At 44.5% G+C, this 62,057-nt stretch overlaps 2 protein-coding genes across 2 annotated transcripts; both read right to left on the bottom strand.

Annotated features, from left to right (window-relative positions):
• Window positions 1-2,749: 2,749 nt before the first annotated feature.
• On the bottom strand, window positions 2,750-19,794 carry mfsd14a2 (major facilitator superfamily domain containing 14A2). Its single transcript, XM_080011605.1, has 12 exons — window positions 19,692-19,794; window positions 16,467-16,562; window positions 13,002-13,064; window positions 11,548-11,675; window positions 10,706-10,820; window positions 10,207-10,425; window positions 9,006-9,119; window positions 7,459-7,530; window positions 7,008-7,120; window positions 6,373-6,470; window positions 5,672-5,829; window positions 2,750-5,436 (listed from the first exon to the last, which is right to left on the bottom strand). Exons 1-12 carry the CDS (start codon window positions 19,773-19,775, stop codon window positions 5,224-5,226), a joined length of 1,473 nt encoding a protein of 490 aa, XP_079867731.1. The 5' UTR covers window positions 19,776-19,794; the 3' UTR covers window positions 2,750-5,223.
• A 546-nt stretch (window positions 19,795-20,340) lies between these two features.
• On the bottom strand, window positions 20,341-49,236 carry LOC307237643 (myosin IXb). Its single transcript, XM_080010400.1, has 41 exons — window positions 48,973-49,236; window positions 47,478-48,255; window positions 41,750-41,844; window positions 41,439-41,501; window positions 41,015-41,114; window positions 40,692-40,792; window positions 39,685-39,808; window positions 39,444-39,533; window positions 39,228-39,344; window positions 38,934-39,068; window positions 38,564-38,685; window positions 38,105-38,246; window positions 37,462-37,651; window positions 37,287-37,359; window positions 36,489-36,581; window positions 36,297-36,336; window positions 36,032-36,148; window positions 34,269-34,349; window positions 32,679-32,789; window positions 32,464-32,586; window positions 32,108-32,257; window positions 30,845-30,993; window positions 29,963-30,325; window positions 29,785-29,866; window positions 28,943-29,137; window positions 27,947-28,038; window positions 27,759-27,829; window positions 27,224-27,390; window positions 26,669-26,776; window positions 26,026-26,196; window positions 25,642-25,683; window positions 25,412-25,523; window positions 25,228-25,301; window positions 24,449-24,641; window positions 23,966-24,094; window positions 23,258-23,363; window positions 22,908-23,039; window positions 22,623-22,746; window positions 21,954-22,057; window positions 21,715-21,842; window positions 20,341-21,532 (listed from the first exon to the last, which is right to left on the bottom strand). Exons 2-41 carry the CDS (start codon window positions 48,252-48,254, stop codon window positions 21,249-21,251), a joined length of 5,670 nt encoding a protein of 1,889 aa, XP_079866526.1. The 5' UTR covers window position 48,255; window positions 48,973-49,236; the 3' UTR covers window positions 20,341-21,248.
• Window positions 49,237-62,057: the final 12,821 nt, after the last annotated feature.

Here is a 62,057-nt window from a genome sequence, read left to right as displayed (position 1 = left end):
AGCGCCCAGCCATTATTTCTGGTGCTCTCAGCCTGCTCTGCACACGGGACGCAGAACTAGGGAACCTTCACGTAATCCGGCTTGTCACCGTATCTATGGAGGTCGGAGTTCAGGATGATAGGGCCGGGGCACAGGACCGTCTGCGTAAAGCCCCTTTGATTTTCTTTTACGAAATCGGATCGTTCTGGCCACTCGGAGAAGGGGGGGTGTAAAGCACACGGCACAAGAGAGCCACCCCATCAATCGAACCCGAGAGAGCAAACTTTTTTTTTTTTTTTTAATTTATTGGCGGCCTGTGTTTTTTGTCTCAATTGTTGCCATTTTCAACGTAGACAGGCCTTTATTTTTGGGGCATACAATACATTATAACACACCACATTAATGGATTTTGTCACAACACTCAATATTTGACTGTGGCAGATCCGCCTGCCACACGCCGCCCGAGTGACGTTTTCAGGGCGCAAACACCCAATTACCTAGACCCAAGATAGGTGTGGTGGCTTAAATCACACCACCCCCACACCACATAGACTAGATGGAAACGTATTGATCTGACGTACAAATCATCCAAGGCCATGAGACCCTCGCGATCTCTGGTGGCCCTGTTTGGGGGGTCCTGACTGCTCCTCCAGTGGGTCCCAGGGTGCACACTGGCCAGAGGCCAACACCTCCCCTATTATGAGAACAGTCATGTGCCAGGGGGAACATGGGTGTGGAACATGGGAAAGCGGTCTCCGGGACGGAGGTTAGCGACCGTCCTCTGTTTACGTAGGCCTGTTGGACAGGAAAGAACAATGAGGTTCACGCGTGATTCATCCGAGGGCTCTTCCGAGGCCGAGTGGGATGTCCGCCCCTCCGCTCGCTTCCCTTTTCTCAGAGAGCCCGCGGGCCCCGAGGTGTCTCATTCCAAAGAAAGATTCTTTCCTGCTGCCATTTCCATTGCACTCAAAGACAATATTTTTGCGTTCGGAGGCAGAGCTGACGAACCCAGTGGCTCTCCGGGGTTAATGGACGCTCATTTGTACTAATGGAGTGAGGTAGTGGATTGTATGTCCGCGTGCGTGTTTGCCTGGCCTTTGGCGAACCTTTGGCCTTTGGAGGCCCCGGCTTTTTCGAGAACGTAAGCAGTCTTCCAGTCCCATGCACCTAACTGAAGCCAGAGAATTAATGCTCCACGACAGCTACTCTGCATCACAATACACAGGGGGATGGTGGCTCAGGCGGTAGAGCTGGTGGTCTAGTGATCTAAAGGTTGCTGGTTCGATCCCAGGCTCCTCCTGCTAGCATGCTGTAGTGTCCTTGAGCAAGACAATTAACCCCTAATTGCTCCTGATGGCTGCGTCCGTCGGTGTTTGTACAATTGTAAGTCGCTTTGGATAAAAGCGTCTGCTAAATGTTAAATGTAATACATTCCAGCGGGTCCCCGGAGAGTCACATGGAAGCTTTTCATCCCTGACACGAGCAGAGATGAATTAACGATGGCACGACGCATCGCTTCTCGCCTGCACCGAGGAACTGATCTGAGCGCCTGCTTTCCTCCCGGCAGGCTCCTCGGGTGGGTCTCGGTAAAACACGCCCCGACCCCGTCCCTCGCCCCGCCGAAGAACTCTAACCTCCCCAATTCCCCAATTCCCCAAAAACATGGAAGCGGAAGTTTTTTGTTTGTTTGTTTTTTCGGATAGGAGCATTGGCGGCACCGAGGATTATGAAACGCATCCAGACACCTGCATACTATAGATGTCGGATCGAGTGGAGGGAAAACACAGTTGGTAATGAGGAGCCCCCGGTCTGCTGATGAGTCTATCATAACCAAACCCATATGGCAAAGCCCGACACCATCACAGCGCTCGTTGGGAAACAATGGGCGTGGATTAAGGCTAAGAGTCTTATTACTATCTCTTCCATCCCCTGTTAAGACCACACAGCACCTGCTGCTCCACTTGGAAACTTTCGCTGACATCATCATTCTGGACAACGGACCCCCCCACCCCCACCCCCGGCCCAAGAGCACGAACACCCGAGGATGGAATTCTCTTGCATGGAGGATTCTCTTGCATGGAAGAACTCATGCAAGAGAAAATAATTTGCTTTTCTCGACTGAATACATTTAATTGGTTAGTTGATATTTTGTGTTTAATCAATTGACCAAACTAACGCAGTCTATCTGAAATACTGACCAAACCTTTTGAGCTTACTGCGATGCTCAAGTTCTTCGAAGTCGACGTGCTCGTTCAGATGCAGGACAAAATGTATATGTATAGATTTTTTTAAAATAGAAGCGTTTGTTAACTTGAAGACAAATATTTAAAATAAGTTAAGAGTGATGCGTTGGAATAAGTGAGGTCATGACCTCGCCAAGTTTTTACTTCTGCTTCCATGCGGCAGCAATGAAGAACAACACACACGCTGCGCTGCACCGTGGAAATGGACGGCATCAAAGTAAATGAATGCATTGACACCAATCTGTCACAGTATTGGAAAGGGCAGGTTCGGGTTACAATGACTTAAGCACATTGCACAAGGATTGATAGTATTACCAATTATAGAAACAACCCCAACATTACCTCAGTTGTAACTGGCTCGAACTTTTGTCAGTTGTCTGTTGAATCTTTTCCTCTTGGAAACACACCCCATTGCTAAAATAATCTTGGCAGTGGGATGAAACAGCAAAGTACATGTTTGGACTATTTGGGAACCACGCCCGAACTCAGAATCAAACCCAAACACCTCAATGTACAATAAACCTTTAATAAATAGTTTGTCATTAGTTTCCCATATTTACAGATCCACCATTTTAACTCATGTTGCCATACTCATTTCTTGGCTAATTTTAGGCACACAAAGAGGGGGCTCAGGCCACAAACCAAACTGGACTAAAAAAGGAGTCGCTAGCAAGGTAGGTCTTGAGAAATCTATAATTGCACAATACAAACAAAACAGACCAGGAAGTGGCCATCTCCTTGAGCAATATATACATCTGCTGTATGTACAGCTGGTTTGTGTACGTTTACAGTCATCTGCTCAGGAGTTGTATGTGCGGACACGGGGCTGGTGCAAAACCTTAACAATTTCATTAAGATCTCAACGCAGGAGGATAAATGTGGGTTTCTCCAAATATGCAAAAGGGAGGACAATGACAACAAATCAAGATTAACGGTCTCACGGCTACGGAGGCCTGGTGTGAAATGATAAAATGTGATGCGAGAGCGTTGGGTTTGTGTGCATATTAACATGTATAGCTTGGCTTGGAACATTCAATGGTTCTTATGTCCTCTGCTGATAAAACTCTGGAACAAAAGGAAAATCTTAGCAAACACAAGTTGAAATGCTTGTTACATGAAGACCAAAAAAAAAACGACAAAAACAAACAAACAAAAAAAAGAGACTGGACCACAATGTTTAGAATATTCCTAAAAGAAATGACTGAAAATGATAATTTTACAGCTGTCAGAAATAGCTTTTGAACTTGCATCTTAAGCCATAGAAATTAAGACAAAAGTAATAAAAAACACACACACACACACAAAAACAATATCCAAAGCATTCATATACACAATAAACAAAAACATTTGGCACAGAACATATGAAACTCAGTTCAGACAAGTGAAATTGTAGAACTCACCATTAGCTAATCCAGACCGGGTGGCGATTTGGTTATTTCAATGCACTTGCGTCACTTATAAAATCAGTTATTTCAAAAGAGAAAATAATTAAAATAGACAAGAAAAAAATATTACAACAGCAAATTTTTGACTGGTTCTTGATACAGTTTTCGCCGCCATAGTTGTTGGGACATCGACGCAGGAATGCCCAGTGGTTTCTCTTTTTAGCGACCACTTACACAGGACTGCACACGCCAAAGGGAGTCTTGGAAACCTCTGAAATACATCATCTCTCTCCGTTCAAGAAAAAAAAAAACGTTCTATTGAACCTACATGTTTACTATTGCAGCAGCACGAGTGATATTCTACAGAACCTTTATGATATTGTTTTCCAAAGACACCTTGTTGACCACGACGGTGCCAACACAGATAGCTATAAAAACTCTTAACCCAAGTGTTCCAGAATGTTTTTAAATTGGTTTAAATTAAACTATGGTTCTGACAGCTTTTTATTTTATTTTATTATTATTATTTTTTTTATAGTATCGGGGTGCAAGTGGGGGCCCAAAAACAGGAAGTACAATGCATGTGGAGGCTCCGATGGGAGCGATAGCAGAAGATTACAGAGCCCACTCAGACCTTGGTCTTCATGCAGGTTTGCGTAATTTCAATATATATATGCATATATATCTTAAGTCACTTCAAGGCAACAATTATTTGTTGTTTTGTTTTTAAATTAAAAACTTGAAGCGCAACCAGCCTTCAGTCCGAACAGAGGAAAATACACAACCCAAACCGCACTGCTAAACTAAAGAATGGCCAGTAAACATCTTAAAAATGGTCACCGATAATAAAAGTGGTCTCCTGCAACACTTTCTGTGCGAGGATGTCAAGCGGGACCCCGCCCCGCCTCCCGGACCGGTTCGGGGCTGCCGACACAACGGCTTCGTCGGAGCGCACCGAGCTCGGGCCGAGGAAGAGCCACACTTCCTCGTTTGACACGTAATCACCAGAAAGCGTCACGACAACAGTGGGCTTGTGAACAGTAGCCGGACAAGGGCTCTACTAACGGCTTGTCACGCTCCCGCTGGGCGCAGGGGACAGAGTTTTCCGCTCGACGGGCTACAGTGGAATGAGCGGACTCCGAAAAAAAGGGATTTCAGATTTATCACCACTGCACCCTCGGGCTGAGCCTTTTCGGGGGTGTGTGCTTGCAGGGAGGTTTTATGCACCGACAGCAGGCGGCTGTGTTGCCGCCGTGTTGCTGCCTCGCACAAACTTAATATTAGAGTCCAGCTCAGCCAAGTTAAATCCCACACACACGGACAACTATCCACAGCAGCCTCCCAAAAAACGCTTCAAGCTTTCAGATGATAAACAGGGTCTTGAGAAAGTTCCCGCACGGCCCGGTATTGTGCTGCTGAAGACACGTGCCCACCCTAACGGCCCGTCGGTGTCACAGCGTAACTCGGGCGCAAATGTGTTTTTTTCTGTGGATTGTGTGTGTGTGTGTGTGTGTGTGTGTGTGTGTGTGTGTGTGTGTGTGTCGTCCATGTGTAGTCGTGGCTGAGGGGGGGGGGGGAAGCCAGGGTGTCCCCCTCCCTCCCCCCAGGGGCTGGGGTTATACACTGCTGTCCTCCAGCAGTGGCTCCTTGCCTTCTGCCCCTCTGCCCTGGGGGCTGTGCGAGTGGCTCTGGGCCCCGTTGCTGTGCTTCTTGTAGGCGCCGGGCCGCACGCCAGGCCCTGTGTGCTCAGGGATGAACAGTGCCACCAGCAGGGACAGCAGCACGGAACAGGCTCCGAACAGGAAGGGGGGGCCCGGGATGATGGCGCTCTAGAACGGTAGGGTATATTTTTTATAAATAAATAAAAATACTTTCTATATAATCCATTTCAAGCTTTCACCATGCCCGATGATGTCATACAAGTAGCCAACAGCCCAATTTTTATTTAGCCTCAATCCATCGCGTACTGGCCTGAATGTGAATTAACGCATAGTTTGTGGTGCTGGCTCCAAAATACATTTGATAATGGATGCTTTAAAAAATAAAATAAAAAATAGGCCTTACCTCGTCGGTGGGGTTTGCCCTGCTGGACTTGACACCTTTGTCCGAGCCGTCTGTGTCGGTCAGCTCCACGTGGAACAGGTAGAAAACAAAGCCATAGAGCGCCGGACCCAAACCGTTGCACAGCCCCCGGATTCCCGTGATCATCCCCTGGACGACACCTAGAGGAACACAACGTGCAGAGCGCTTCGAAAGTCACCTGAGGAGCTCCGAGGAGCCGGCGACAAGCGACCGAATATTCAGGAAACCATCTTGGTGCCATTAGTGCAGAGGCTGACAACTTCAAGAGCTGGAGCAGATATTGACACTAGGCACAGTCATAGGGGTAAATAACGATCTCTATTTGGACAAGTATTATAAACCCTACAAAAACAAAACACAGTGCTTCTCTTTAGATAAGACTAAATGATCAGATAACCAACAATAATAACAATACACCCCCTTTGTACAACAGGGAAAAAAAGTGAAGTAAACAAAGTGAACATTTGTTACGTAAGGGCCCAACAGTCACTTAATAGGGTTAGGGAAGGTAAACAATAACGGCAAGAACCTACAGCTATGCATCTGACTGCATCTCTCAACTTTCACAACAATAAATTCAAACAAGACACCCTGATCAATGTGAAAAAATATCAAACTCAGATTTAAAAATAAATAAATAAATAAATAAATAAAGACAAAATACAAAAACAAAGGAGACTTACCTTGCTGGTCGGGCTCGGCGTTGCGGGACACGATGGCGCTGATGGCGGGGAAGGTGATGCTGGACATGGCTGCCACGGCTCCCGCCGCCCACATCATCCTTCACAGAAGAGCAAACCAACGTTACCAAAAACATCCCACGTGGAGCAGGTGAGATCTGTTTTTTACTCCGGAACAGTGATGAATTAATTCAAGACAACTTTAAACGACAATGCGTCTCACCACAAGTACACATTTTCTGGATGTTACTGCCCCCCATTTCAAAACGGTAGTGAAGAGAAAAAGCCACTGAGACTGCTGATTGCAATTTTACTTAACTTGGCTTTTAAATAAAATTGAACATGCTTGGTACAGTTACATTTTTTGAAACATCCAACTGCTCAATCCCTGTAGCATTTCGACATTGCTGCTGACGGTGGTGCCTTTGAGAAAACCTTTGCTGCTCCCCTGTGGCTTGTTACGGCAGTACAACACAGGACAAAAGGGGAACAACACCAGTCATGCATTGTTATCTTTACTAATTGGCAGTTTTTATTTTAATTTTGTCCATACCAGGATTTTGAACTATTCAAAGCTATGCACTGTGTTGTATCCACAGTTTGTTTTCAATAAGCATTACTAGATGACAAATACTGACCAGTGCTGGGAGCCGAAGCCGTACCAGGCCAGCTGGAGGATCTGGAAGCCCAGGCCAAGCAGGATAGTGTTCTTATTCCCTATGGAACGCATCAGGATTCCCAGTACAACCGTCTGAGGAAAAAAACAAAAAACAAAAAAATTATGTTTACATTGTAGCCAAGAGTCAGACTACTCCACTCTGACGCAGTTCAAAGAATTGGAGATTGTCTGGGCTGAAAAGAAATGGAACTGAAGAACTGGGGATTTAGCTCCCTTCAACAAAAATAAAAATACATCCAAATGCTGCGAGTGACTCAACAAACACATTTATGAATAATCCCGATGGTAAAAGTTATTATGATCCCACTCAAAAGGACGGAAATTGCACAGACCTATGTGATATACAAAATGCCCGATAAAGAATACGAAAACAGGTTCTTATCTCAAATCCAAGTGAGCCATTCTATTACCTGTGCCAGGATGGAGAGAATCCCCACCACTGCAATGAAGGCAGCCACCGCCTCTGACGAAAAGCGAATGACCTGAGGGCGAGATAACGGGATATAACAGGCCAATAAAATCGGACTTGGGATCACAACCAAAACTATTCAAACCTTGCACACATGATGAATAAAGGTTGATTCCATTACCCATCCCCCCAAGTGAATTTGTAGTGTTTACTGCAAATAACAACGCTGTGCAGTTTTCTTTGGCGTAAAACGATGAAACACACAACTTGTTATCTCCAGGCACATAGAGAACAGCTGCAGCAGCAGCCCTGGGCTCGGCTTCTGCAAGTTGTGTAGAATTTGACAATTAAAATGGAGTGGAGACAGATAACGGACCCCGCTATCTGTCTGTGTGGACATATTTACACGGGTGGGCATAGCATCGTGATATTTTGCATGGCGACATTGTATCGATACACGGCCACCAAGTATAGATATTTTATTGTTTGTATGTATGTTTATATAATTTTATTATATGTTTACAATTTTTAACTGTAGTCACATGAGAAAGAAATGAATATTTTATATATATATATATATATATATATATATATATATATATATATATATATATAGCAGTTTCATATTGCAATACTTGGTGTATTGCAAAACATAGACTCGCAATATTATTGTGACAGTATCGTAAGATCCCTGGCAATTCCCACCCCTAATATCACTATTATCATTATTATTAATAATAATCATAATTTAATTAAAATTTACATTTCTCTGGCATAATCTTTGTCGTAAAATTTTAACGATCTAAATAACAAAATCCAGGACACTATCACAGGTTTTTTCAATTACCTGTTTTTTTATTTTTTTCAAGGACCTTTCAAGCTCTTCAGCACAAAAGGGGCTATTTTCAAGTATCGACATTTATATTCCAGTACTCTGTATTTCTGAGGACTAAATTAACCCACTACAAGCACCTCAAGGACCTAGTGGAACCTTGCGGCTGCCACTCATTTCATTTTTTATTTACAGGTTTGTGCCGCGACACCCGATTAGTTTGTTCTACGACGGTGCCTGCTGAAAACATGCTGGATAACCTGTGCAGTGGGACAATTTTCCTAGTGTATGGAAACCTGTCCCTATCGTGGCGTATTAGAATTCAAATATTAATCCCTCTCGCCATTGCCATGATGAGTCAATATGTCGCCTTATAAAAGCTTCTACTGGATTCAGCCAAATGATACATCAGTGTTTAGGGAGGACGACATCATTTGTGCTACCGCTACATGTGGTAGCTGAAATGATGCTGTGGACAGACACTAAAAAATATTTACATATACATGTCATGTGACCCCATTTGGGATTTTTTTTCTCCCTCAAACTAGACCGTTGAATTGTAATTGTTTCTAATAGTGCTTCAATATGTAATTTTTTGAATTATTATATTACAATTATAATAAAAATAAACAATCATTTTTCTTTGGTCATGGTTTTATAAGGTATACTGTCAAACCATTTTTGCAGCAGAGGTGCTGAGAGGAAGGATTTGTTACCTGTCCGAGATAGAGGAAGAAGCTGGAGTACTGGCCAGCCTCGGGGAGGTAGGACAGGAACACCGTAATACAGATGAGCAGCACCGTGGAGTCCTGGCCCACCTTACGCAGAGACTGCCAACAAGAAAGAGTCTTTTAAATAAAGTGCAGTGGACGGTAAATTATTTTACAGACAGAAAAAAAACCCAAAACTGAGGCATGTCATAAGACTTAGTTACATCAGTTTAAGCCATTTCATTAATATCCGTTTGAATCGTGACCCTTTGTATTGAAATCACAGTGAGATCCTAGTGAACTCAGCAGGCGTTTTCGGACCAAACAGTTCTCGGGACTGCCTGAGGAAGGGGAATCTCCCCCGAGAACTTAAACCTTCGAGGGCTTGTTCCTCTTTGCAGTTGCACCACCAGCAGGAACTCTGACGTGACGTCAGCCAATGGGGTTTCAATACGAGTTCTGTGTTGTATTTAATCCAAAAAACCTTCACATATGTACATCTGTTTCCGAACAAAATTGAGGTGTGCGATCAGTTGCTGAATCTTCACTTATGTTAGATGTACAATGCGTAATTTATGGGTTGGCATGGGTTTCCTATTTTTCCCCCTATGGGAGGAACCCGAGCAGCTAACCCGACCATAAACAACCGGTGCGAGTGCCAAGAAGCACTGCACTGTGAGTGGGTGAAAGGGGGCTGGGCTACATGGGCGCTTCAGCGGGGTGTGTGTGCGTGTGTGTCTCAACTCGCTGTTGGAGAGTAGAGAGTGCGAGCTGAGCACAGCTGGTACCGGATAATAAATGGATATTTGGCGCCATTTTTGGCGTAAAAAAAAACAAAAAAAACATTAATTTTGGCCTGGCGGGCCGCTACATACAGTACATACAAAAATTCCTTTTGTTCCGGGGGAAGAGCTCTGTTCGTCCCAAACACATTTTCTAGCGTCCCTGGGAGGACAGGAAGCCGTTAGTCTCGAGTCATGTGCACCTCCAACTGTTCTAAGAACAAGTTTCTGTGGTCCCAAAACACCCAGTGTGCTCTAAGGCGTGGGATCCACAGGCAGAACTATCGTCACAAACATATCAACTAAACTTATCAACGAGACGACCGCTCTACACTCCACTTGCAACACTTACTGTCATTTACTGGAACACTATTTGGATAAATGCCAGCCAGACGAGGCTTGAACACCATATTTTGGTTACTCACAGCAAAGGGGTCGGCCTGCTCCCAGGAGATGGGCGCTCCCCACGAGGCCGGCCTCATCTTCTCCGGCAGGGACTCCGGCACGGCCACCAGGATGAAGCAGATGTCCAGGAGGGCGACGGCTGTGGCCAGGATCACCACCAGGGTGTCGCCGTACGTCACGGAGAGGTACGCCCCAATGGCCGGGCTGGTCACCAGGCTGGCCGCAAAGGTCGCAGAAACCTGGGGTTGTGAGCGTGAAATGGATGGGAGGAACCAATAAGACCTGGGGGTGAGTGACCGACTAGTATCACTGACGACACCTTGGAGGTTGAATTTTTTTTAATCTCATTTGACTCAAAATGTCAAGACGCAATGCAAATTCGAAGCACATTTGGTAGAAAATTTCAACAATAACAATACAAAGGAGACATTTACAGTTAATTACATTGAGGTTGCTGAGAGAACTTAAGCAATACCTCATTGCCTCAGAATGAGTAAAAAAGGGGCTGGGTCTCCTTACCAAACCATACGCTGTGCTCCTCTCGTGTTCCTGCGTGATGTCGGCCACGTAGGCAAAGATCACAGAGAAGGTGACGGCAAAGACTCCAGACATGGAGATGACCGCAAAGTACCACCTGAAGGACACAGTCTTGTCAACATAGCCACAGATAGCCAGGCCATCAAAGCATCAGTTGGACACAAATCTTTATTTATATTGCACTTTTCAAAACAAACTGCTCCAAAGCGCTTCACAAGCATTCTGGGGGGGCATACAAGAGAGACAACTGAAGACATTTTTAAATGAAAACAGTGTAAAAACAAAACAAAGGCAAACCTAGATGTAAGAATATTTATATAATCCTTCACTTCAGGGTGAAATGGTTTGTACTTTTATTTTGTCCTCAAATAAAGCACTGTGTGTGTGTGTGTGTGTGTGTGTGTGTGTGTGTCAAACATTTGCATTTACTGTTGACTGAATGTTGTGTGTTTCCTATGCAGATCAGCTGATTTGAATGGCACAGCACATTTTTTGAAGAACACTTTGTGCGATTGGTTGGGGCCATTTATAGCCTGGAAATGGTGCGCTTGTTTTGGTTATTATCCATTTAAAAAAAAAAAAAAAGACACTCCATGGATCCGCCTGATTAAAATCACCCGACTAACAAAGTAGTCGCCCCTGGTTATTGGATACAGATTTTACTGGAATTATTTTAATATTTCAATTTTTAATGTACCAACCACACCTTGTCAAATTCCTTGCACTAATAAAAGCTTGGTAAATTCATTTGACTACATTCCATTTCTCTCTCTTGGCATCACGACTGAACTGGTCTCTGTTTCAGTGTACGCTAGTGGTCTCACCATGGGCTGATCTTCATCAGTGGGATGGGCGCACATGTAAAGAAGACAGTTAGCAGTAGGAAGGACTTGCGCCCCCATACGTCTGAGAGAGCTCCAATCAGAGGAGCACTGAGAAATGATAACAGACCCTGTAATATGAGAGAGAGAGAGAGAGAGAGAGAGAGAGAGAGAGAGAGAGAATGAGAGAGAGCAAGAGAGTAGTGAGTGGATCAGAGAGGTATGGGGAGAGAAGTTGTGACACGAGGGAACAGGTGACGAATATAAGTCAAAGGGTCTTCTAGGACGGGGGAAAAAAAGTTAACTAGTGTCAAGAAGCTTCTTTTAGATTGTCAGACCTTACTTTCATGTCACAAACAAAGATGCTCTACGGAGGCTCACACACGTGCTGTGTAGGTCACATACATAAGTTTCTGCTTCATTTTAACACATTCAACATAGTCAGTGTTCAGGAAATGCACACCATGAGCCGTCATTTACAGAACCATTGTTTTGGCTTGTGAAAGTTGTTCTATCTTGGTACAAGAGAAAAGCATAGTTAAAGGAATTTGGGAGGGGAGGCCTGCTGAACGCCCCACGCACGGGGTTGCCAGTCGTACTGGGCGGCTCCCTGGTGCCACTTGTATAAGTAAGTGAACTAAGAGTCAGCAGGGCGTGGCTGAAGAAGAGTACACACGCTCACCAAATCTTAGGTCAACAAAATAGAACCACCTTACAGTACAAATAAAGATGTTATGGAACAAATACTATGTCCAACCAACATATCCCCAGTGGCTTCATCCAGTGTTTCATAGCTCTTTAAATAAAAAGGCAAAATGTATCTTCAACTGTAGAATATTCCATTATGATGGTCACATCATCGTTGTGTCATAAAGCTTAAGGGTCACATATCAGCCAGATCGGAACCCGCCTACCTCGTCATTCAACGTCTCAAAATGTTTCTGTCTATTAAAATGTTTCTTTCATTTGGTTATTCCTCAGAATGCATGTCCAATATTTCTTAACTTTTTGAGAACAAGAATAAATTGTATTCCCTCGAGTTTGTTCCCTTATAACTTTTCTTTCTACTGCGGCATTCATATTAAGTTTGAAGCTCTAACCCATCAGAAGTGGATTTATTGGGAACCTGCACCATGTGTGATTGAGACATTTGGTGCAAGTCCTAGTCAGAGCCAGATAGTTCACCTGGTGAAGTCTGGAAAGTATTTGTGAATTACAAGTGGCCGCTATGTAAACGTGGGTGATGTTTACACCTAAAGCCTAATAAAGGCACAGCAAAATATCATCAAGAATGTTCAGTACATTAAATAAAAAAGGTTGTAATGCCTAAGGAAGGGTGTAATTACAAAAGGTTAATACAATGTTCGATACATGGAAAGTTGTAGTGGTGCTTGAATAGTTATCAATATGTCCCCATTAAGTTATCATGAATGATCACTTCTATCGCTAACTCTTACCTTGACGCCATGAATGAGCCCATTCATTAGGAATGTGTGCTGGGGGAATGTCTGGTGCAGCACCTGGAGAAACAAACACAGATAATATCTTTGTGAAATGCCATTAAACACATAAACACCGAGACACACATTAAACAATGACCTGCTGTGGCCAGTTGTACTTGTCAGTGTTAGTCCAACTATGGCTGGAGCAAGCGAGGCTGACCACAGTGTAAACAAACCAAATAATGTAGTGTAGATGACCTTGGGACATTTAGATTTAAAGCGGCCTCAATTATGGAGATTTATGGGGAAAAGGGGAGAAAGTGTGGAGCCCAATTGTCAATTACTACAAAATTATATGAGTATTATATTAACCCATGAAATGGTCCCATACTCAGCTGTGGGTAGCCTGGCAAAGAGGCGGGAGAAAGGGTTTGATCATTTATTTTTACTTGTGCCATCATGTCACATAGTGGTGTTATTATATCCAATACCAATTATGATGGATGTAGCATGTTAATAGCCTGGATTTAATAAGAGTGACTTGCATTCAAAAGCATGCTATCTTAACTCATTTCCGTTGCAGATGCATAACACTACGGCTGCAACTTTAATATTGTCCTGAAAACTGCATGACTAATATGATCCAACATTGATATAAAATAGTTATTTTGAGTTCTGGTTTCCTGACAGTAGGTTTGCCGCGGTTACCGGCGTTTGGGCATACACGATTACCTTAATAGTAACAGTTACAAAGTTAATTTTCGTGTATCAGCGCCAACGTTCATCCCAAAATAAATAAATAAATAAATAAATAAATAGATAGATAGATAAGAGATAGATAAGAGATTGGTAAAATACTAAGAATGTTATCAATACTGATGCTGTATTCACATGGTACGCGATCGACGGTAACAGAACATTGTGAACGCACTGGGGGAGCGAGGGGGAGGTACGAAACAAGCGCGACAATATGTTGCTATAGAAATCTACAAAGAGTAAAATATGTTAAACAAAATTATCTTGTGTCTGTGTGTGTATATATATATATATATATATATATATATATATATATATATATATATATATATATATATATATATATATATATATATATATATATATATATATAAAATTTAGACTCGAGCTGCAACTCCGATGCAATGACTGGACCAACCGCGCCATGCGAGACCACCATGTCCTCCATCTGCTTCCTCACTACAACCACAACAGCCATGCAATTAATAAATAGAAAAAAAATAGTTTTTATATCAAGCCACAGTTTTTATTTAAGCCATTAAGTGCGATATTCCATAGAAAATGGCTTCTGCCAGGTCTGGCACCGGCTGGTTTCGCGCAGCAGAGTCTACAGATACTCAATGCCATCTATGAATATCTTATCTTGTAAAATTTCCAGTGTTACCGGTAACACCTGTACCACTTCATGACTTTGTTAACCGTTAGGAAAAATTCCTCACCATGACGGGAGGTGAATCATATTGATCCCTTTAACAATTCACAAGATAAAGAAGCTCAGCATTTCCCCAGACCCTCGTAAGTGAAAGGCATCCTTCTCAGAGATGTGTCGATACGAGTGTGCCACTGTGCTTTCTCACACACACACACACACACACACACACACACACACACACACACACACACACACACACACACACACACACACACACACACACACACACACACACACACACACACACACACACACACACACACACACACACACACACACACACACCTGTTTGAGTCAAAATGGTCAAGACAGTGACTGGCACTCCTCTGGGTCTTTACCCCGTCGGGAGTTTCTACATCAACCACAATGGCTTTTCGAACCTGGGTCTGCAGCTTAGGAAAATGACTCAGCAGCCAAATGATGAACTACTCCCATTAAAATCCCATTATTACCAGAAAACAGCAGCTTGGTGAGATCTTAAGCTAAACCACTGGACTCTTGCCGTCTGTTAGTCAAGGGAAAGGTTTTCGAGTCTTTATTTATTTATTTACACACACACACACACACACACACACACACACACACACACACACACACACACACACACACACACACACACACACACACACACACACACACATATATATATGAAAAAGACAAACAGAAAGAAGCCCATTGATCGTTCAGATATATCCAGAGGTTGCTGTTTGCGATGAAAACAGAACTGATTCGGTTCAAAGTCTATCACACCGGCACAGGGTAGAGCTGACTGACACAGATACAAAACTTGAAATACACGTAGGAAGCCAAGCATAGCCACTTATTTAGACTGCGTTACAAAGAAGACCAAAAAGAATAATAATAAAAAGAGTTTTCCTTTTTTTGGGTGGGGGTGGGTGGAATGTACGAATCAGCAACCCATACGGAGAAGTTGAATGCAGTGAGGAACGGTGTTGGCAAGCAACGTTGTTGCAAGACAGACTAATGAAGCAGTGACGCAATGCTCTGATTAGCCCAAAATGCAAATCCTGACACCACCCAGGGAGTTTGGGAGCCCAACCAACCCGAAGTAATTAACTTTTAACCAGCGCACAGAAGCACTGCTTTCAACACGACACTAACGTACAATGGAAACCAATCTCGCAGACATGTGGCTCACAGATGTTTGCTCATCATTTGCTTGTGATAACAGATCCTACAAGAAGCAGTTTTGTTCTGAGAAAAACATTGGGCAGACAAAAAAAATAATGTGGATTTATGGCAAATAAGGTTTTTCCACTGTCAGAAACCACTCACAATGATTAACAGCACAAAAGTAAAACATATTACTTATTAACTTCCAAAATAAAGTATCATTTTTAAAAAGATAGAGAAGATAATCAAAATGCCGCATCAAAGTTCTTGAAATATCACCTGACCAAAAATCTGACTACAATCAACTTATTTCAGGACTAATGAATCCCCGAACAGCTGCGTTTACCCTCACAAGCCGTTCGCCTGGCCCAATAACCGTGGCGCACTTAGGCAAGTGTGGCGTGATTGCCTGGTCTACATCAGCGCTGTGGCCTGACAACACAAACCACTGACCCTCTGATAAGCCTTTCAACAAAGAGCCGGTGCTCACACAAAGCTCTGTTTGATGCCCTTTACATATTTCTCAGTCCATTAGCAACAGGCAGAGCATCTGCCAACACACACACACACACACACACACACACACACACACACACACACACACACACACACACACACACACACACACACACACACACACACACACACACACACACACACACACACACACACACACCGAGAGTGCGTCATTCCGGCCCTCACCGTTTTTCATTAGCAATTCAATTATTTACACGCGGCAACGGGTCTGGTGTGATTCGAGTTAATGGGAAATGTCTGTCTACTCTGTTGTGTGACAGAGTTTCGAGGGTGTACGACCTCTGAATCAACACAACTTACCAGCGTATAGGTGTGAGATGTGTTTGTACCGGAAGACTTACCGTGAGCATCGGGGTGGTGAGGAGGCCCCACGCAAAAAATTCCAGGAAGATGACGACGACAGCATGGTAAACACTGGGCTCACCGATTCCCTGAGGCTAGACGGGAGAGAAAGAGGGACGGACAGAGAGGAAGAGGCGTTAGCAGAGAGACTGAATATCGCCCTCACCATATACAGCTATTAGTGACTGATAAACAGCAGCTCAGCTACTGGGGGCAGTTAACTGGGATCAATTACATTGACAAGGCTTAGGGTTCAGTTCGGGGTTTTGCCTAAAGACTGGCACGGAACCCAGATAGTGAGCAAAGATAACCGGCTCATTGATTCAACTTCACTTGTTTTCATTGGTAATGTCAATCTTTATTTGTGTTGTAAATGCCAGTTCCTATATGATACATCTCTAATACTCATTTATGTTTATGCCAAAAAAAAAAATGAATACACCTAAAATTAAATGATACAATTAAACAAACAAAAAAAATGTTTTGTGTCACTACATTTTATTCCCCAATACTTGATTGTACCTGTGCAGATTGATGCCATTAAAGTATTGAATTTCCATATTTAGCCTCACCATATTTTAATTTTTATGATTGTGGATATAGCCAATATAGTGCTGGTGCTTTCATTTTTAACTGTGCGGAGCAAACGCCCATCAACACTGACTTGGTTATAAAGTAATCATTTTTAACAAGCTCAAGCTCGTTTGAATTTCAAATGAGCTTTCATTAACATGAGATGGTGAGGGAAAATAAGTTCTCTGAAAACAAAACGATAAGGAAAGGAAAGAAACATGCCATGATTACTACGGCATTTCAGACTCAGTTTAACAGTGACCAATCAAACTTTAGCGGTAGCCTTTCCGAGAGGGAACATTTCGTTCATAAATAAACAAATTTAGCATTGTCAGAGGTGTTTCTGGTACTAACCCTCGGAAGCCCACTTCAAATTCAGGCCTCGAGTTGCATAATGACTACAACCCGAACAGCCATCATTTACCGACTTGTTTAAACCCACATCCATGAGGAGATATAATCTCGCAGCAGCGCAATACAATTCATATACTACTTTAGAGCAGAAGAGTGTGACAGGGAGGATAAATAGAGATGTTGAGCAGAAGCCTTGGCAGGAAGTGGGTGTATGTGTCGAAACGGTGTTTTCTATAAGGGGAGTATCTCGGGAGGGGTTATTATCCCGAGGGGTTGTGGCTCAGGTTGGAGTGGGAACATTGGCCACAGACCTGGGTGTGCCAATTTAACAATGGGTAGGAGGGCTGCAAGTCTGGCTAAATACCCCCTTTCCGGCAGCATCGCTTGTTTAGTTACAACGGCCACCTGTTGCATTGGGAAAATGAGGAACACCGTAGTTCCTTGTATGTAACTGCTCACTTCCTCGATATTCACACATTTCCCTTTTACGGGGCCACTATTATGTTTCAACACTCTTGTTATCGTAAAGAATGATAATTTCCACCATTTGTATTTTTGACAGAGGTGATGGAAATACCCTCTAATCCAATAAGTAGTTTCGCAACAAACGGTGAAGCAACAGCCCTAATGGAACACAAGGCTCCTGTCTGAAGAGGTCGCATGGTGACAGGGACATTTCCACACGCCAGGACAGCCATTTGTTTTTGGCCTCAGGTTTGTCAAAATGAACACTTTGTGCATCTTCCTGCATTTGTCCTGATGGAATTCCAGCAATTCCACACATTTTCCTATGGCCACCCTGCAAATGACATAACGCTCGCTGGTCTGAAGTCTCCCTGCTCTCATAACAAACAAGTCCCTGCAGCCTCACTTCAAGCGCACGGCTTTGAATTACATCCTTCATCACGGCCTGACTGTTGATGGAAACACTAGCAACCACAGACAAGGTCATGGCAACTGGATTTGACTGGTTTTTTTTTTAACCCTCCTGTTATGTTGCAGGTCAAGTTGCCCAAATATATAGTTGGAAAATTTTCAAAAAATATTTCATGGAACACCTTTAGCGTGAAACCTTTTCCTGCTGGTCTCAGTAAAATGGATGTATTGGATGTAAGTTTACCACTTAACATAAAAACAAAACAAAACACTTTTATTGTTTATTACAGGTTATTAAATGAGAGAACTAATACGAGGGAACAATGATCTAGGGGTGAAAAAACACCATCAGACTAAATATTGGTATAAATCTTTGTTCTTAGGGTAAAGACAACGTTCTTTACATTCTATTCCTGTTTTTGACAACTTGTGGATATACACCGCGTCGTTTTGACCCGGGGGCCATTTGTGATGTTCCTGACAGTCGGTCATAGTGGGAGGCTAATGCATCACATTGTGAAGCATCATGGTCGGTTACTCTAAAATGACACGCCAGACCAAATTAGGGTTTTATCAGAAGTAAAAGTTAACATAGCGAGAGAGTGATCAGGGGCCTTCACAAGTAACGCAACATCTCACTAACTATCCAGATTTTGGGGGTACTTCAGTTAAATCCCACTATAGCAAATAATGATCATATATATGCTTGAGCTGTGGAACAGTAAAGGCCAATTTGTCCGAATCTGTCCCCAAATCTGGATGCCATGCTTGTTCAACTTCACAATCCATGATGTAACGTTAGCGGCCGTGGACTCAGGATAAGTAGCCGGCTAATTAACTCAATCACTGGCAGGATAGTGGTGAATAGTGGGTATTTTAACTCCATCTGGCCAAGCGACTTTGGTAAATACATGTCAAATAACTACACATATTACCAATGTTTGCCCAGGAACTGTTGCACTGTCAACACCCTCGTAGTTCTACATTGGTGGCAGTTACAGGTACTGTATATGTATTCAGGAATCCCATTAAATTATGCAAACGCAGAGCTAGTTCAACAACTCTATGCACAAACAGAGAAAACGTTTGTGAGTTTAAACCCATTGGCTGCCGTCCGCGAGGCGACGTGTGAACGCTTTAACCGTAGGCCGCCAACGCTAGCATCGCGGCTAGTCGCGGTAGCCAGCTAGCGCCGCGGCTAGTCGCGTTAGCCAGCTAGCTCGGGCGATCGCTCACCGATCCGGCGAGCGGTTCGACACGGCCGTACGCGATAAGACAACGACGCCGGAGACGCGCGACGAAAGCCGGCGCCGACGGCCGCGGCGTCGGAAACAAAAGCGAAAGTCGGGCGCCGGAACTTCGACCGGACGCCGCTCCGCCTCGACGGCGCGCTAGCGCGGGGAAATAAATATTTAACTCACGCTGCCTCCATCTTTTATTATAATTTTCTTCGCGAGGAGAATGCTGCGGTTGAGCCGCTTCTTCTTCTTTTTCTCCCCCGTCATCGTTAACTTATGTCCATTCTTGCCGCTAGCGGGTCATCGTGATGCGAATGGGGAGGAGGAGGGGGGGGGAGGAGGAGGAGATGCGGGTCGGTCGGCGTCCGCGTCCGGCTCCTGCTCGGCGGGCGGACTGAGCGCGTCTTCCCGTCCCCGCGTCGCCGGGGCCCGTCTTCCTGGACCCAACGGTCACCCCGCCCCCCTCGGCGCCAGCTCGCCACGGGACTGGTCGACGCGAGGAGGGCGGGAGCCGTTGGCGCCCATTCGATTGGCCGGGCTGAATGCTCGCGCCCCTCGTTCTGGGGTCTGATTGGCTGACAGCATCGCGGGTTCAGCGGAACAGAGGAAAACCTATGTAAGGGCAGGTGGCAATATGGACGTGGAACCGTCTACATATGCCAACAATTGTAAGTTTGCAAAACCCACGTGTAATTATTGGTAATTATGATTTTATGCAGGTTTCGGGCAGTTTGATTAGCCCGTGAGTCCTCTTATCTCGATTTCATAAAAGGTAAGGACGCATGAAACCTGGTCACAACAACACCACCACCACCACAAAACAAAGTGATTATGGGACGTTTATTTCTGTTTCAGACAAGGCGGATAAAATATACATAAGCTCTTCCAATTAATGTACAGTCATGCGTAACAAAAAAAACAAAAAACAGATGCATACACAATATGTTTACATGCTGAAACTACATATTGTTCCAACAATGAGCAAATAAAAAAAAAAATAATAATAATAATTCAGTCAAAAGAGGAAGTAAAAAGGACTGGTGAGCGTCCAGAACCACTGGGATCATTTCCACGGGACCAGAAGCAATGTGGGAAAAAACACAATTGAAAGTGAGTTGCGTCCTAAAAGGAAAAATAAAAAATAAAAAATCCCCAAATACCCAATACTAGCTCACAATATACTTTCACTAGACATTATGCAAAGTCAACTGACAAACATTCTCTGTGCAAGATTGCAGGTGTAATTACATTTCAAGACAATATTACACTAAGAAAACAGCCCTGCCCCCCACCGCTTACAACCAAAAAGGGTGCTACATTTGAACATCGAAACAAAAAAAGGATGATGTGTTTTTGTGTCTTATTGCCCTTTAGTGTCTGCACAATGATACCCAGCTTGCCATAAAACTCTAGTCCAAAATATATATACCATCTAAAAATCACATTAACTGTATCGTTATAAAATGAACTGGTCGTCTTTCGCCGTCGTACACCTCTGGACACATTAAAAATACTTAAGGAACTGTCCACATCAACTCCCATATGATACACAAAAAAAATAAAATAATTCAAGGCAGCAATTCTACAGCAGCTTGGATTGTGACAAACAAGGGCCGTCGAGAAGAAACACAGCTCTTGTTGCATAGTTCTTGTTGCCGTAATACTCCTCCTATCCTCTCCAGTGCCTTCAACAGCTGCTCGGTTTTAGTCTCTGGCACTCCTCAGCGTTCCCTGCTCGCGCTAGAGGTCATCGTCTATGAAGGGGATGTCCAGGTCGTCCAAGCTTCCGTTGAAGCTGCTCCCTGCCACTTGGGACTCGTCGAACGAGGCCGAGGGCCTGTCCTGGCCCGGTTTGGGGCACAGGGGTCCCGTGGCGTCGGACACACACCCTGCGTGGCTCTTAACCGGTGCCTGCCCTCCTGCCCCTTCCGCCTGGACCATCGAACACCTCACCCTTTGCCACAAGTCTGGGGGTTTGGGCGGACAGTCAGGCTTTTGGTTTGTGGGTCGCAGGGCCCATTTTTCTGGTGGATTAACTTCACGTTACTACACAGCACAAACTGTCAGGCCTGCATAACTCATTAGTTCACAGGGCAGACTGATCTCTAAACCCATTTAATGTAGTTTATTTAATATAGTCTATAATAAAAATGTATTTAATATAGTATATAGCAAGGTGAAGGGGCCGGGCCGTACCTCTACTGACCTTCCGAGTCAAGGCTCCCCAGGTGGTCCTCCGCGAGGCTGTCTGAGCTCATGGACGACTCGTAGTCCAGGTTGTCGTTGTCAGACTGCTCTTGCTCCAGCTCGGGCAGCCGACAGGCCAGGTCCTCCCTGGATCAAACCGCAAGGCATTTACGTTGCATGCAACCAAAAAAAAAAAAAAAAAAAAAAAAAGCACGCTGATCACAAAAAAAGGAAATCGGTGTCACAGCTCCAACTCACTTCTCCTGCTTGATGGACTGGATTCTCTCGATCAGGGACTCCTCGGCTTCCTTGTCGTAGTTCATTCGGTCGGCGACATCCAGCTTCGTGGGTTTGTCAATAATCTAGGGAGAGAATGTGAGTGTGTTGGCGTGACTAAACTGATTCCACTATATACTGTAAACACACCGTAGTAGACGTCATATGAGCACTTGTATTGAGCGGTACAATGGCCTGGGTGGTAGAATGGATATATTTTGAGGCAGAGATTTCCCTCATAGGACAAGAGAAAAACAAACGTTTCAAGTGACAACTGCCCTGGCACCACCCTGATTGTCTTAACAGTAACTTGAAATAACCCCAACTATAAGGAATTACAGACAGGTGAAAGAGAACCGTACATAAAAATACAAATTAAAATTGGGTCTAAAATAGCACATACATTATGCTTCATATATCAAGCCAACCAATATGTTGGCTCATGTCCCCCCTTTCTCATTGCTCCCGGATTATTCGGAACGGTCGCCACGTTGGATGGACAGGCGGGGTGGGGCGACGGAGGTGCTGTGCGTCAAGTCAAATTTTGACTTGAAATGCTTGTGCGTAAATCATTTGCAATAACTATTTTCACACAAGGTTTTTTTTTCTTTTTTTAATCCTTCGCCCCCTTAGCCACAGCGATCCTCTCACCGTGTTTTTCCTCCTCAGTTTGAGCTGGTTGACAGCCAGGGTTTCTGCGTATTCCAGTTCCTTGATATTGTGCATTTTCTCCTCGTAGCGTCTGAACTGCTCTGTGATCAGGATCTCTAGACACCTGCAGAAAAACACAGAAATCACCCCCACCACCCCCGTCGCTCATATAGACCGTTTATTCCGGATTCTTCTATAAAGTAAACATGACAAACAAAATGCGCCGCTGGTCTTAAACAGGGAGAGCTAAGCAGGCGTGTGGCGTACTGTGAACAGCGGACTCACATTGTGGTTTTGGACACGTCCTTTATGCCGAGGAACGGGTCGTCCAAGTCCGGGGAGCGCAGGACACACGGCGCAAACACAATTGCGAGCGAGTTCGGAGTCATCCTGTTGTGCTCTTCCTCCTTGGCAACTCTAAAGACGAAACGATGAATTCAAGATCTAAAAAAAAAAAGGGGGGGCTTTCGGTTCCATCTCTCTCACCTAGACGATGAGGTTATCACCACGTCCCATGGACCACGTGCACAACGCTGGAGATGATTTTGATTCTGGCAACGCGGCGAGCAATAATCATCGCGGAATTACCGGGAGTCGTACAAGGGACTAAAAGGTTTAAATCCTAATCTCCGTACTTGACGAGATGGAAGATGAGCCGCTCCAAAGTGTTGAAGTTTGCAACTGGAAGTTCGTCCACCTTTTGGTAGACGGCTCGTATTCGCTCCGACTGCTCCGGCAACTCTGTACACAGAGGGGGGGAAAAAATGACCACCCAATTAAATCAATCACCTTTTTAATCATGTGTTTGGATATTACAGCACCACAATAACACATGCATACATCATATTAACATATTAATAATAGATTGCAATTATAACTTGATTACTAATTATCAAGTGCAGGTCAAAATTCATCCAATTTCTGGAGGGTTGCATTTAATGCATATTTATGACCCGTTTCAAATGACCCATTTTCCCTCCCACCACAACTGTGTAACCTAGATCTGGAAATAAAAACTGTAAGAAGGAAAGGGGCAGACTTTGAGACAGTTATATATAACAGCTGGCCTCACTATGGTTGGTTTACTATACCGCACATCAAACACATTTTGGTCATTGCTGCCACTTTATCTCAGAGATGTTGGTGTTTGTGTATTTTGACGGATTGTCGCAATAAAATAAAATAGTTATATGACCCTATTCGACATGGTGTCATGAGGTCTCACTTATGCACGCCGCACCGTCTGAGGAATGTCGCCGTGAATGTTGAGGCGGGGAATCGTCCGGCGAGCGCCCGCCTCCTCATTAGGCCCACAACACATAACAAGGCGGGTGTTTACCCACCTGCGGCGTGCAGGAAGTCCTTGTACAGGGTGAACGTCATGAGGGGGTCGGGAAGTTCTCGGAGCCAACGCTTCACCAGGCCCGTGATGGTGTGGATGGGGTAGTTCTCCAAAGACGCCTCCTCGGGATCTGAGAAGGACAGAAGAGGGACACAGGACATACACCACTTTAAATTCAACTTTTTTTTTAAATTTTTTAAAACAGCGCCGACTTGTGAAGCAATCCATAACGCGTGTTAAACTGTTGCTAAGTTGTAATCAAGTCTAATCTGAAGTTGCTTTCTGCTTCTACAATAACAGTGTAAAAACAGTGTAAAAAAATAGCCATCACAATTTAGGCTGTTATTAGTTTTACAAGTTTATTTTAAAGTGTGATATGTATTTCTTTCCCCTCTTTTCAGATGCTTTGTATTCCTACGTCTTCACACTCCGGACCGTTCCCGTTTCTCACTAATATGGCATTGGTACAGAGCGGCAGCATTACTCGTCTCCAGTATCTGGTGGAGCTCCCTGGCGCGACACGCTGAGCCAGACTTGCGATAGATTCCCTCAGAGTAGAGGCCGTGCATCTCCACGTGCATCAGCAGCATCTCCACCACCTTGGGCACCGGCTGGGCGTCGCTGGTGAGGACACACACGCGCACCCCGAAGTGGAGCGAGCCCGGCAGGCTGTCGTCCTGTCAGACACACACACACACACACACACACACACACACACACACACACACACACACACACACACACACACACACACACACACACACACACACACACACACACACACACACACACACACACACACACACACAGCAGAATGTGTGATTTTTAACAACTAGAGGGAGTACTAGTTTATCGATATTAGACTCAAACTTGAATACTTCATCTCTTGGGATCTTTATCTCGTAGAACAGTTACTCCATTGTTGACTCCAGTTCTAGCCCTTTCTTTGTCCGACACTCTTTCAGATAAAGATGAGGGATTCTCTGTTGCACACTTCAAAGCTCTGTTTTCTACATCGCGTTTCCCAATGAAGCCTGCCAAACAACTTCTTCCGCAGAAAACAGCTGACGCTCACCGAGATAGCCGGGGAGCTGGATTTACGACATGCTCACCGAGTTACACAACACATAACGTTAAAAATGTGAAAAATGTGTCACATTGATTTTTGCACCTCTAAGTGGGGCATATAGCGTGATAGATAACTAATTTTTCAATGAATTTGTATCCAAGGTAAATAAATATATATTGTATATATATTCCTACCTTTCTCGCACACCGCGTCAGGCAGTCTGTGATGACTTTGCTCAGACACTTCTTGTGGCATATTAACTTGCAAGCTGAAATTGGGGGGGGGGTTGGAGGGTGAGGTCAAAAACAGCTGCACAGAATGCGGGGGGGCACCGACTCGATCACGGTTTGGTGGTGTGTCACCGCAAGTCCTGCTCACCGCTGCACATGTAGGCTTTTTCCATTCCCCAAATGAAGGAGCCGCACAGGTCGCATGACTGCATGATGTTCACCTGGTAGGTGCTGAACATATGATCCAGAGGGTTGTCCATCTGTACAGACAACAACAACAACAAAAATAACAAAAAAAAAATCGGCTCAAATGACAGCAATCGTTCGCCTGAGTTCTTAGGGTCGGGTAAAAAATTTTTGGGTCCCGGTTAAACTTACGCATTTTTCTCTTTTCCTCCTTTTCTTGGTTTTCTTGGTGGACTGAAATAAATTGAAAGGGGTTGAGGCTAAATAACAATCTTTCTTAGTGTTTCAAAACAGTTAAGTGCGGATTTGAGAAAAGATTAATTCTGATATATTTATAACCTATTCAAATATATATTTATTTTTTCATTGAAAATATATCAATCAAATATCAATATACCAAGGTTGAGAATGTACTGGACTTGAAATACTTGAATCATAAAGTTTTCAATAGTTCCAATGAGTGAAATGGAAATTAAATGGAAAATAAGAAAATAAATATATATATATATATTTTCAACTTGATACTGCCACTGTACATGCGGTATGTGATAAGTAGATGGCGTTACTCTTATTTACCTTGACCGGGTCAGCCTCCCCTCGTTTTAACTCCCTCCGGATGAAGCCGTCAAGCACCGACTGGAACAGGTTGACCACCAGCGCCACCTCCGTCTTCTCGTTGGAGCCTGCGAGGCTGCTCACCTTGTTCTCGTAGCCTTTCATCAGGTCTTTGTAGCAGATCTGGGGCTTCTGTTGGTCATAAATCGGCTTTGTAACCATAATCTGATATATTTATATTTGGGGATATGCAATGTTGTGCCTGCTACCTGACAAATAATATAATTAAAAAGTGACATCTTGAAAGGTGTAAAATAAAATAAAAAATTAAAAAATTAAAAAATTGCTGATAATAGCGAAAGTATCCCTGATAGGAAATCAAAATCAAATAAACTAGGTAGATATCATAATTGTAAAATATGTGATTTTAATTATTTACATTGACTATTTCACCTCTTTGGATGATGTGAAAAAGAGGGACATTCACTTTCAGATGCACACATTTAATGAATCCTCCTTGTTCTTTTTGTTTGTTTGGTTTTTTCAAGAAAAGCTTGTTGAATCCTGATCAATGCATCCAACAGGATCAAATGGCGTGGTTAAGACTTAACTGGTCACAAAACAAAGTTCATCGACAAGTTATGTGAAAACCTTTCAGACTGACCAGGACGGAGTACATGCTTTTTATGGTGTCTCTGAACTCCTTGGTGGCCATGAGGAAGACGTGCTCCGTGTCAGACAGATCTTTCATCCTGGTGTGCAGATCGTTCACCTGGAGATAAAAATGCAAAAATACACAATGTGGTGTAGTTAAGCTAGAGAAACGACCGTGACTTTCTCATTTAATATTTCTGCAAAACGAGACGATCAGGGATTCAGAGGTGTTAGCATTTTGTCAGCCAAAGATTCAGTGCTGAAAAGGGTTGCATGACTCTGCATGAAAAGGGTTGTTTGAAACCAATATTCATGGAGATCCTCTCAGATCGCAACCGACAACCTGAACTTCAACATCATATAAGCTGTTTGATTGTTAACTGAAACATTAAACAGAAAATGTGTCACTGTCCAATGACTTCTGATCAGCACTCTCTATTCCTTCAGGTAAAATGATACATTTGTGTGTGTTTCTCAAACTGCACACACGTCACCTCTAACCAAATGTTTAAAAATGACTGAGTCATAATCACTAATTATCCAATTCCCACTGCAATTGTCTGACCTGATTGCCCAGGAACTCGTCTAGATTGCGCAGCTCCTTGCCGTCGGTGATCTCCCGGTCCAGCGACGCGTTCCAGTGCTCGGCCCGCGTGGCCCGGCTGATCCGCACCGTGGGGTGCTGCTTGGTCCTGCCGCTGCTGGGCTGCGGGGAGTAGGAACCCAGAGGGGCTGCGGGGGACGGAGGGAGACCATGTCCATCTGAGCAATACATCAGGGGATGCGATCGCGATATCTCTCTCTCTCTCTCTCTCTCTCTCTCTCTCTCTCTCTCTCTCTCTCTCTCTCTCTCTCTCTCTCTCTCTCTCTCTCTCTCTCTCTCTCTCTCTCTCTCTCTCTCTCTCTCTCTCTCTCTCTCTCTCTCTCTCTCTCTCTCTCTCTCTCTCTCTCTCTCTCTCTCTCTCTCTCTCTCTCCACTAGATGGCAGTAAAATAAATGGTACAGATAATTTCACAACATGTAACATATTTAGAGGTATTTTCTAGCACCATCCAGATAAATACGCTGAGGGTGATATATTCACAGGATAGATGTCCTACCGTCTTTGTCCAACAAAATCTGTGAATCTCGAGTAGCCCGCTTCTTCATGAACCTACTAAAAAAGCCGAGCCTAAGGGACGTACAAAATCTTGTTAATATAGAACACATAACAAAAAAAAAAAAAAATACTTGAGCTTAAAATCATAGGTATTTTTTTTTAATTGACAGAAGGAAAGGAAATGACCACCCAGTAGTCGGCTGTGACCGCGAGCGACCGGAACCCTCGTTGGTCACCTGAACAGGAAGGCTGAACCTCGACCCGTCGGGTTCTGCCAGCACCTGGAATACGACAAACCAAACACACACAGAGATTAGGTGAGCGCCACAAACTAGTATCAGGGAGTTTGAGTCGAAAACACACCGAAAAAACATCCCTTTGATAGGACCGCATCTCAAGTTAACAGGGTAAGTTGCACTTCCCTGACCTGTTCCCCTCGGAGAAACCAAAACCCACACAGCTCTCCCTCCACCAAACAGGACCACATGTCAGAAGGTCGACAGAAAGCTTCACCGTTTACTGCTGCATCATGCAAAGCTATAGTCCCATAGCGCTCACACCTCACCATACATGAACCATTGACCCCCCCCCCTTGCTAAATTAAATAAAACTTTCTATAAAGTAAAACCAGGATTATTTCCTATGTGCAGCTCAATACCTATTGGAATTATCCAGAATAATGAAGCTTTATGTTAGTCAGAAATATAAAGTTAACCCATACGTATCCACTGTTTCACATGAGAAATGATTCAACTTCAACAACGTTATGAGTAAATAACTAGATTAGAAGCAAAAAATGTGCCAGGAATAAAAAAAAACAAAAAAAAAAAAAACAAGGACTATTTTTGAGGTGGCCAAAAGCACAATGACAAAGCCTCCTCTGTCGTCTTTCACTACTACACTAATTCGGGGAAAAGCTTAAACTCACTGAGGTTCTACCTGTCCCTAATGCTCCTTAAACTACTTCGGACGAGCTGATAAAAGGTCAGAAACGAGCTATGTAGAAATAATATGAGAGGTGACTTCATTCTTTGAACGTTTTGTTTATGCGGCTCTGGTTCCTCCGGGAAGCTGCAAAGGGCCTTCATTCATCCATGCAAGGCGTGCATGCACGGCCCCGCGTGCAGAGGGCAGCGTACAGCGCTTCCAGAGAAGCTTCTCCACCACACCTCCGCTGTCCGGTACCTTGAACTCATGCCTGTGCGCCACAGCCCGGACATCCACGCTACTGGCCGAGCCCTTCAGCTGGGGGCTGATGGGGGGGAGGGGGTAGCTCCAGAACTCGCTCTCCTTGGAGCCCGCCAAGTTAAACATCAGCCCGCTGCGGGCGTACGCTAAGCGACGCCGGCGCGGAGGCCTCTTGCGGGAACGCAACCTGACCTGATTGGACCGGGAGAGGTCGTGAGGCAAAAAAAACAAAAAACCAGCAGATCCTGTTTCGTTCAAAGGTTGCGGGAAGCCTCCGTTCATCTGCTCGTCGTCATAAGGATGAAGGTTTACATTTCATAATAGGACTAGCTTAATAACAAAACATAAAATAAGATATATAATAAAAGATCTTTACAACTCCTATTGCTTCGATTTCTCAAATTAAATACCACCATAATCTCATATTAATTTAAATATTTAATTTCTGTATGACATTTTTATAATGCACTATCAGGCGCTATATGGAAAAAATTGGCGGAAATAACCATTATGTGTAAAGTGTCAATGTATGGATATAGAAGTGAATTATCGGCCTAAAATAAAACAAGAAGAGCCAAAGCTGAAAAAAATAGCCAAATAAATCGAATCGTTAGATCCTTCCCAATACCCAGCCCTACTGTGTAATATTAAGAATTTTACATGAATAAACCATAAAAAAAAGTTCAAGTTCAAGTTCCACATGGCAGATATGAGGTACATTAAAAAACTACATCATCTTTTACCCACAACTGTTCACAAAAGGTGATTTTAAGAGAAGGATCAACACTACTTTCTAACAGTAGCTAAAAAAAGAAAAGCAAGGAGGGTAAGTGGGATACCTCGGTGGTAGAAGGGGAGCTATCGGAGCCTGAGGAGCTGAGCTTTGATAGTTCGTCAACAGACATGGACTTCCCCTTGTTCCTGTATCGCAGAGTGGAGGTAGAGGTGGAGCTTTTGGAGCTCATCAACGTTAACATACATGAATAAATCACCACATGAGTTGCAACGGGGACCTACTGGAATCCGTCCTTTTGTCGGTTCCTCGGACGCCGGTTCTCCGGACTGGAGTCGTTCGCCTGCTCTCCCTCGCTCCTCCTCTCCCTCCACTTGTTCCCCATCTCCCTAATGGTGTCGGTGTTGTTGTAGCGCTGCAGGGAGCTGCTGTTCTCCCCGCCGCCACCGTGTTTGGGGTCCATCGGCAGGGAGAGGGGTCGGTTGAGGGGTGGCGGGGACTCCCGGCCCTCCCGCTCGCTCCATTTCTCCCCACCTCGGGGGTCCTGGTCCTGGTCTAATCTGTGGGGTTTGGGCTTCTGGGTCTGCTGGTTCCGACTGGGAATGAGCTCCACACCCTGCTGCCGCTTCAGCTCCTTCCGCTCGACACTGCACAAGACAGTAAGTAAATAAATCGATATACTGTACATGAATAAATAGTAGGGGTATGTTTTTAAAGGTCATTGGTACAGTGGGATAATCAAACAGAATATTAAAATCTTCTTTGACTGTGGCAACTAAGGTTTGATTGTTGATATGGCTTTAAAAACACCTCAGACATACAACACTATGAGTTTTTGCTTGACATGACATCCACCGATTTAAGGTTGTTAAAACAACACTATGTAACTTTTTTACCTTCAAATAACAGCTTCAAAATCAGTTTGATGGTACACTGATGGAGGTTTACATTAAAAGAGGAAAGGAGACATGGAGACATGGAGATTTCCATTGATTCCACAACAGCTGAAGCTGTGGCACAGCTTCCATTTCATCCTTAAAGTTCAGGCTCTATCGTTATTATTTCTGAACTTTTTTTCACAGACGTGACAACAAACCAGGCTGCAAGGACTCCATTTAAGTTCCAAAACTGTTGTTGGCGGTGTGTCACGGCGTCTAGCGGCGTACCTCTGGCGTCCCGGGCCGCCCCTGGGCGTCTTCTGGGCGTGGTCCTGCTCGCTTGGATCTTTCCTTCTCTTCTGCGACGTGCGCCAAGCTGTCTGGATCACCATGGCCGCTCTGCTTTGGTTGGTTTCATAAAATCCACGCCAGGACCTCTAAAACACAAGACACAAGCTTCAGCGACTCTGCCCTGTACTGGTATTTTTAAAACTGTGTATAATTTTAACTACAACATATATTTTTTTACCTCTACTGTCTTGTTCAAGAGAAAATTGATGGTAGTTCTTAAGGAATTAGATGACTATTAGATGAAAAAGCCTATTTTACTTTGTTTGGTTTAAAAGGTGGGGTTATGGATTTGTTTATAATAATATTAATTTCATTAAGCATGTTCTTTCCAACATATACAGAAAATGTCCAATCTGTATTATCAAATAGTATTATTGTTTTTTTTAATCTTCTCATCATTTATTTATATTACAAAATTGACCTCCGAATCACTTTTCTCGGCATAATTGTTTCATTAGGTTTCGACAACTGAAGCAAAAACGTGAAAATCTGAAACGTCACAATTCATATAATAAATGAATATATATAAAAATATATAATATATACAATATGTGCCCATTAGATTCTGTTATTCTTCCTTTTTATTTGAACCTCTGGGGGACGACCATCCAAAGCAGTGGAGAGTGCGGGAGAGAGGTGAAGAAGAGAGTACAGGCAGGGTAGAGTGGGTGGAGAAGAGTGTCTGGAGTGATCTGTGACAGAAGGATTGCAGCAAGAGTGAAGGGGAAGGTCTACAGGACGGTAGTGAGACCAGCTATGTCTCACGGTTTAGAGGCGGTGGCACGGACAAAAAGGCAGGAGGCTGAACTGGAGGCGGCAGAGTCGAGGATGTTGAGATTTTCATTGGGAGTGATGAGGATGGACAGGATTAAGAACGAGCGCATTAGAGGGACGGCTCAAGTTGGACAGTTCGGTGGAAAAGTGAGAGAGGCCAGATTGAGATGGTTTGGACACCTGTGTAGGAGAGAGGAGAGTCACATTGGGAGAAGGATGCTGAGGATGGAGCTGCCAGGCAAGAGGAAGAGAGGAAGTCCAAAGAGAAGGTTTATGGATGTGGTGCGGGAGGATGTGCAGGCGGTCGGTGTAAGGGAGGAAGATGCGCAGAGCAGAAGGTGTTGGAGGCGGATGATCCGCTGTGGCGACCCCTAACGGGAGCAGCCCGAGGCAGAAGAAGATTTGAACCCCTCAGGCTCCCACTACCTGTATGATCCTGGCAGCGTCCTTCTTTTGCAGGAAGTGGGTCCTGATGAGGCAGCACCGGAACCAGCGCTGCAGGATGACGATGTGACGCATCACTTCCTTGTTCAGGGTGTCTTGGAGGCGCTGTCGCTCCCTCTCCTTCAGGAACACCTGGGTGGCGGCGGAAACAAGAGAAGAAACCCCTTTTATAAAGGAGGCCACGGCACAAATTCGGCGTCAAACGCTTTCATGGCAAACAGATCAAACTGCAGGTCCCGGCACTGCCACGTGTGTTCTGAACACTGAGACGTGCAGGATGGATACGTGCTCTGCGTCATCGCTTATAAACAAACTGGAAAGACGAACGCCCGCGGTACCTTGGTTTTCCCTATTTGATAGGTGTTCCGGTCGAGACCCGTCTTCTGCAGAAGTTCAGTGATGTCTTCCGGCGCGCCACGAGCCCCCTTCGGCAGCAGGATTCTGAACTTCGTCACAAACTCCTTTGTTGTGAAAAACATTTTTTTTTTTTTACCAACGGGTGCTTGATCTATGTTTCTTTACATCCCGCTGTGTTCTGAAGTCAGTTCCCCACCTTGAACGTGAACTTTGCACCAAAGCCAGCCTGCTGGATGCGGACCACCTCCACCAAGCCGGTGGACTTGATTTGCTGCAGCACCAGATCGGCGTCAAAGTGCATCTGCTTCTGTAAATACCACGTTGATTGGGTTATAACGTAATGGTTGCATGAGCACCACTTCACTGCTTTAAAACCACAAAAGGATCTTAAGTTGATTTTTAGGGTAGTACGGCTGGGCGATTAATCAGATTCTCCATTATGATTTTGGCTTCCAACGAGTATTAAAACAAGATCATCGAGATAAAACATTTTTTTTGCGTCGCAAACGGTGCTCTCCCTTTGTCTTGTGTTATAAATCCAGCGCATCCCTTTCCTTTACAGCGGTGCGCTTTCGCCCCTCCCCAAACTCTCAGTCAGCCCTGACGCGGCGGGTCTTCCTCAACACCAACAACATCAACAACACCAACAACACCAACAACATCAACAACACCAGCTTGAACCCGACCTCCTCCCAACCTGAACCTGGCGCAAAAGGAGGGTGATTAAAGAAACAATCTGTGATTTTCAGTGACGTCTGGTCTGACACGGTCGGAGAGAGTCCCTCGATCCGCTCCAAACGTCCCGTATCATGGCAGAGCGACGATTCGGGACCTTTTCGGACTGTTCTGAGACGGCAACGCTGGATATATTATTTATTTAATTGTATATAATATATATTTATTTCTTAGATTTTTATTTTATTTATCTCTGTTTCACAGTTGAATTATATTTAAAGTTCAAGATTTTTTTTTTTTGGTTTAATAAATGCATGATGTTTCCAAAGTCAATGAATAATTGCGTTAAATAATCGTGATTGGTCAATATTGACCAAAATAATCGTGAATATGATTTCGGCCATGATGGAGCAGCCATATTAAGTAGTTTTTTAAAATTGTCATTCCTGTTGGCTCTAATATTTAGTGGTATTTTGGAGAACTGGGATTCTAACTATCAATATTGGAGTGGTAATCTGTGGGACTATTCTGTTTTGAAGTATATATGATATATATAATATTTGATACTTTATTTAGCTGATACTTTATAAGAAATAGCCATTTAATGTGTTCGCTTTATGTGTGTGCTTCTCTGATACTGTTTTTACATCATAATTAGCAGGTCTACCTGGTTTTTTAAATGCGTAAAACAAACAGTAGAGGAGACAGCAACTCAAACAAACAACGTAAAACTGTAACGTCTCATCACCCAGCGAGACTTGGTTCCCTTCATTCCTACCAAAGAGCACTTCAAAAGAATCGGATCGTTCGTGTATCTATACTGGACCGCTGGATCAGTGCGCACCGTTCCTTCAGCGGTGGTGGAGCAGAGAGGCTCCTCCGGTTCGGAAACCGGCTTGGGGCAGTGCTGAGTGGCTCGGAGCATGGGGGTTCTCAGTTGAGGTCCCTTCAGAGCGTTCCCCACATTCAAAACATTTCATGGTCTCACACACACACACACACACACACACACACACACACACACACACACACACACACACACACACACACACACACACACACACACACACACACACACACACACACACACACACACACGATCATATTTTACCTTTGCAGCATTGGAGTGGATGCATCGGATGAAGAATGGCTCAGCTTTCCCAATGGTGTCCAGCAGCTTGCTGAATGAAGCCTGTGAAAGACAAATAAGTCAAACTAAGAATGGCAGCACCTGGAAATATTTATTTATTTCACCAGTGAAATAAACAAATAATCTCCAAGTTTTATTTTTACGAAATTGACAAAATATAAAAATAAAAATACTTAAGAAGGTACTATGAAGGGAACATATGACGTATCACCAAAAGTATCTAGAAATACTACATAGATAAAAAAACATCATGACAATTTTTTATGCCAAGTCCAAAAATTGAAATATAACTTTACATTTGGCCTAAACCCCATTTCACATCAGCGTCAGGTCGCGCACAGCTCTCAGATTGAGGATTTGTCAATTCACACTGAGTCCTTCTTCACTCCGTCTACGACGCAGTGCTGAAAGCAGCACTCTCCAGACTTTCTACCCAAACTACAAACTGTGGAATGTATAAACCTTTAATGAGTAAGTGAATCTTTGCTTTTGTTTTCAAACCTCTGCTTTTCATTTCAATTGTTTGTGGAGTCTGCTTATTAGTGTATGGATTGGATTAGTTGGTGGGTTTAGTTAGTTATTTATATTTCACACAGCAGCTTCTGTCTTGAATACAACACGTTTTAACAATGAAATGAGTAATAATCTATAAATAGATTGCGCCATTTAACAGGAAGAAGGCGGGGCCGGTTCTTCTCCGTGGGTCTGAAAGAGAAGGCAGAGGGGGCAGCGGTGGTTCATCCCATTAACCAGAGGAGGACGATGCGAGGAGATTTTCACAATCTATATATGTGTATTTATTGAGCTGCATCTGTAATAAAGTGTTTGCTGATTATATTTTGTCAGTTACTTTATTTTAAATGTTTCATATATTATCAGTTATTTGTGGTTCGATTATTAAATTAAGAAAAACATACAATGGATCTAGTATTTTTGTACATTTGTTAAAAAAAAAACATTAGCAGCTTAATAATATCTTATACATTTTTTTTTTTACAGATTTCTCTCCTACAAAAACCTATTGCTTGACAAGTCAGTTTGATTAGAGCTCACACTTAGAGTGGTTGACTCCAAGCAGCAGGAAGACCTTCCCCCTTTGTGTTCTCCGTCCCCCCAGACCAATAAAGTTAATTCATTGAGAATGAAGTAAAATCTTTTCCTGGGCTGAACTTTTTTCTCCTGCTGGAATGTTGTTTTCTTTACTTAGAGGTTTAATATTGTGGGGGAAAATGCATTAGTTTGTGAATTTAACTTAGACGTGCTTAATTTAACTTGCTGATGTGCGGTCATAACCACGTTATGACCGCACATCAGCGATTCAATGTATGTGGTTGATGCATAACCAGGCTTGGCAAAATATTGAAATATTTAATATGATATGAAATAATAATAATATGAAATATTTTCACTAAATACATCTTTTGAATGGACCTCTTGAAATACACACGTGCAGCCCGGAAAAATAGAGCCGAGGTGTAAAAAGGTGTGAGGGGCCTTGGACCTCGTAGTTGCGCGCCTGACGGAGCCGGTGTGAATTGCAACACTGATTAACATGGCAGCGTATCTGAAGCGTCGACGCGGCGCTGACATGACGCTTTTGGTGTGAAATGGGGGTTAACCAGAACCCTATCATAAGTACCTCAGGTTCCTGTGAACACACTCCATCTTTCTCCAAATTCCTTTCCATTTTTCCATTACATTCATGCTTTGCGCTTGGTACAGACCTGAAACTGAGCATTTAAACTGGGGGGTTTCAGCCTGCGGTGGTGGGCAGCCGTGGCCGTTCGGTTGTGCGAGGTGAGAGCCACGATGTGCTTAAGAGAATGCGTGTCGACGAGATTCTAGGAGCAGAAAAATATCACTGGGTGGGACACACCAACGCCGGAAAATGTAAACAACTGCAACACAAACACCGTGTAGGCTGGTGGCGGCGCTGACGGAATGCGAGGAAGCTGAACAATGCGGTGCCGAGGCCGTTGCGGCACGAACCTTTGGAATGAGCTGCTTCTGGCGACTGCCTCGGTTATTTCTACGGGGGGGAACCGACACACAGCGAGTCAAGTCAAAAGCCATGAACTCCACGGAAAACCAAAAAGTGCACGCGCCCAGGCTCGGGCAGAGCGGAGGTGAGAGTGCAAAGCCGACACAGACCAAGCGCATTCAGGCAAACGGCTCCCTCACCTCCTCTTTTCATAGTTGGCGAAGATGTCTTCGAACACGTCAAGAGGATGCTCGTCGGAGCGGTCGAAGGAGAAATCCAGTGTCTGGTTGTAGCTGTGAATGCGGGAGGTGCTTCATTGAAACAAAACAGGTCGGCTGAAAAGACTGTACATTTAGTCCCACCAAAGGGAAATACACTGTAAGTGGGATATCATCGTCATTTATTTGAAAAAAGCAGAGTTTTTATTCACATTATTAATGTTAACATTATTTCTCCTGAGGTCTCCTTTTCGAGGAAGGCCTGGCACAGACAGCAACACAGATATAAGAAATGACATTTTATTTATTTACTTATTTTTTAAAAGGTACAGAATAAGAGGCAGTAGAATATGCATTCTAAAAATCAACTCTTATATTTGACAATGAAATTTCCACGGCCTTCAAATGCTGTTTTTAAACCCCTCAAAAGGGTTTGTGTTTTGTGAGTTCCAGATTAAAGGGGCGGACGACACAAAGGCACTCTGTACAGACTGAGGGAGCAGCCAATATACGAAATGCGAACACGGTGGATAATAAACAAGGTTGTGGGAAACGCACACACATAAATAGGGAGGACGAATTAAAATAATGATCCTTTTCGCGTATCGTTCACTGTGATCAGCTATACACTCAGCTTAATTCTTTGCCGTTAGATCTTGAATTCATAAGCAGATATCCTGATATTAAGCCATGCTGTGTATATTCCCTGTCGGCCTAAAAAATAAAAAGCCCCGGGAGACGTGGTGTGGGATTTTAAAATGTTAGTCCTGCCGCTCCTACCTGGACAGCCTGCCCATGCCGGTGCTGGATCCTCTCATCTCTCTCATGGATTTAAAGGAGCTGCGTCTGACTGCTGATAACATGACAATTCAACTCATTAAAGCTTGTTAAAATTTGTAAACAAAATATATACATCTTTTTTTTTTTTTTGAAGGAGACCGACAAGGTTCCCTACCGGCCTCAGCCCTCTTGCGCCCCATGGTGTTGAAGATGGCGAGGATGCGCACGGTGGCTCGGAGGATTCCCCAGCGGAACACGGCAACCGGACTGGACGCCACCAGCTGGCGCAGGAAGGCCCGCTCGCTGCCCCGCAGCATGGACACCACGTCGGGGCGCATGCGGGCCGTGTTCTTCTTCAGGAAATCCTGAAGGGACCAGGAGAAACGCACTGAAACAAAATGCTGTGTTTTTGTTCCGGCACAGAACAAACACGAACCTCCAATGATGAATGATCCATCCACTGACGGGTTTTGCAGTTAAATCCTGACAAGAGTTCAACAAATTTTCAAACCAATTGAACATTTTTAAACCAATTGAACAAATTATAAAAATATATCACTCAATTAGATATAAATGTCAGTCTTAGAACTGTCCCATGAACCTGTGTGCACATCAAGTGACCCCCAGGTTGAGAAAGTCTGGCCCTGTTCAATTGCACTTGATGTTAAAGGTTGGATGATGGAAGAGCACCAATACCCATTATTTCCCAAAAAAAGGATTACTTTCACTGCAGTTACAGTCGATTATAAATATTCCGGATTAATCGAAGCAGTGGAATTATTTTTCACTTCCTTGTTGGACGAAAATAAATCTCCCACCGTAATCTGATATTTGACCCTCCCGGCAAAGTGCTGGATCACAAAGGCCGGCTCTTTCACAGCGGTGGCGACAAAGAGCGGGTTGCTCTCATGATACAGCTTCAGCTTCTCCAACAAGGTGTCGTCTGAGGCCTGAGGGAGGCTGCGGACGGCCACGAGAACATACATTTCAGCGTCTCGTGACTTTCGAGAAATCGTCGCGTTGAGATCAGCTGCACCCGCATCTGTCTTCTTAATTTAAATGTCACTTATAAAATGAATTGATGAAAAATGTCAAAAGGTCATGACCTCATATAAATGACACAAGTCTAGAATGATGATGTCTTAATTTCTGCTAACACGATGCATTGCAAAACAGTTAGGCTTTGTCTTGACCTTTGTGAGGGGGGTGGTATACATCAGGACAACCTATTTGGGGATATATTATGGAGATATTTGGGACGCTGGGGAGATCCCTACTTGCTCTCCTCATCCAACAGGTGAAAGACTCCGGTAGGTTTTCCGCTGAGCATGTCTAGGCAGCCCGTGTTGTCGGTGTAGTCGATGGTCTGCCACCTGATGCCTTCTGCCACGTACTCCTCCTGGAACGTAGAATACACACAGAAACTTTGAAAATTTAGCTATGCATACAAAATGAATCAAATAGTAATTTAATCAGGTGGAGGAGTACAGGGCAATAATGACAACTTAATATTAATACACAGTAAAAAAAAAAAAGAAATTTAAGAATTAACGCCATGGATTTATGCCATACATATGACGCTCCGTTACTCAATGTTAAATGTCATCATTTATTTTGGGAAATCCTTGTCGGAAGGAGTTGACTTGCCTGCGTCTGCTTGAAGACGTGCTGGATGAAGTGATGTTGGAGTTTCTCGCTGGCGAAGTTGATGCAAAACTGCTCGAAGCTGTTCGTCTGAAGGTTCTGGAATCCAAAGATGTCCAGGACACCGATGGACAGACACTAAAAGCAGCAAAAGCGCAGAAAACCCCCCGAAAAAGAGTTAAGCGCAACCGCTCCTATTCCTAACATATTCCTGGAAGTGGAAAATATTGTCCATCAACCTTTCAAAAGTAGGAAATAATTCGAAATAATTCAGAAACCTAATGTATTACGACTCACGGACACGGAGTCCTTTGCGTCTCGGCGGTTGAGCAGCGCGTGGTTGATGTGCAGGACGATCCAGTCGAATAGAGCGCCGTACAGGGACATGGCCATGGAGTCCCGCGCTTTGGAGGCCTGCGCGGGCGCACAATAACGTTGACAAGGCATTGAATTTCACTCATGAACATTTAAAGTTCGGCTGCATCTCAGGTAAATACATCCAAGGCTCTCCACCTCTGTCACGGTGTAGCGAGAAGCTGCCGAGCCGTTAGAAGCCACCGTCTTCCTGTTGGTCAGGGTGTGCACAAGCGGCTCCCTTTTCACCTGTTGAAGGAGGGACCGGAAATTTGACTTGCACTTTTTTCCCCAACCTATACACAAATTCTGTGTAGAGGTTGGGAATAAAACGATATTTCAGCATTCCAACTTATTATTTTATTTATATTAAAGCAACAGGGTCAGCTTGGATACATACCTTGAGCAGACTGGACAGCGCGGACAAGACATCGGCGGGTCCAACGTCCAGCGCCTGACCGTCCTCTGATGAGGAGTACGTCACATTACCCAGATACAAAATGGCCGACAGGATGGAGAAGATCCTGCATGTATAATATTTATTTATTTTTTATTAAAGGAATGTCGCTTGTTTTATTATCATTATATTTGATTTCCTTCTATTAATGTAAAGCAATATTATTATTATTATTATTATTATTATTATTATAATAATAATATATATTCTATATATCAGCACTTCAAGCTGCATGTTGTTTATGAAAGTTGCTTAGGTTATTATTATATATTATCATTATTGTGTTAAATTATTAAAAAATATATATATGAATTATTATTATTATAGGTTTTACAATGGTTTCATAACACATAATGACTGCAGTAACAGGTGAGAATCTGCAGCCCGGTGCTCATGCGCATGTCCTGCCCTGAGGCCCCGAGGCGCTCTCTGAAACGTTTGCTCACATTTTTCCCTCCGCTCGTCGTGACAAGCTCTGGCTTGAAACCGTCACCAGATGAGAGGGTAGAAAATCCTGGCTATCGCAATATTTCCCTTAATTCCACATCGCCTCGCTGGCTTCCCAGGTGTGACTGGACACCCCGCTTCAAACAAGTGGGAACCACCGGAGCACTGTGGAAAGGGTTTCTCCAACTGGTGTTGGACAATGGCACGGTCTGGGACGATTTATCAAGCCCGGAGATAGCACTGCAGATTAACTCTCAGAGTTAACAACGTGCTTTCCAAACACTTACGGAGATTGCAGAACATTACAAGGACTTATTGCCATTTTTATTTATAGATCAATTATGACCCTTGTTAAATATCTGCAGGCCAAAAATATCTCATATAGAACACACCTCTGTTGTCTTCCATTCTATTTAAGTTCGACCTGCTGGACTTGTGTTTTTACATTGAAAAAAAAAAAAAAAAAAAAAAAAAAAAAAAAAATGAATAAATGAAATCCGTACTGTTTCTTGGTGGAGGCCAGGAAGCCAACCATCTCCATGGCTTGATGGAGCCTCTTGTACTGGTGTTGGAGCTTCTCTTCATCGTCTAAACAGAAATCTTCCTACAGAGAGAAAAACATGGAGGTTTGTTTGACTACATAGCTGTAGCCCGGCCAGCGTGGTGACGGATTTCTGTCTATACGAACGCCACCAGTTATAGTTTTAATAAACTACAGAGAATAGGGGGGCTTAGGGACACCCACATTATTGGCAGCCGGGCTTTACTTTGACTCCTCTGAGGAAATTGGCCCTGAATTCCAGTGGACTTAGAGGAGAGAGCATACCTGCTTGAGGTAGAGGTATTCTTGTGGACGTAAAAGCTGGAACTCCTTTTGCTCCTCTTTGGACGCTCCGGCAAGCAGATAGTAGAAAACGTGAAAGTTCCTGGGGAGGTTCAAAGGTCACCGACAAGACCGTGGTTAAAAAATAATCAAACGAGATAACACGTGAGTTTCATTCCAACAGAGATCGTTTGGCAACTGTGGTTTGGTCACACTGGCCTGGAGGCATAAACCAACGTACAGTATAGTAATATTGAAGGTGGTAACGGCTGCCTCTCTTTCTCAACAGCACACGTCAAGATTTCCAAACGCTGATATGTGACGTCTTACAGGACCAGACGAAGAACTCAGGAAGCGACCAGAGAAACAGAAAGGCGTCTTTATCTTATCGAGTCAAAGGTGAGCGGTGGCTTCTCCTTGTTCGTACCTCTCGCTCTCATCTCTGAACACCAGGCGCCCCTCCTCCAGCAGGTGCTTCTCGATCACTGCCCTGCCAAGAAAAGGAGAGGGGGCAAGAGAAACATCAGAAAGGAACCAAAAGACGAAGGAGAGGAAAGACGATCTAAGTTTGTATTGTTCTTACTATGAGCAGAATAGATCGTTTAGGGGCAATGACTAATTCCTCAACTAAAAAAAAAGCACCCCCCTGCATGTTGACATTGCTTGACGGAGACTTTTTGGGGGGGCGGGGTTTCCTGGGCGTACAGTAACTGAGAAAACAAGGTAGCGCTGCCTCACCCTCTGATGACGCCACTCTCCAGGTAGTTGAGCTTCATGAAGTTCCCGAAGCGGCTGGAGTTGTTGTTCTGCGCCGTCTTGGCGTTGCCGAAAGCCTGTTTAGAGGGAAGACGCATTGGTCTCCGTGACAACAAACTGCACTCATTTTGCCGTTCGGTAGAAGAGCACTTTCAGCTAAATAAAACCTCAACGATCACAGCATCTGTCTATTATTAGAAGTCTTTATGAGGTAAGAACAGGGTGCGAAGATGACTAACCGAGCCACTAGTGACCTTAATCCCACGCATCCTTCCTATCGTCATCCCTCAAAGATCACTTTCATCGTATATGGGACAAAAAATCTGTTGTTTATTGTTTGTGCTTCAGACTGTAATATAAACTATGGGTTTATAAATCGACTCACTGAAATCAGCACAGAGCGTGCACGGAGGACACTGACGTCCTTAAGTATTTTCAGTGGCCCAAAAAAAAAAAAAAAAAAAAAAAAAAAAAAGAAGGGCGGTCTGATCTTCACCAACCAGCTGCATTGACTGAGCGGGGACTGTGAAACAACGGCCATTTTCAACTATTCAGGAATCGAGCCACACCCCCCTCCCCATCCCCACTCCGTGATATTTTTTTCTTTATTTTCCAGTGGGTGGGGTGAGGCACCAATCCGCGGCTGAAGTTACTCTTTAAGCGCAACTTGTTAAAAATGGTTGTGATGTTTTAAATTATTAATTATTATTATGACCGGTGCAACAATTATTTTTATCAACCTGTGCACGTGTCTACGTTTTTCAACTCCAGCTATGTAAATTGGACCATCCTGTTCCATCAACTCCACCCGGGCAACTCCAGCAGTTACAGTTAAGCCGTTTGGAAGGCAGCTAGTTGGTCCTGAAGACTGATTTTGGACCAGTCCCTCTCTTACCTATGGGACCGAACCCTCCCCCAGAGGAGAAATCTATTCTAACTGAGCTACCGTCGGTTATCGGCTGAGACCGACTGCCTCAATAAAGGGTTGTGTCCCGACAGGCCGAGGCGAGGACCGCTGGGCCTGCACGCGGAACCGATCCTATCAGCGGCTGCTTCTGGAATGTTCCTCACACAGCACACCTTCTTAAAACTAGAATTACCGCAGTGTGGGCCTCCACCAACCAGTGAAGTTGCAGTTTAGATCCATGTCTGTCCAGGCTCATAATATATGGAGTGAAGATTTTGAAGACATTTAATAAAAGGTATTCAGTGAGTCTTTTGGCGAAATGGAAGTTATCACTATTTACATGTATGATATATAGAGACTATTTTTAAAGAGGACTGATGGAGAGCTTCGTCACATGGTTCAAGGACAATCACTTCTGAGTCCAAGTGGACGTTTGTGCCAGATGAGGCACAAACCCCTCCAGCTGTTAGTGAGATATCACGTTCATGAGAATGGGACGGACGGATGTACGTGCGTACGGACAACCCGAAAACATAATGCCTCTGGCTACGGCTGTCTCCGGCGCGGTGGCATAAAAAAATAAAATAAAAAAAAAAGGTGGGATCTCAAGAGGCGTCCATTTTGAGAGCCATGAATCTAAAGCCCCTCTCCCACATGGAATCCATAACATTGCTGGATAAAAATTATACGGTGCTATACGAAAGGTTCCGTATAGAGTCTGTTCCCACATGGGTGACTGTTATGGATACAGTACGTAATGGGTTAGGGTTAGTACGTCATGTTCCGTAGATGCGATCGTTTGGACAGTCTTTCAGCCACGGATGTACAACCTGAATCGGTTTGTTTTTTTCCCCCCGTGGCTCTCAGAGACCAGCGCTTTGCTTCCCGTCGCCCAGCCCCCAAACAAAGCAAGCAAAACGCGCCCCAATCGCCCCCTCTACACACCCCTCCTCAGGATGACGGCCGCCTATCTTTCCTGTAGGAAGAGCTGAGCAGGTCTGACCCGCTTCCACCCCCCGCGCTGCCGGCGATTAGTCGAATATTCGCGTTGGACAGCCGAAAGATAAAGGTACTGCCCTAATCATTTTCAACCTGTCCTACACTCTCTGCCTCCGGAGAAGGAACCTTCTCCACCCGTTCTCCCTCCCCCTGTCTGCCCGCTCCTCCGGCTCTGCGCTCTGGTGCAGCTCTATAAGACACGTCTAGGGTCTAAGCGGAATTTTTAAGAAGAAAAATTATACAATTTTGGAATATAAAGACCTGTCTCCGTAGAGACTGGATATATAATAATAGAATTAATAATAAATATTTGTTAAAAACCTACTATTTGTGCTTTATTTGCATTCGGCTCCACCAATAATTGGCAATGTTACAGCGTCCATTCTCACACACTACCCATTCACAGCCGTACCGGCATTTTCCCTGAAACGCTACCGGGTCGAGAGTGGGAAAATTTACGGAACGACTTTTACCGAACATTAACACCGGATCCTTTTCCCACATGACGCAAATACAGAACATTGCCAGTAGATTTACGGCTTTCGGTTCAAGTGGGAAAGGGGCCAAAGTAACATCCTCAGAGTTGACTGGGGTAGAGTGAAGATGCACAGATGGTGGAAAGACGGTTAGCATGAGTAGGTCTGTTTAAAGTTAAAAGATAGGAGCTGCTGCCAAGCCTCTGGTGGAAATAAAGACAGACAGAAAAGTGGGGGGGAGAGAGAGAGAGAGAGAGAGAGAGAGAGAGAGAGAGAGAGAGAGAGAGAGAGAGAGAGAGAGAGAGAGAGAGAGAGAGAGAGAGAGAGAGAGAGAGAGAGAGAGAGAGAGAGAGAGAGAGAGAGAGAGAGAGAGAGAGAGAGAGAGAGAGAGAGAGAGAGAGCTCAGTGGATGGAACACCTTCAGCACTGCCAGGTGAGCTGCCTGCTCCTGTCCTGACTTGCTCACGTTCTGTGTCTTCACACTCTTTGGGGTTTGCTCCGAGCCAACGCCCTCCACATTCCCCCACTGAAGCAGAGAAACTCCACAAGCTTCCACGTTCCCACAGTGAGGGAAAAAAAAAAAACATCAAAAAAGAAAAAAGAAAACAAAGAGCATACCAAAGTGAGAAGGATACCCTTTCCTTGAGCATAACACCATCATCAGCTCCAGGGCCTGGTGATATACCGCACCAATCATTGTCATGACATGGTTATATTTTCTGACTATCACAGGCTTCTCGAGCAGTTCTAATCAATGCCTCAAGTGAAAAGATCTCATCCAATCACCAACATCCCAAAAATGTCGTCACATTATCGATATCGGGGACGGGGGTATGCATTCATCAAAGGGACGCCCTCCGAGGACTCATGGATCGTGCCGTACATAGACTGCAACATTGAGAGGAGATGCCGCTCTTCAAATCATTTTTGTTTTACTCCGTCCTAAAAGGAACAGCGATCCAGAACGCAGCCGGGCAATCATTAGATATATTCAAATATAACTCCTGTTTTTATTTATTTTTTTTTTTTAATGAAACTGACTCTGATCACGAAAAGATCATGCTTGATCTCCTTACCATTGAAGTACTTTGCTACTACACTGATCATGTTTGTACCTGTTAAATATTTGATAATAAAACAACCTTAAATAAAGTATAATATGAAACTATTTACTTTTTAGGAATCGATTGATGACAGTTACAGGCCAGTGAAAGTGCTTCTGGAAAACAGTTTTCCGAAGGCACTGAACCACCCTGTTTTTTGCAAGACGACTGACTTCCTCTGTTCTTATACGAACTCAATTTTGGGATCATCACGACCACAGTTTCCAAGTGTTCTGGGACAAAAGTACCATCGACGAACCACCAGCACGCGGCTCCCTCCCTGCCTCCGTGCAAGACGCTGAAAGGAACTCTGGTTCTGGTTGGTGGGGGACTTCAGCACCCAATGAAACTGAAGAAAGGTAAAATACCTTTTTAAAACCTGAAAGACCTGTTCACTAAGCCAAAAAAGAAACCATAGCTGGGAAAGAAACGAATGAAAGGAAAGGTGGTTTGGACGGAGAGGATTTGTGATCGCTAACAATGGGGGCACGCGGAATTGAGCGAAAGGTCAAAAACACTCCTCGGCCCGGCCCTCGGAGTTACCGCTCAGGTTGCGGCGAGAGCTGGAATACGACGGGTTATTTTACCAAACAAGACAAACTGATTCATCACACCAAACGGATACAGGCGAATCCGGAAACCGACGACTTCCTCAAGAAGCGAAATCACACTGCGGAAAATCTCCCTCAAACGCCTTAAAATGAAAACCGAAACAGCAGCGAGTGTGAAAAGTTGCGTTCCTCACTGACGCAAACAGGGAACGAAAATTATTTTCTTAAAGTCTCGATTTGAGACTGAAACTGAAGCGTTTCAGCCGTCGGGGGAAATGGACGCCGCCGCCCGATTTAAACATTATCACCGTGCAGGTCCATACATAGATGACATAACTACTGTGAAACTATTCATAATGATACCATGACTATAGCCCATGCAATAGCTTATGAAATACAAATGAATGGGTCTCAGGTTACAAAAAAAATAAAACATACACAAAAGCGAAACTTGATTCCGATATATTTACACACTGTGGAACGCGGAGGCCACGGTGGCCGCTACCCTTCGACATCACTTACACACCCTCCGTCACCCTCCATGTACTGCATGTGTAAAAGGAAGATAGAGCTCTATATAAGTTGTGTTAAATTTAAACAATGAGGTTTTATTCCGAGGGATCCTCTCCATTTCCCTCTCTCCATCTTCAACACATCCTTCGCTTTTCAGAGACTGTAAAAGGAGAGGTGGTGCCGTATTAAGAGCACAGCGGCTCCACGGCATCACAGTAATGTTTGAGATAGACAAGGCGTCCCGGCAGACGGAGGCCTGGGAAACCTTGCTGCGGGAATCCGTGGTTAACAATTCACGTATTCGTCAATGAGTGAATTCGGGGGTCTGCTCAGCCAACAGCCGCTGATCGGCGAGGTTTAACCTTTGTCTGCCTCCACACAGGTACAAAACCCTCACCAATCCTACTGCCTGTAATTCTACTTCTACTGTGAATATGAAGAGGACACAGATGCCAAAAGGATGATTTTTAAATCCTTAAAAAAAAAAGTTTGACTTGAAAAATGGTGAGGAAAACAACTAATTTTCACGACAGCAGGCTCGATGTTTTGTATCCTATTGCTTATGCGCACGACTTATTATCATGACTTATTATGACTTATTACTCGGGATACAACTATGAATTATTTTCATTATCGTTTAATTCGTCGATTATTCTATTCTATTCTTTTATTATTCTCGATTACTGGAAAACATATAGTGAGAGTAAAACAAAGTACAATATGATGATAAATACTCATCAAGTTAAGCTGCACTTAGCAAGCATCTGGAAAAGCGTTCATTTGTTAACCTAGCAGTCTAAAGCCTTTTAATATTTTACGATATATAACTTTTATTTTATCATAATAAGGAACAAAGACTACATCGCTCAACAAATTATTTGATTACTGAAATCTATTTTGGTTGATTTGATGCAAATATGCTTATCAATTATTTGATTTGAATATTTCAATAAAATTATAAATCAAATAAAAAAAATGTATTGACCTAGAAAATGACTGTTCACACAAATAAAATGCAACAGGATCTAACTGTAGGACGCTCTTCACTTCCTAGTGCAAATCCAGTGTTGCAGCAGTGACCTATGACCTCCTAGGGCGACCATGTGTGACTTAGAGCAGTTTTAGGGGCTCGGCCTGTCCCTCTCTGTACCAGCGACCTACCTCCAGCACTGGACTAGCTCCCAGGATGGGCCGCTCCACCCCACTGGAGTAGTGCTTCTGGCTCAGGGTGGTCAGGCAGTGGACCAGGTAGCTGGTGCTCTCAGTCTTCCCCGAGCCGCTCTCCCCGGAGATGACGATGCACTGATTGGCTTGCTTGTTGAGCATGGCGCGGTACGCCACGTCCGCAATGGCAAATATATGTGGACTCAGTTTGCCCAGCGGCTGGTTCTCATACATCTTGACGTACTTTGGGTTGTAGTAAACTGGGAGGAACTTGTAAGGGTTGATGGCGATGAGAATGCTGCGGGCGTAGGTGTAGATCTTCTTCTTGTAAAAGCGCTGCTTCAGGGCCTCCAGGATACTGTCGTCAGTCAGAGCGGGGAGGTTGCAGAGGTCATCGTAGTCCTCGCCCTTGTCGGGAACCTGGGTCTTTCCTCCGCCGCCTCGGTTCTGCAGGATGAAGCAGTAGCCATCGGACTGAGGGTGCCATTTACGGGCCTCCGGGGGCCACAGCAGTAACCTCTCCACAGGACGGTCTCCGGCCTCCAGGGGCCTTTCCTCCCCTCCGCTCTCCCGGAGCTCCCACAGGCTGTAGGCCTGGCTCCCGTCCAGGCCCAGCGTGGCCACGGCGTTCTGGATGACTGTGGCGGTCGTGTGCTCTGCGGTGGCCTGCAGGGTACAGCACGAAGCTGCGGCGTGGGGCAGCCTGGGGTAGATCTGCAGAATGTGAGTCTGGCTGTCCGGACCAGCAGCCCCGGCTCCATCCATAGTGCTCATCCTGGGACACGCGTGCACGCACACACACACACACACACACACACACACACACACACACACACACACACACACACACACACACACACACACACGATTTAGAACATGCCACTGGGAACAAGCATGAGAGAGAACAGAAGAGAAGGAACATAAGAGAACATTAAACGGAAAGGTTTATGGACTTTTATGGAACACAAAATATAAGTTTTCAGTATCCTTCTGTTTCTGGGGCATTTAGGAGTTCGGAAGTTTTATGTGAAAAACAGACATGATATATATATATATATATATATATATAAAATTCTGATTGATACTTTTTATAGGTACAGTATATTACTATACCTACCTTGTTGATGTATGTAACAAATGCTGAAAATGAAATCTTACATTTTAACATTAAAAATGCAAAATGTCACACGTTAATGGTCTGGATAACAGAACTACTGACGCAAAAGTAAGGTGGGTATGAGACTGGAACAAATTACAAATATATATATATATATATATATATATATATATATATATATATATATATAAACATTATACAACAAATAAATCATAAAATCTAAAAAAAATGTAACTTCTTATGATTACAAATATTCCCCTCAGTACATAAACGCAGGTGTCGCCCTAACCCTTTACCTGCAAGGGTGAAATATGGCAGGAATGTCAAGATAAATGTACAAATAACAACAGTAATTATTATTCTAAGAATTCTCACCTGCGATGGAAGAGTGTTCATCTCATTTTTGGAGATAAAAACATCCCGCGGTGATAGGCAGGAATACGCGCACCTCCGCCGCTGTTCCGTCACCAAAATAATAAAAAAATAAAAAAAATAAAAATAAAAATAAAACGGTTGTCCAGGTGAACAGGTGGGGTTGTTATTCCAAACCGCCGCTAAATAAGAGCATTTGCCCACGTCTCAGTCAAATAATTCATGTTTCAATCACAGCAAAATAGCTTCTCACAACAAACAAACACAACTTCCTACATTCCCCCCCGACGCGTTCTCTCCAAGTCAGCTCCTGCCGCCGCCGTCAACCCTGCGTGACGTAAACAAAGGTGACTTCCTGTAAAACAAGTAGTGACAAAGTAAAAGCCCCCCCACCACCACCACCACCACCACCAACCGCCACCATGCGTCTGAACGCCCGCCATGTTGGGGTGGTCAAGATCCACTAGTAAACAAATACGATGTGTGTTGAGAGATGTTTCGTTTTATTTATTAGTTTTATATATATACGATGACCGACAACCAGGCGGCTTTTTTTGTTTTTTTTTAACAATACAACCGCTATAGAAATCGACATTTTGGAGAGACTCACAAAAGCTCCAGTTCGAAATATTTGACACCCCGATGTTGCTTATTCGTAGACGGAAGCCCGCGTCCCAGGGAAAGTTGCGGCTATTCAGGAGGTTCCTGTTTCTAACAAGTAACCAGCGGACGTGTTGACGTCCACGCTTTTATAACGAATTAAATTTATTTTAAAAAATCGGTTCGGAATAAAGGCAGTTACAGTCGATTTTGTAGAGAAGCCTGTATTCGTTTTATAGCGGATCTGGACCGCACCAATACGGTGGACGCGCACGCACACGTAACCCACCACTGAATATTGGTGGGGAAAAAAATCGAGGAGAATTGCACATAGGCTTCGAGAAAATGCTGTGAAACGGATTCACTTTTATAAAATGTATACGATCTTTCTGTAACAAGGTGCCCCTAACTGCTTGTGTGTTCTGGTTTTGACTAAATAAAAATAAAGATAGAGAAAGACCATCTCAGATAATGGTAGATAGGAAGAAGATAAAGCCAAGGGAATTTTTCGTCTGTATGAAAGTCATTCCAAGATATGAAGGTAAAACTGAAAGCAAACTCATATCCAACCTTGAGGCTGTAATACTTTCACTATGTGTGTATTGTGAGCCATACGTACACACGGACAACGAGACAACTAGCTCTCAGAAATCAACCCATATTAGAACAGTTGTTATGCTATAGTGTGAAAATAGCGTCTGGCTGTCCCGATTTTCATTATCTGAAATAGAACTAGCATGTCACAAAAGATCGAAATGAAAAACAATAAAGAAATCCGAACCAAACACACTGAGACGTCAGGATTGAGTTCGGTATTTTAATATTTGACTGTGAATATACTCCTTTTTAAAAATGGGTTTTTTCGACTGACTGGAGGTAAATGCATGTACAGCTTTTTTTTTGTTGTTGTTAATAAAGTATGAAATTTATGTTTACTACCCATTCCCCATTAATGGATTGTTGATTTTGCTTTGGAGCTATTAATAATCAAAATAAAAGACCAAGTTATGTCTATATTTTACACAGACCGATTTTTAATTTTACATATAGACAATTTACCTCATGTTGTATATTCCCCCCACTTTTGTAAATACAGTATATTCTTTATACGCAGCTGTCATATTAATTGAAATACATTTATATATTCTCCACGTGCTTTGTTTCCTTTACCCTATTTTTGCAACTATGTTTTAGACTGTGTTGATTTCAAAAATATATATCAAAAAAAGAAAAACGTGTACGTCACAGTATATAATCATTTCATGGACAACAGCGTCTGCCTCCGCGCTGCTGTGTCGTACCTGTCGTAAAACCTCGAACCTTGAACCGTTCTTGCCTTTATTTTGAAGATCTCACCGGATATGTCTTCTATGGCCCGCGAAATGGGCGCCCGCTGCGTTCGGGTCCGGATCTACCGTGATGTGCAACGACGTGTCAATGTCCAACGAACTCGAACCCGAGATGTGTATGGCTGCTGCGTGCATTCACTCTAACAATATCACTTTTAGTCTTTGGGGCTGGCAACGAACAACATGTGGAGAGAGCGGCCGCCGGACGCCGCTGTGAGTGCGCGGAAAGGGGACGCGGGCGCAGCGCAGGTGTGGGCGACAATGCCGATATCCTGTCGATATCGCGATATGAGGCTCGATGTCGCCTGGGCAGCTGTCCCGGGTCTTCTCATCCATGTCTGTTTACCTGGTCATAACGTCCACATTGCTGATCGGATTTCTAATATTGTATTGTGTGCACATATCCCACGAAAGCGCCAGGTCGTCCCCTAAAATATTATTTTCCATCATTTGCTGTTGTGCCATTCCTGTGTGCCGTTAGCTGCCATGTGCACCCGGAGGAGAGAGCACTGCTCACCTGAAAGCATCGTTTAGGCTACAGGCGCCATGCAATAGAATGGCCCCAGGTTCTATTTCTAAACCTCTCGCTCTCGGAACATTTCAATGAAGGGGTGCTCCCTGGTGTCCCTCACTGGTATTACACGTATACTGAAACTCCAGCGTCACCTCCAAAAACCTGTAGGGTGGGGCAGAAGTGCAGTTGCCGCTTGCGGCCAGGGCTCCGTTCTGCAAAGTTGCATAGTGCAGGTTTAAAGAAAATATATATATGTATATTTTTCCTTTCTTTTTTTTCCCCCCAAAATAGTGCAATAACAACCCAGAAACATTCATACATTCATTCAGAAATACAATCAGATATTTCCCCCCTCTCCACCCACGGTCCTCGACCATAACCCCGTTCCAAAAGAGAGCCCCACCCCTATTGCACCATAATTTCAGCATTCAAAAACCAAGTCAGTTTTACATACAGATTGGCGTACCGTGCCACTCTGACCCGCCTACCTAAACATTGTATAGGCAGGTGGTACATGTCAAAGTAACTTTCACATGAATGGAGTCAGCACCGGCACTCTGAGAGGTCCCATACGCAGCAAGCTGCGGTGCACTGTGTATTCTGACACCTTTCCATCATAGCAACATTACGTTTTTCAGTAATTTCTGCTTCAGTAGATCTTCTGTGGGATCGGACCAGACGGGCTAGACTTCACTCCCCACACGCATCAATGAGCCTTGGGCACCCATGACCCTGTTGCCAGTTCACGGTTGTCCTTCCTTGGAGCACTTTTGGTAGGTACGTAACACTGCATACCAGAAACACCCCACAAGACCTGCCATTTTGGAGATGCTCTGACGCAGTTGTCTAAACATCACAATTTGATTGACGATTTCAGAAAAAAACATTGAATATTGATTGCCAAAGCACATAACATTTTCAGGCATAGCCCAAACATATGTGAGAGACTGACTCGCTCCCACTTGCACCGATCAATATTTGGTGCGAATTTAGCCAACTTTACCTTAGACCAGTGCAGCGGATGAATCATTTTGATCTGGAAGGAAACAATGCAGGAGCTCGCTGTCCCTGCTAGAGCGGATGGTCACCGCCCTTACCAGTGTGCAGGAAGAACAAGCCCAACAGTTCCGTGAGATGGCGAGGGACCGGGAGCTGGAGTCGATACGGGAACTTCTGCGGGGCCAACAGCGGATCCAGGGCGAGGGACGTACAAATGCCTTGGCAGGGGTGCTGGTACTGCGGGGCAACCCAACCACATTTGGGGGGACTGCCCCATGATGGAGGTTGGGCATGTGGTTTGGGTCAATGGACGCTGGACCCCTCCATTGGTCGGGATGGGGCCTACAACGTACCAGTAAGAGTACGAGGGGGTACACATCAAGCTTTGTTGGACTCCACTGTTCGCAGACAACGGTCCAGCAACACCTGGTTCAACCTGAGGCTTTAGTGGAGGCGTCACAGGTGAAGTTTTGGTGTGTGCATGGGGAAATTCAGCAGGAAATTTGTAATAAAGGGAAAAAGCATAAGGTGAAGGCTGTGGTTAGCTCCTGCCTGTCGCACTCCCTGATTTTGGGTATGGATTGGTCAGGGTTTGATGCTTTAAAAGGGGAAACTGGGGGAGTGTGCTCATGGTTGGTGGGGAAATATGAGTGTTTCATGGCGCGCCATGATGCTGAGGGAATGCTAGAGTTTGCTGTTGGGTTGGGGGTGGAGGAGTCCCAACTGGGATCTTCCCCGGTCCCATTGGTCTCCTTCACGGATGATTCCACTGCTCCACTAGAGCAGTCGCGGGACGATACCCTACGCATCGCCTTTGAGCGGGTAGTTTAAAATCATGGCGAAGTGGTGCACGCCGCGCTCACTCCCCCGTATTTTATTCTGTGATTAGGGACAGGTCATATCAAGTGAGCTGTGACACTCAGTCAGGAGAGGAAATAACCCTGCTGTTGGTTCCAAAATGCCGCTGGGAAATACTTTTCCAGGTGGTTCACCATTACCTGATGGCCGGTCACCTCGGGCACGACAACAATACAGCGGATAATGGCCCGCTTCTATTGGCCAGGGATTTGGGCAGAGGTGCATAAGTGGTGCACCCCATGTCCCGAGTGCCAGTTAGTCAACCCTCCGGCTACACCAAATGTGCCGTTGAGGCCCCTCCCTCTAGTTAAGGCACCATTCAAAAGACTTTATGGATCTCATCAGTGTCCACGGGTATTGTTTTGTGTCAGTTCTAGTGGATAATGCAACCTGGTACCCAGAGGCAGTGTCGTTGCTTAGTATTACATCCAAAAGTATGGCGCAGGCACTGTTTAAGGTCATCTCCCAAGTTGGGATTTTGAAGGGAATCCTAACCGACCAGGGCACTTCCTTTACGTCACATACTCTTCGGGAACTTTACGAGTTATTGGGCGTCCTCTCACTTCTGACCAGGGTGCGACACCCCCTCACCGACAGTCTGTTGGAGCGCTTCAATAAGGCGCTGAAGAACATGGTTCCTAAGTTTGTGCACAATAGCTGTAATTGGGAGAAATCGTTGAACCCTCTGTTGTTTGCAGTGGAGGAGGTGCCTCAGGCCTCCACGGGATTTTCTCCCTTTGAACTCCTCTTCGGCAGGAGACCCCGGGGGGCGTGGTTAAGCCATGGTCTGCAGGATACAGCGCTGGCTTCTTCCCCCACCGACGCAGCTGTACCAAGTCAGCCCGATTAGTCTCATTGGCGCTGATTGGTCCGACTCGGCTGGGAATTGTGAATTCTTCAAGGGAAAATGATCGTCTGAACTTGTGCACAAATCTGAGAAGAATGCTTCACAATTGGATTTAAGAGTGACTGGAAATGGGTCCAGACAGTGGAGGTTTTGAAGCACAGAATGCAATGAGGCAGGACTACAAGAAGTGCTCTCTAACAATAACCATTTAGGAGAAGTCAAGTCATCTGGAGAATTAATCCAATATAACATGATCCGGATATTCGCAGCCCAGTAATAGTATTGGAAGTTAGGTAATGCTAACCCTCTGTCTTGGCGGTGTCGCCGCACTATGCCTTCATGTATTCTGGGTTTTTCCTTAATCCAAATGAACGAGGATGCCAGTTTGTCTATGAAATTTAAAAAAACGATTTTGTCAAAAAGATGGAGACATTGACATAAATATAGAAATCTAGGTAAAATGTTCATTTTAACGGTATTAATTCTACCTCCTTATGATAGTGGTCATAAGTCCCAGCATTCAAAGTCTTGCTTCAAACTAGTTTTAAATGGGGGAAATTGGATTCATAAAAATCTTTAAAATGATGGCTAATCCAGATTCCTAAGTATAAAATTTATGTACACTTACTTAAGTCAAAGTCATTTATTACATTAAGGACTTGTGGTCAGCTAACTAAGGGATTGGACAAATATAAAAGCATACTGTCTGTGTAGAGGGAAACCCTCTTTGTAAGCCTTTTATGGTGGTCTCACCACGCAATGCAGTGGCATTCTAAAGGGTTCTTGTCTTTTTTAAGGATACGGGATATAACTGCCTGTCGCATTGTTGGGGGTAGTAAACCAGAAGTGAATGATTCTTCAAAAACAGAAATCAAAATTGGGGCAAGTTGATTGGCAACTTTCTTAAAGAATTCACTGGGAAATCCATCGGGACCCGGACACTTCCCATTTTACATTGAGTTCGCTCCATTAACAAGTTCTTCTAAAGACTGATGTCTCCAAGTCAGTTGCAGTCTCCTCATCAATAGTGGGAATGCCTATTTTATTCAAAAAGGAGTCTATAGAAGACTCATTCCTATGGGACGCAGAAGTGTACAGTTTTGCTCAAAATTTGTGAAAACACAGATAAAAGCAGCATTATGTAACTTTTAGTGTTTGCGTCCCTACAGTTTCTGAGTGCAATTGTCACTTACACCACTGTTGTAAAACTCGGTCCAGTGTCCGAAAAAAAAAAAAAATTTAACTGGACAAATTTGAACCTTATCAGTCACCTTTCAATTACAGTCTATCTTACAAACGCAAATATAATGTGCACCTAGAAGAAAGCGCCCCTTGCACAGTGCTCACTGAGCCCTCTCTCCCCACAGGGAGGGACGGGGCCCCCTGCTGTCTACCGGGGCAACAGGCGCCGTGGCGCAGTGAAAGTGGGGGCCGCGCACGCCCGATGAGGTGAGGTGGGATCCCGGTCCTACGGGTACCGGGCTCACCACCCGCCATCTCGCCCATGCCGTCGGGGAGTTGGAGCGGCTAGGTTTTGAATGAGCATTATCACTGGACATTTTGCCTGGCAAGTTTATAATTTATAGGGTTTTTTTTAAACAAATTTTATGAGGAAAAAAAAACAGTAATTTTCACAGATTGGGCTAATGGAAGCGTGAGCGGCGGAGTTGGGGGGAAGGAAAGAGGTGCCGTTCTCCATATCTCAGAATTCAGATGCCCCATATCTTGTTGGTCCAATTGAGGAATGTCGGTGCAACCTGCAGCTCACGAAAAACCCCACCTACTCCATTGCCTGCTGTGCAGGTTTAAATTGAACTCACTTTGTTTTTATGCACTTTTCCTTGAGGGTCACATTTTCTAAAGTACTATTTCTCACAAATGAATTAAAGATGATACTTTGAGAGTTACATTTATTATATATTACAACCAGTTTAGTGGTAGCAGTAACAGTGGTGACAGCGATCGCAGCGTTGGAGGCATCGGACGACAACGGGAGTCACTCTTGTTCCTGCTGGACTGAGCCAGTTTCTTCAAGACAACACTGAATCCAGTTCAGTAGGCACAGGAGTACACAACCATTAGAGTTGACAGTATCAACCCCCCTAATGGTATCAAAGATCAACAAAAACAATTCAAACTAATCATTTCTACATTTACAAAATAATCGAATAAATGAAATCAAATTGTGGAGCCAGCATAGTAGGTCATTCATAAATATACATATACATATTTATAGTATTCACTGTATATGCATATAAAATGCTCAACGCTTTGAAAAGAAACACTTAATATTTTACCACAGGAGAAAGAATATCAAAAATGAATACAAGCTTAACACTAATTAAGTATACATTAATGTAGGAATTGCATGGTTGGACTTTATCATCTGAAATAATTAGAACCTTGTCATTTTTAATGTTTAAAGTTAAATGCAACGTTTCTCCTGTTTCTCCTCAACGGCCGCCAAATGCTTAGCACTGTGTCCCAACACGCAGGGACTTTTACCGACATTCTGATTCATTTTTACGGGCGGCCTGGTTCCCGTGTCCTCCCTATCTCCTTCCCACACCTCTCCCCTGAGTGGGAGCGGGCCGTCCAGAGGGTGCGGGGTGTCCTCAGGTATGCAAGAAGCCTTTTCTTTTCTTTTTTTTTTTCGTGTCGGACGCTGAACTTAGCCACTGTGAACAATACTGTTTGGATCAGTGCTCACTAATGAGCTAAGCCCTGCGTCTCCACAAAGCTCACCCCGGGATCCAGGCTCTCAGGATCGGTAGCGCTGCAACGGAAGCATCTGCTGGGGAAAAAAGTTCCTTTACAGAACAGAGAAATACCATTTCTGTGGCTGACAAATTAACTAATATTTTCTCTTATTCATTGGAGGAATCAGATCCATTGAGGCTGATAGTGGATGCTGCAAGTATCTCCTGATGTTTGTTGGCCATAACACAAGTTTGCTGGAGGTAATGTCGTCAAGGACCGGAACACATGGACACTTACATCGCTGCGCTTCACGGTCGCTTTACGCCTCCAAAGCGGTTCCTCCTACGCTTTTTGTGCGATGCATTCCAAAATCACCTCTCACAACACGAAACTAAGACGGAGGGGCTGCATGTCGGGCACCCCGGGGTTAGGAGACGGTTTTTTTGGGGGCTCGGTAAATGTTGACATCGGCTATCGCTTTTCACCCTTCCCAGAACGAACCGACTCCCGCGTGCGTCCCCCTCCCGTCATCGTTTGCAGTCACCGAGGCTGTCCGAGCCTCGGGACAAAGGCTCGGTTTTCAGAATAAACTGTTTGGTTCTTCTAAAGAAGCGCGATGCCGTGACATCACCGCTCGTCAGGGAAAAAAAGAGGGAGAAAAAAAAAAAACGCTCCGGATAGTCTCACGGTTCTCCCCTGCCAAGATGAACCAATTTGCCTCAATATTTGGGTCGCGATATTGCTCCGAACAGTCTGAAATTACTACCTGCAACTGAGCCGACGGTTTCGCGTTTGAAGTCGAGCTCAAATTGCGGCGGTTCACCAAGTGAGGCAGGGGAGAGAGGGTGTCTAAACACGTGCAACATCTCCAAATAGGTGCTACATTTCAGCGGTATGCACTTTGCAAACACCAGCCAGGCGCTCGGACGGTTTCAAGGCTATCAGTGTTGAGCTGAAGTTACCTGAGCTCCCGCGGCCGTCATTATGTCATTTCCCAGCCTCCCTTTCGGGATAAGAAAGGGCAGCTTTCTTTGTCGTCCGTCCAACTTCCGAACGCCCTCTCTCTTTGGGCGGAGGGGACGGTCCGTTCCATCCATTCTGGGGATAAGATAAACAGCAGGACAAGACCTCCAAGCTCTCCAAGTGTTTACTTTCTATACCTTCACTGCACCGGGAGGGAAGGAGGGGGCGGTCCTGGATGAGAAGGGTTCCGGTTTCAACATCTTTAAGACCCATTCCACGATGAGTCCTCGAGAAGGAACAGACAGCGTTGAAGCCCAACGCAAAAAAGCGAGATGTAGTGCTCAAACAACGTGCATAATCCACTTCTCTTTACATCTTTTACCTTGAAAGAGGTGAGACAATGTATGATACACACGGCTACGTCCACGCCGCCGTGACTTCTGTGATTTAAACGTCCGGCGCATCATCAGGAACGCCGAGCAACCACTCCATCGGCGACCACATCTCCCGTCCAACATCGTACTGGACGTCCCTCCTTCACCGACCTGTGAGATAGAAGTCAGAACCCTTCCTCCCGTGGTTAGGTTTGTTATACAGCCCCACAGGTGAAGTGGGAATCAGAGAAGGAAAGGGACTCACCGGTTGCTTTATTTATTTTTTTGTTGTTGTTTCTTTTTTTGGGGTTGGAGAGCGGACCGGAGGTTGGAGAAGACCACCAGGGTGCACACCGTCGACAAACTTGGGATCCGGGCGTGGTGTCTGCTGTTGTGTGCAGCCGCACTTTCAGCTTCCACCTCAAGCTGCTTGGTATGAGATGTGGATACACAGAGAGAGAGAGAGAGAGAGAGAGAGAGAGGGAGAGGGAGAGAGGGAGAGAGAGAGAGAGAGAGAGAGAGAGGATGTGTGTGTGTGTGTGTGTGTGTGTGTGTGTGTGTGTGTGTGTGTGTGTGTGTGTGTGTGTGTGTGTGTGTGTGTGTGTGAAATAGAGGAAGTACAGGCGAGGGCGAGGAGGAGGAGGAGGAGGAGGAGGGAGCGGGATGAAGCGTGGGCGGGCGGGAAGGAGGGAGGGAGGAAGGGTGATGGGACAGGTGTGGAATTTACACACCCTGCTGGTGGCACTCAAACTATTGACATATTTGCCTCAACATGATGAGTCACTGCTGCTCCCAGTGGAGTTGTGAGAAGATGTGCGTGTGTGTGTGTGTGTTTGTGTGAGAGAGAGAGAGAGAGAGAGAGAGAGAGAGAGAGAGACAGAGAAGAAACAATTAATTGTCTTAACAAGCAGCCTAAAAGTCAAGGCACTTTAATTTCCGACACTAATTTAAAATGTTGTGTGACACCCGGGAAATTGTTTGTATCCATGTCCATGATTTATCCTCCTACATGACTCAACCGTGCATGAGAAAAGCTTTATTTGCCACTTTAAAAAAATATATTTTTACAGATAATATTTGACTAAGGTGTCATCGCGAAGACAACAGATGTAACGCCTTCCCCCTGCTCAGGCTGAGAGTCCTCAAGTACCCTGGGCATCCATTTTGCCAGAAGATTGTTTTGATTTAGGGAGTGAAACCCTATCTGCGGAGCCTCCATCCATGGCTGCCGTGTGTCACTGTCCCTCTGTGGCCCGGGCGGCGGTGGCGGCACTGACAAAAGCGAGGCTGTCTTACTTGTGTTTGTGGTGTGTATATGTGTGTGTGTGTGTGTGTGTGTGTATGGGTGTGTTTTTCTTTCCTCTTTGCCTTTTAAGAGCACTCTGCACGGCGCTGCGCCTCCTCTCCGGCCCCCTAATGCACCCGGTCCATTTAGCAAGGCAGAGCTGTGAAACCCAAGATCACGGGCATGGGTCAGAAACAATTTCACCCTCTGATTGAGCCAATATCCACTTTATGTTTGCGGGAGAAATAGGAAGTTGATCTATGTCGCAGCACAACTGGTGACTCACAATCACTCTCGTTTGGTATTTATTGTCGGCCCCAGAGGTCTCTTTGTTACACGCAAACTGATGACCTTAATGGTGTGCGCACGATTACGTTTGCTTTGTATGCTGCTGAATCCCTGCTTTCCTCCCGATTTTTTATTATAACCCAATTATGAATCAGTGTGGGCCAGTAGAGCTGATAGCCCGGACCCATACTTCTCGCTCAGTATTAAAGACTTGAAATCAGGGTCGGCTCAGTCCGGTGCTACAGGGCCGGTGTTTTGAAAGCCGAGCTGCCCAGAGCACAGAGCCGTGGGCAGAGGGCGGGTATCGGTGTGAAACCAGATCCAGGTTGGAGTGATGGCCAGGGCGCGGGTGGTGGTCGCGGATTCATTAGCCCGGGCTAATGGCCGCCCTGGCTCTCGGAGACCTCCCTGTCCATTATCTGTGGCTAAAGCTGGAACACTCTGAGGAGGAAGACGGGAGAGGAACCAACCATGCAAGGTCTATAACCTTTCGGCTCCACTGAAGATCCTGATGTCTATCATGATTTGTAATGAAATGTTACAAAACGTTACATTCACTACTACTACTAAATATTATTACAACTTTATTAAATAACATTATTATTATTATAATTATTATTATTATTATTCATGTTATTATTCATATTATTATAATATGACTAATTATAACAATTATTTATATTATTATTATTATTATTATTATTATTAATAATAATAATAATAATAATAACAATAATAATAATTGTTGTTATTTTTTATTATATAATAATATATAATATACAAAATATAACAAAATATCGAGATAATAATAATAATATAACATATAATATAATAATAATTATTATTGTTATTATCAGTGCTGTAATTGATGATGATCGTAAAAAAGGAATTAATTGATTTGATTGGGGAACTGTACTTAAAAATCCGATAGATTTCTATATAAATGTTGTTTTAATATTGAAAGGAATAAATTACTAAATGAGAAAAAACAAATAAGAAACACCAAAAAAAAAGCCAATGATAATCAAATATGGATATATTTTCGAAGTGGTTTTCAGGAGGTTATAGAGGAGTAGTGGGGATAAAATCAACTTGATTGTTTCGTGAATGGGAAGCCAATCGTTTTTTATTTTTTTGGAATCGAGTAATCCCAATGCAGAACTGGGGGCAGGGGGTATTCTGGTTCTCACCGTAGACGTGATCACGTTTAACATCATCATCATCATCATCAGGTCTCTTGCTCGGCGACGGGGGCGACACCATGCATAGAGCCAATCAGTTTCACCAATCTTCTCCATTTGGGTCGGTCCAGTGCTAGGGACTCGGCTTCAACAGGCGACAGGTCCATTTGGTGTAGGTCCCTAGTGACGGCATCAATCCATCGGGTGCGGGGGGCACCGCGGGGGCGTTTCCAGCCTGCAGCTTTAGGTTGGAAGTGGAGGATAGCGTGAGTAGGGTGATCCGAGGGGAGCCTTTTGACATGGCCATACCAGCGCATCCGACGCTGTGCTGCCAGGTGGGACGCAGGGGGCTGTTGGGTTACGTTCCCACAGCATGATGTTGGAAACCCTATCTTGCCATTTTATCCCCTCTATTGAGCGCAGTGCTCTGGTGTCAAAGCCATCGATTCTGGCAGCCAGGGTCTTGTTGAGAGGCCAAATTTCTGCTCCGTAGAGGAGGATGGAGAGGACTGAGGTGTTATAAATCCTTAGTTTGGTCGCTCTTGATATGGAGTGGTGTCTCCACAGCGGCTTTCAAAGTGTTTTCATGGCACTGGCTGCCAGGGCACGTCTCCGGTTTATTTCTGGTGAAATGTTGCTATCGTTGGTGATGATGGACCCGAGGTAGGTGAAGGAGGTCACAAACTCAACCTCCTCTCCACTGATATGCAGCGGAGGGGGGGCGGCACCTCCAATGTGCATTAATTTTGTTTTGGGCCAGCTGACCTTCAGACCCAACTTGTTGGCTTCCTCTTGGTAGGTTTCCAAGGCTTCTTTTAGCTGGTCAAGAGTGGAGCAGAATAGTGTGGTGTTGTCCGCGTATTCCAGATCTGTGAGGGTGTAACTGCCTAGTTTAACCCCAGGAATGCGTGCACATATCCGTTCCATCAGGTGGTCGATGATGCAGTTAAAAAGGTCTGGTGCAGCTACGCATCCCTGCCTCACTCCGCTGTTGATTGGGAACCAGGTAGAGTTTGTGCCATTGACACGCACACAGCTTTCAGCATCGCTGTAGAGCTTTTGGAAGAGAGAGGTAATCTTTCTTGGAGCTCCAAGGATGGTGAGGATCTTCCAGAGGGAGGAGTGGTCCA

The sequence above is a fragment of the Zeus faber genome (genome assembly GCF_960531495.2).
Source record: "Zeus faber genome assembly, chromosome: 12".
Taxonomy (NCBI): domain Eukaryota; kingdom Metazoa; phylum Chordata; class Actinopteri; order Zeiformes; family Zeidae; genus Zeus; species Zeus faber.
This window is presented reverse-complemented; position numbering and strand designations above follow the sequence as displayed.

What these genes read in the sequence shown, in the direction of transcription:
- mfsd14a2 (XM_080011605.1), bottom strand. Translation starts at nt 19,775, where the DNA reads ATGACGGGGGAGAAAAAGAAGAAGAAGCGGCTCAACCGCAGCATTCTC. An exon ending in CTGATGAAGATCAGCCCATG is followed by an intron (nt 10,821 to 11,547) that starts GTGAGACCACTA and finishes TGTGTCCTTCAG; the next exon opens with GTGGTACTTTGCGGTCATCT. An exon ending in TTCTCTCCATCCTGGCACAG is followed by an intron (nt 7,121 to 7,458) that starts GTAATAGAATGG and finishes TTTTTTCCTCAG; the next exon opens with ACGGTTGTACTGGGAATCCT.
- LOC307237643 (XM_080010400.1), bottom strand. Translation starts at nt 48,254, where the DNA reads ATGAGCACTATGGATGGAGCCGGGGCTGCTGGTCCGGACAGCCAGACT. An exon ending in GCTCCCCTTCTACCACCGAG is followed by an intron (nt 29,138 to 29,784) that starts GTATCCCACTTA and finishes CGGTCCAATCAG; the next exon opens with GTCAGGTTGCGTTCCCGCAA. An exon ending in TGACGCGGTGTGCGAGAAAG is followed by an intron (nt 24,642 to 25,227) that starts GTAGGAATATAT and finishes TGTGTCTGACAG; the next exon opens with GACGACAGCCTGCCGGGCTC.